This window comes from Vipera ursinii (assembly GCF_947247035.1).
Source record: "Vipera ursinii genome assembly, chromosome: 2".
Lineage (NCBI taxonomy): Eukaryota > Metazoa > Chordata > Lepidosauria > Squamata > Viperidae > Vipera > Vipera ursinii.
The window spans coordinates 180,150,468-180,222,556 of NC_139513.1; the positions used below are offsets into that span (position 1 = coordinate 180,150,468).

Consider the following 72,089-nt stretch of genomic DNA (forward strand, 5'->3'; position numbering starts at 1 on the left):
TATTAGTGGATGATCACTTAAACATGAGTCAGCAGTGTATGGTAGCAGCCAAAAAAGCTAATACAAACCTGGGTTGTATAAACAGGCATAGAATCAAAATCATGTGAAGTATTAGTACTACTTTATAAAGCCTTATAAGGCCACACCTGGAATACTGCATCCAGTTTTGGTCACCACATTACAAAAAAGATGTTGAGACTTTGGAAAAAGTGCAAACAAGAGCAACTAAGATGATTAAAGGCCTGGAGACTAAAACATGAACAACAGTTGCAGGATTTGGGAATGGCCAGTCTAGAGAAAAGAAGGACTAGGGGGGATATGATAGCAATGTTTCAATATTTGAGGGTCTGCCACAAAGAAGAGGGGGTCAATTTATTTTCCAAAGCACCAGAGGGCAGGACAAGACACAATGTTTGGAAACTGACTGAAGAGAGAAACAACCTGGAATTAAGGAGAAACTTTCTAACAGTGAGGACAATTAACCAGTGGAACAGCTTTCCTTCGGACATTGTGGTTACTTCATCACTCAAGGTTTTTAAGAGGAGACTGGACAGCCACTTGTCTGAAATGATATAGGGACTCCTGTTTGAGCAGGGGGCTGGACTAGAAGACCTCCAAGTTCCCTTCCAGCTCTACTCTGATTGATTGATTGATTGATTGATTGATTGATTGAATATCATTCCCAAACTGAAGACAAGATTGAAATCTGGGCAGTATACATAAGGTAAGTCCAATTTTACTAACTGATTGACAAGGATATTCTACAGCAAGGCTTTTCAACCAGTGGTACGGGTACCACCTGTGGTACATTGGCACCTGGCAGGTGGTACGTGACCATCCTAGAAAAGTAGTAGTGGGGGAGGGGAATGAGCTGAACCGGTGGCAGCACCGCACAAGCCTAAGCGAGAGATGGCTGGAGCTAGGTGACTAGTGGTACTCAGATGTTGCCATATCCTAAAAATGGTACAATGGGTGAAAAGGTTGAAAAGCCCTGTTCTACAGTACTTGTTCAAGAATAACAATAGGAACATCATACTGAAATTAAAAATGCCTGGAATGATCTGGTATTTGAATATAAGAATTAGGCCCTCCATTTAATGTTAATGCTCAAAACAAATCTCTTTAATCGGAGTAGTAATTGTTAGACTGTTAAAATCTCAAGGGTTAATAAAAAGGTATACTCACAAAGCAGGTATTCTATTTTGCTGTTTTGCTTTATAGAACAACTGCAGTTATATCTTAAATTATGGAGTAACAAATTCTTTTACTGTACATTTTGTTTTAACGTTAAACATCTTACTGAAAGGAGGTTGCCTTCACAATTCTAAGTAACTTTAAAAAATTAGTTTGTTATATGAAGGTATTTTGTGAATAAAAAAATAATTATCAATAGAAAAGATAAGTTAGTGCAGTAAGAGTCATTTTAAGATATCGTTGGATCGTCACAAAGCTCAGTATTTTGCAATAACATTCATTCCATGTTGTGGCAAAGCAAACATTTAAACTTGTTATTAAACAGGCTATTTAAACTTGTTATTAAACAGGCTATGAGGACCCAGATTGTTGGGGGCAATAAGCTGACTTTGTAATAATGTCGCTTGGGGGGGGCGAAAGCCCTAATAAGCAGGCATATATTTATTTATTTAGTTAGTTAGTTATATTTATATACCGCCCTATTCCCTGAGGACTCAGGGCGGTTTACAGGGAATTAAAAATCCAAAATACAAAAGAGTCATTTTAAGAGTCATTTTAAGATATCGTTGGATCGTCACAAAGCTCAGTATTTTGCAATAACATTCATTCCATGTTGTGGCAAAGCAAACATTTAAACTTGTTATTAAACAGGCTATTTAAACTTGTTATTAAACAGGCTATGAGGACCCAGATTGTTGGGGGCAATAAGCTGACTTTGTAATAATGTCGCTTGGGGGGGGCGAAAGCCCTAATAAGCAGGCATATATTTATTTATTTAGTTAGTTAGTTATATTTATATACCGCCCTATTCCCTGAGGACTCAGGGCGGTTTACAGGGAATTAAAAATCCAAAATACAAAAATTAAGAACCAAATTAAAAAATATTAAATTGACCCTGTACTCAATTAAAAAGAACCCCAAATTAAAAATTTCTCCTCAGTCTGGGCCCGAGAGCTCGAAGAGCCAGGTCTTCAGGCCCCGGCGGAATGATCGGAGGTCGGGGGCAGTTCTCAGCTCCACCGGCAGCTGGTTCCAGAGGGCAGGCGCTCCCACCGAGAAGGCCCTATCCCTGGGTGTCACCCGCCGGCAATCTCTTACCGGCGGGACCCTGAGCAGACCCTCCCTGTGGGAGCGCACTGGGCGAAGGGCGTTTGATGCCGGCAGCAGGTGTTCCCTCAGATATCCCGGACCCAGGCCATGTAGGGCTTTATAGGTAATAACCAGCACCTTGAATTTCACCCGGAGGGCAACCGGAAGCCAATGCAGCTCGCGGAGTAGAGGTGTTACATGGGAGTATCGGGAGACCCCCATTACAACTCGCGCGGCCGCATTCTACACCAGTTGAAGCCTCCGAGGAGGTGGTGATCTGACCATGACAGAGGGGTGATGGACGGGGAGCCCCCTCCCAGATCATCCAACCACTGTCCAGACAGGAATACCAGGTCGAGAGTATGATCCCCCACATGAGTCGGGCCCTCAATAACCTGGCTCAGGCCCATGGCTGTCATGGAAGCCATGAACTCCCGAGCTAACTCCGATGACCCTCCCAGTGACGACAGGTTGAAGTCACCCAGGACTGTAAGCCTGGGGAACTCCACCGCCAACCCTGAGAGGGTGTCGAGCAGCTCAGGCAGGGCTGTTGCCACACAGCTGGGCGCCAGGTATGTAAGCAACAAACCCAACTGAACCCGAGAACCACATCTCAAGAGGAGGGATTCACTCCCGGCCATCTGGACAATGGTGGCCTCCCGGGGACACAAAGTCTCCCGAATAACCACTGCCACCCCACCACCCCTGCCCTGAGCCCGTGGCTGGTGCAGCACCCGGAAACCTGGCGGGCATAACTCGGTGAGAGGCACCCCTCCCTCCGAACCCAACCAAGTTTCCGTGATGCACGCTAGATCCGCACCTTCCTCCTCGATCAGATCATGGATGAGGGGAGCTTTGTTAACTACGGATCTAGCGTTAAAATAGACCAACCTGAGCTCAGGGGCCTGATCACCCTCATCCCCGGGTAAGAGGGTGCTAACCGGAGGGTCAGAGCGCGCCACCGCTCGGAGATAGCGGGGGCGCGATCCCAGGTGTTGATATGGCCCTCCGCGCAAACACCTGCTGCCATTCCCTATCGCCGTGGGGATTTGAAACCCCACCCCCACATTCCCAGAACCAGCAGCCACCTCCCCCGACCCCGTCCCGTCAGGACCTCTAACAGGTCCAGACTGAGTGCCGGTTAAAGATTCCCTCCCTACCCTACCCTCCCTCCCCCTACCCTCCCTAACCTTTTAAAATAACCGGCTAAAAATTTTATCAGGGGCCTCTTAGCACGTCTCCACTCAAGGCCCCTAGTTAAGCCCAGCCACCTCTCGGAACCCCAGCAATTGGGTCCGTCATCAAGGGGAATGTTAGAAAAGAAGGCTGGTCGTATCCAGGAGGGAGAAACCCCTCTGAGGGCGCACAAGTCCGATCCAGAGTATTGTACGCGAGCCATGAGATGGAACTGTCCATATGAGCCATTGTTCACAAATGGGGTCAGAAGTTATTAAGCTGATGAGATGTTAGTTCAGATGTAAAAAACATTAAGTCCGGAACGTGTCTTCATCCAGCAGTCTGCCAGTCTGGCTCTGCTCTCACCTGAGCTGGTCCAGACAAGAGCCCATGACTGTCCTCTCACTTAGCCATGAAATCCAGCCTGGGATGGATAAGGGCAGCGTTGCTGGGGAAGCAAAAGTCCACCTTGCTAGCCTCTCACACCAGCAGGGGATTGATAGCCAGTCCAGGGCCGCCCTCTCACCACGGCCTGTCCTAGACTCCTTCCGGAACATCATAGGGAGGTCACGGGAACAGGAAAAAAATTGTCCCAAATCCTGTTCCAGCATCCAGTCCATCTTAGAAAGTAGCAAGCAGACCATCCAGCACACTAAATCCATTTCTAGGGCTGCAGGGAGCTCAGTTATAAATGTCAAATGCTCAGATTCAAGCAGCCAAATCTCCATCGTCCTCTGAGAAAAAGGAGACAGAAAAGTCTCCCCCATAGCCTCCACGCCGAGACGGGAATCCGCAGCCATTTTATAAGCGGAAAGGCCAGGAGCAACAGACAGGAACAGAGAGATCCACACGGCTGCAGACGGCGCCCTCCAACCGAGTTCAGGCGCCTGATGATCCATCCAGAGGTCCGCAGCAGGATCCTAGGCTGCCGAAGTCATCTCAGTCTGAGAAAGCTTCCCCAACGCCCGAGGAAGGGAGAGCGAGCAATCAGTTCTAGCCAGCACAGCGCCTGACAGCTGATCCAGAGCACCAGCTGATCGGCGGCAAGCTACAGGCCGCTCGGCCGCTGCCGCTTCTACTTCTCTGGGGGGGGAAAGGTTGGCCCCCTTTTATCCGGGATTGATGGGGATCAGGACCCTGGGCTCAGGCTTGTGTATTTTAATGCCAGATCCGTTGCAAACAAGGCTCCCCTCGTCCGTGATCTGATCGAGGAGGAACACGCGGATCTGGCATGCATCACAGAAACCTGGTTGGGCCCAGAGGGCGGTGTCCCTCTGATTGAATTGTGCCCTCCGGGTTTCTGTGTACTACACCAGCCGCGGGCTCAGGGCAGGGGCGGTGGGGTGGCGGTGGTTATTCGGGAGACCTTATGTCCGAGGGAGACCACTGTTGTACAGATAGGCGGGAGTGAGTCTCTCCTGTTGAGATGTGGCCCACAGGCTCAGTTGGGCCTGTTGCTAACATACCTGGCGCCCAGCTGTGTGGCAACAGCCCTGCCCGAACTGCTCGACACCCTCTCAGGGTTGACGGTGGAGTTCCCCAGACTCATTGTTCTGGGTGACTTCAACCTGCCTTCTCTGGGAGTATCGTCAGAGTTAGCTCGGGAGTTCATGGCCTCCATGACGGCCATGGACCTGACTCAAGTAATTCAGGGTCCGACTCAGGGGAGGGGTCACACTCTCGACCTGGTTTTCTTATCTAGACAATGGTTGGATGATCTGGGAGGGGGCATACCAACTATTGTCCCCCTGTCATGGTCCGATCATTATCTCCTGCGGCTGGTCTTCCGCTATGTCACCCCCCACTGCTGGGCTGCGGAACCGACCAGGTGGTTCCGCCCCAGGCGCCTAATGGACCCTGATCGGTTCCAGATGGTGCTTGGGTCTGTTCCTATCTCCCTCATTGACAGCTCGGCCGACGCCTTAGTGGATGCCTGGGAAAGGGCTGTCACTGAGGCGCTCGACCGTGTTGTCCCCTTGCGACCCCTAACCCGACGCAGATCCCAGTGGGCTCCATGGTTTTCTTCAGAGCTCTGGGAGATGAAACGTCGGAGACGGGGTCTAGAGTGCTGTTGGAGATCCAGCCGATCTGAGCCTGACCAATTGCGACTAAGAGCCTTTACAAGGTCTTATCTCGCTGCAATGAGGACGGTGAAGTCTAATTACTTCGCTACCCTCATTGCGTCCGCAGATAATCGCCCAGCCGCCCTGTTTCGGGTTACTCGCTCCCTCCTTCATCGGGAGGAGAGGGAGGATCCCTTGCAGGAACAGGCCGAGGAGTTCAGTCATCTTGCGGATAAAATTGCTCAGATTCGGGCCGGCTTGGACTCTGACTGGACAGAATCTGACAGGGAGGATTCGAGTGGTCTTGAAAGTGTTATCTGGACTGAGTTCGATCCTATGACCCCCGATGAGGTGGACAGGATCATGAGGAGGCTGAGCTCTACCACCTGTTTATTGGACCCGTGCCCCTCCTGGCTGGTTTATGCAGCCCGGGAGAAGACACGAGGCTGGTTCCAGGCAGTAATAACTGCTTCTTTGAGCAAGGGTGTTTTCCCTTCTGCCTTGAAAGAGGCAGTGGTGAGGCCCCTCCTCAAGAAGCCCACCCTGGACTCAGCGATTTTGAATAACTATCGTCCTGTCTCCAACCTTCGCTTTTTGGCGAAGGTTGTTGAGAGTGTGGTAGCGCATCAGCTTCCTCGGTTCCTGGAGGAAACTGATTATCTCGACCCGTACCAATCGGGTTTCAGACCTGGGCATAGCACAGAGACGGCATTGGTCGCACTGGTGAATGATCTCTGGCGGGCTCGGGACAGGGGTTGTTCCTCTGTCCTAGTCCTATTAGACCTTTCAGCGGCTTTTGATACCATCGACCATAGTATCCTACTGCGGTGTCTCAGGGGGCTGGGAGTGGGAGGCACCATTTTACAGTGGTTTTCCTCCTACCTCCTGGGCCGCTCGCAGTCGGTGTTGACGGGAGGACAGAGGTCCACCCCGAGATCTCTCGTTTGTGGAGTCCCTCAGGGGTCGGTCCTCTCTCCCCTCCTGTTCAACATCTACATGAAGCCACTGGGTGAGCTCATTCGTGGTTTCAGGGTGGGGTATCACCAGTACGCTGATGATACCCAACTTTTTCTTTCCACCCCGACCCAACCCAGTGATGCCCTCACTGTGATGTCCCGTTGCCTGGAGGCGGTCTGGGTTTGGATGGGGAGAAACAGACTTCGTCTCAATCCTGACAAGACTGAGTGGCTGTTCATACCGGCATCTCGGGCTGACCAGCCTTCTCCATCATTAAAAATAGGGGATGAGGTATTACCCCCCGTTGATAGGGCTCGCAACTTGGGAGTCCTCCTGGATTCACGGCTCAGTTTGGAAGATCATATAGGAGCTGTGACCAGGGGTGCTTTTGCCCAGATTCGCCTGGTGCACCAGTTGCATCCCTATCTGGACCGAGATGCTCTACGTACAGTCACTCATGCGCTCGTGACCTCCCGTTTAGACTACTGCAACGCTCTCTACATGGGGCTGCCCTTGAGGACCACAAAGGCTTCAACTGGTGCAGAATTCAGCCGCGCGAGTTTTGATGGGAGCTTCCCGATACTCCCATGTAACACCTCTTCTCCGTGAGCTGCATTGGCTTCCGGTTGCCCTCCGGGTGAGATTCAAGGTGCTGGTAATGACCTATAAAGCCCTAAATGGCTTGGGTCCGGAATATCTAAGGGAACACCTGCTGCCGGCATCATCTTCCCATCGTCCTGTGCGCCCCCACAGGGAGGGCCTTCTCAGGGTACCGCTGGTTAATGAATGCCGGTGGGTTATTCCCAGGGGAAGGGCGTTCTCTGTGGATGCGCCTGCCCTATGGAACCAACTACCCACAGAACTTAGGACTGCCCCCGACCTTCGCTCATTTCGCCGGGACCTGAAAACTTGGCTCTTCGATCTATTTGGTCCAGACTGTGGGGTTCTTAATTTAACTGGGTTTTAGATTTACTCTTGGGGCTTGAATTTAATTTGTTTTAATTGTTTTTATTTTTTGTATTCATGGTTTTAACTGCCCTGTAAACCGCCCTGAGTCCTATGGGAATAGGGCGGTATACAAATCCAATAAAATAAATAAATAAATAAATAAATAAATAAATAAATAAATAAATAAATAAAAATGGATGTAGGGATGTAAGAATGTAGATTAGATATTAGGAAGAACTTGACAATTTGTAGAACAAATTACTGCCTGGAATAATTTCTTTCCCTTCAGTGGAGGTTTTCAACATCATCTCTCAGGGATGGGTCTATGACAATTTGCTACGGCCAACTCACCATGGCCAATTCATTGTGGAACAACTCACCACAGCCAACTTACTGCAGGACAACTTGCTGTAGGACAAGAGTTTCACTAATATCAAAGAAATTGTGGAATGGAATCATTTATGAAAGGATGCAAAAGGAGGAACAGAATAAAATGTGAGTTGCAAAAATTAAAATAATTCATTTATTTTGAATAATTAAATAGAATTGTTAAATTGTCCCGTAGCAAGTTGTCCCACAGTGAGTTAGCTGTAGTGGGTTGTCCTGCACTGAGTTGGCTGTGGTGAGTTAGCCGCAGCGAGTTGGCTATGGTAAGTTGTCCCATTCTGCTCAGGGATGGTTTAATGAATTTTGTATTGAGCTATGGATTGGATTTGACTTCTTAAGTCCCTTCTAATGCTATCATTCTGTAAAAAAGAAATTATATATTATATACATCTGCATATATACATATTCCTTTGCAGGATAATGGATAGTGAAATGCCAAAGGAAATAATAAAAAGAAGAGCATCATAATGTAATTATCTGCTTATCTTGCAGTTCCAACTATTGTGTTTGAAAGTACAAAATCCAAATCACTCCCAAGGTAGAAGTTAGAAGAGGGCTGTTGGGAGAAGAGAAATGAAAATAATTGAGAAATGCCAACACACGGTACACAAAACATTTCTATGCTTGCATACAGAACTGCCTAAGCTGTTCCTAGTTTTTGTTTATCATCCTTTGAAGGAGAGTATGATAAACAAAACATTGCCCAGGAAGCAACTTCCAGAACTGAACTTTTTGCCTTGATAAGTTCAAGCAAATAATTGTTTGTTGACTAGTTTGCTAGTATTTACCATAGATGCCACTCCAACCCAACAGGACTTTTGATAGCATTGTTAGCTCCCTTGGCTTTTGTCATATTTCCCAAAATATTTCATATCTGTAACTCTAACCTCAATCCAGGGGTTCAACACCAGTAAAACTAAAATGAAACACTGATCTGTTGGGAACAAAAAGGAAAAAAGGATGAATATCATACCACAATACAATACTAGTTTCACTGAAAAAGATTTATTTCTGTCCTTTTAGAGTTTGTCATACTTTAAGAACAAAGAAACTATTAAGCCATTTCATCATCTTTATAACAAGAGATAGGCAGCTGCCATTCTCATTTTACAAAAAGGGAACAGAGATTAAGAATTTCCCACAATTTCACAGAAAATTCATGTACGTTGAAAGTTCAACCTAGATCTGCAGTTCTTGATTCCATAAAATTGTAGATTCTTCTTTCTGTCACTACATTCTTCCTGCACACAACTCTCCCTTTGAAGAAACTTGGTTACATTTCAGGATGAACTGAATTCTATTCAGGCACTAGTAAGAGGCAACATCAATTCCCCTGGATAAAGCTTTCCAAATAAAGAGACTCACCTACCAGTGATGCTGCCACACCTGCTTTTTTTGTCTTAGGAATTCTCTAAAAGAGAGATACTGAATGAAGGCTATACTTATCAAAGCTTTTTCACTCAAAAGCTTTGCAAGGCACAGTATACAGACAGGGTTTCTTCTATTCAAGCTAGGAAGCAGTATATGTGCCATTGTAGGCAACAAGAAGAAGAATAGGCTATAATTCTCTTCCATCCACACCAAACTTAGGTGTAATTGTCCAACAACTATCACCCCAAGCTGTGGTTGGATGGAATGAGGACCAGAGCAACACTTAGCCAGGACACAAATATACAAGATCAGTCCAGATAGAGCCTGGATGAAAAGACATTTAGACTTCTTCATTCTTGAGAATATCACAGTCTGTGGAGTCATACAATTAATGTGCCCGAAGTTGATAATCTGGAAAAAAAAGTATCAAATAAGTTAAACTTAAGCTCCCATGTAGCAAGGAATCTTCTTGACTACAAATAGTTCTATCTCTTTCAGAGGGGAACTTGCAAAGTTTGCTGAAAAATGAAAATTTTCACATATGGAAGAAGTTTTGAAACTTACTAAATCTCAAAGTTTCCCTGTGAAGTAGGACTATTATTGTCTACATATCTGGCAACCTCACATTTAACTCAGGAAAATACTGTACAACCAAATATTTGTAACATCTGGGAATTTTCCTCTAGATCATGGCAAACATGATCAACATAATGGACAATGGATGTGAAAGTCATATACATATACGTATACATATGTATATGTATGTATGTGTACATGTATATGTATATATGTATGTATATATATGTATATGTGTGCATATGTATATGTATATATATATGTGTGTGTGTGTGTGTGTGTGTATGTGTAAATATACATATGTGTACACACACACACACACACACACACACACACACACACTGGAATTCTGTAAAACCTTTTTTGTCCAAATGAAAAACATTTGGACAAAATTAGGCTGTAAACAGCATGTTCATATAACAATGTAAGGCAACTTTTCTAGAAATATTTAAGGGCTTTGATCAAATGCTTTCTACAAGCCTCATCCAGCAAGGAGAAGTTAACATAAGAAGGAACAAAGGGCTATCTAATTCAGCAAGAGCCAATTAGATATTCATGGGAAGCCTACAAGCAAGACAGTATAGCAGCACCAATTCATATGCTCCAGCATTGAATACCAATTCTGATGTCAGGAGAACTACACAGGCATCAGAACAAGTAGTTATTGATAGTTTTTTAAATAGGATCCCATACAGTACATTTAAAATTCCAGTCCAGAGCTCTGCAGAATAATCACTCATATTCTAGAAAAACAAGAGGATACAGTGGGAGGAAATAATTTAGCAGATATTTATTGAACTGATCTTATGTCTAAATCTAGATTAATGGCTACTTGATAGTTAAAATTAGTCATTCCTCCTCCAGGAAAATGATACAGAGTGTAGGAATTTCTATAAAGCAGAATACTTCATCTGTTCTGGCTTTGTATTTCAACTCATGAGTGCAGAGGATTATTTCATAAACAAAAGCACTAGGGAAATTATTAATTCGCTTTCATGGCATGTAGATTAACTCTAACTCGCACATAGGTGACTGGACATTTTTTAAATATTGGTTTTTGCACAAAACCAAACCAAACCAAACCAGGAAGTATTGGTTGGCAAAGATTGTTCAGATAGCTACCAGAAAGAAGATTAATACATCATGCAAATGTTGGCTTTCTTAGTTTCTGGAGCACATTTGAATGTTAATGCCATAACTATGCTCAATACTAAGTTTAGTATGCTGGGTCAGTAGCTATATATAAATCCAGTTTCTTCATGGGCTTTAAAGTTTACCTCCACTCTGGGTGATATAGCGGACCCATGGCAGAGCCTGGTACCCACTCTTTTCAATGATCTTCATGTACCGTACCTGGTCAGAGTGAGATAAGAGAGAAGAGAGAGAAGAGAGAAAAAAGTTTGTATTAACTATCTTTAATTCATTCAAATTTGATGGCATCCCAATTTTAACTTCACACTACAATGTGGTCAAAGCACCTTTCCCTCTCTAGCTTAGAATGATAATAATCCCAGGAATTTGGCATATATAGTAATTTAAATAATTGTGAAAAGCATTGCAGCAACTAGTAATAGTAACCTAAGCTTAGCTGCAGCCATCCCCAGGCTCACAACCTCCAGTCATCCCAGCTTTCTTTTCTTTTCCTCAATACCACCTGATCTTATATGGTCCTGGGCTCAAAAAGGTCTGCATTCTCACTTCTCCATCAAATCTGGCTTACTTGAATCCCAGAGACTGTGAAGTATGGGATTTCAAATCGGACTGAGATGGGTGGCCGACCTTCCAGCTCCTCGTTCTCAACACTGGGTAGCCCAAAATGGGCTCGCATCAAATATTCTTTACCACCCTGCAAATACAAAATATAATAGAATCTTTTCTGGTGATCTGAATCCAGATTTCCTGACCAATTGTTTTCACACTCTGGCAGGAAGCAAACCCTCATCACCACCATTGCCAGCTTTTATCACAGCCCAAGCTCCATTATAATCTAACTGGAAGGAATTCATTACCTATTATAACACCCTAGCAGTGGCTCTTACAATATTTGCCAGAGACTTCAAGATACAGTTAAGAGCCCTCCAATCAAATAGTGCCCCACTCCAAATTCAGCAAAAGAACCGTATAACTTACTGAATATTCCTGGTGAAACTCTAACTGATTGGAATGTACTATTGATATGAAAGATGTAGGACATTGATCAGAGAAAAACAAAAGGAATTTTTCTTACTGGGAAGGACTTTATGTTCCAGACAACAGTATTCTTTTCAGGCAGATATTTTGCACTGCCTATGTTGGTTTTGAATTTGGGTGAATCAGCATCATTTGGGACAGGCACACTTATCTCCACACCATTGGCCACTGATTGTTTTTTGAACTGGCCCTTTGCCTTTTAGAGAAAAAAAATCAGAATAAAAAATGACATATCAAAAAAGATATTTCCTTGATCAATTAAGTCTCTGACACAAGAGAAAGATCCAAACCTCAAGATAGTTTGGACTCATTTATTTTTATCCAATGAAGAGAGGCATGCTCTTTTCTGCAGGCTATGCAAAATCCATAGCTTTAGAACGTAGAACATACTGCATAATATAGAATTGTAGAGCTGGAAAGTGCCTCTGAAGTTTTCTAGTTCAACCCCCTACTCAAGACAAGAGCCTTACACCATCCCAGTCAAATGGTTGTCCAGTCTATTTCTGAATACAGTGATGGAGCACCCACAATTTTGGGAGACAAGCTGTTCTTACTTTTAGGTTGGATCTCTCTTTATGTTTGCCAATTTGGATCAATCAATAGCATTTACAGGAATAAAATGTAGAATGTACATTTTATTAAGATCTAGTTTTTTTTTACACTGGAGGTCTTACAGAGGAATTCACCTTAACCATAATTTCCACTCGGCTGTGAGAGAACTTCTCAATGACAGATTCAATCCAGATGAGAGGTTTCATCTTGTTGGGATGGGGAGGGGGAGAGAAAGAAACAAATGCATTAATTTCAAAGCTTCCAATATAGTAGAGGGTGTAGAATAGTCCAAAGATTATTGTATTAAATATGATGAAACCTATCTCCTTGGAGTTCTGTTATATTTAATTGACTTGCATAGTTAAGTGGCCTTATTTAATGTAGCAACAGCAGTGCCCTTAGACATAATCTAACAATCATTTAAAGAGCTTCCAAGTCATTTTTGATTGCAGCAGCATAGAAATATGTTTAAATAAAACCATAAAAGAATAGATAATTTTCTTCTGAACTGCAAAAATGTCATCAATACTATTCAAGGACTGATAAGGAAATATAGTCCTGGGTGGCAGAACTGCCCCAACTATCTTTAGCTGAAAAGTATTGTATTCTATTCACCATAGCACTTAGATTTATATACCTTCCCACAGTGCTTTACAGCACACTCTGGGCGGCTTACAATATAAGCATATTACCCCCAACAATCTGGCTCCTCATTTTACCAACCTCAGAAGGATGGAAGGTTGAGTCAACCTTGAGCCCTATCAGGATCGAACTCCAGGCTGTGGACAGAGCTTGCCCATAATACTGCATCCTAATCACTGCAGCACCATATTTAATTTTATTTTGGTGGGAAAATGCTCAGAAGAAGAAAAAAATGCTGAGATTCTACTCTAGAGAATATCTAATTATTTTGTGTAACACTGAGTTCATACTTGGCATTAAACTCTTTGACTCTTTTGGACTGACTGCATGTGTTATATGCATGGCTGGCTTGGTGCAAAATTTGAGCCCAGTCAATATATACAGCATTTACTAGACATCTATCATGCTTGTAAAGTTTGTCAGATATCTCAATAGACAGGTTTCTGATTGTCAAAATCTCAGCTTACTTGAAAAAGGAAACCATTAATTATCTGGACATATTTTCTGTTGTTGTCTCCTTACCAAAATAAAACCTCCCTTCCACAGCAATTTCTACTATTTTAGAAATGGGCAACTGCCACACTTGGACACCAATCATTAGTAAAGTGTAGGTGTTGTCTTGGTGAATCCACAAACAAAGGGAGGGATACCTATCTCAGCAGAGAGAAGATGAGATACTCATATTGGAATATTTTTTTCTGTGTTCCATTCCCAGGACCACTTCAAAGATCTACCTGTGTACTCAGGCGATATGACATAAGCTCAAAATCTCCATCAGGTGGAATGAAGGAGATAGTACGATCATTGTCAAAACGTGATAGTCGCACACACTGGTGAAACTTGACATCCTCGAGTTCCACAGACTTATTTTTTCCACCTGAAAGTCAGAAGTATAGTTATTAAAAGACAAATATGATCTCCGGCAAAAGGTAATTTCTGCTTTACTTCAGTGCTAGACATTAAGAAAAAATGCTTGGTTTTGGTTTGAAGTTTCACAGAACTTTAAGTCATCAATGGAAGCGAAGTTTCACAAAAGAAAGGAAAAATAGTGAACCCTACTTTCTGATAATCAAATTCCATGAATATGCTGCAAAAGAAACATATAAAGTTATGAACAGCTTTGGAGGAGGGGACTAAAAACTAAATAAAATTTAACAATTAAAATTATTAAAAATTAACAATTACAGCATAGTCTATTGAAATTAAACAAAAATGTGTGGACTTTTATAGACATTCTCAAACAGAATTGCAGACTTGCTCTTTCTCCTAACTTTATAACCAATCTGACACATTGTATAGATGGATATGAAAGTGCAAAGATGTTACTGACATCAGACTCAAATCTGAGATTCCACCTATTATGTCCATTCCTCCCCAAATGCTCATGCCACCACACTGTGATTTACTTACGTCCTGTGAGCTCAAAAAGCACTCTGTCATTGAGACCCAGGCGTAGCTCCGGCATACCAGAAAGGAACACCTTCAGTTTGATGGCACCCACTATCTCACTCAGCAGGACATTCCCATTGGCATTAACCTGAAAGACAAAATAGGGTCAGAGGTCCTCCATTTATTCTCCACACTCTTCTCCATGAGGAAATATGGCTCTTCCTCCTCTTGAACATAGTCATACTGAAGTTCCCAGCAAAACATAGAAACAAAAACTTCACCCCCATTAAATCAGAATGGGTAATGCTAGAGGTGAAGTAATAATGACAAAATGAAATGTAAATGACAATTAAATTGAATTGTTAAATTGTCCTGTGGTGAGTTATCCTGTGGTGAATTGGCCATGGTGAATTGGCTGCAGTGAATTGGCCATGGAGAGTTGGCCGTGGTGGGCTGTCCCATTCCATTCATTGATGGAGAACCCTAAACATCTGAAGATGTCAGAACCCATATATTCTTAAGGGGAACTCTCTCTAATTCTATTTCTTCTATTACTCTGGGTTCTGTCATACTCCTAGAGGGGAGGGGGGAAGATGCTGCGGGCTGTCTCCTTGTTTTCTCTATCACTACAATGTATCCCTCTCTCTGTCTCTGGATACTTGCTCTGTGAACTGTCTCTCCCTTGCTGTTACCTTGAGGTGAGAAAGAAATGTGCCTCTGAGCATCTGGCTTATCTCCCATTTCAGAAGGGAAGGTGCAAAGCCACAATATCATCGCTACAAGCCTGGGAAAGACCAGTGTTATCAGCTCTTTCCCACAACGGACTTAACACCTAAAGATTGGCCCATTCGAACTGACCAGATGAACTATTGGGGTGGGGGTTGCTGGGGACTCTTTTAAACTATTGATCTGGGGGGGAAATGCTCAGATCCCATCTATCATGCCTGCTATCAGCTTCTCCTAATAAAAGTTCCTTTTGGAAGAAACTGCTTCCATGAGTTCTGCTTTCTTAGGATGAGGTATTAAAGTGGGCCCTGACATTAGACAGGATCTGCAGTGACAGTCAGCCCAGAAGGAAGACCCTTACTGGGGGACTTAACAAACCATGTCAGATATTGGAACGGAGAGAGAAGAACCTGCAGTGGGGGTGGGGGGAGCCTTCCAACAAGCAGATCCCTGCAAATACTCCAGCCCTGAATCCTTGAGCTCATCAGAAGAGGTAGTGGTCACAGAATGTTGCCACAAGCCCAGGTGGTTGATGGATGTCAGGAAGGAGGAGGACTGGGAGAAGAAGGCCAGGAAGGTGACACTCAGACGAGGTAGTTAGCAACCAGGTTGGAAGGTTGAGATGGAGAGGTCTCTGCCTTAGCAAAGACAAGGAGCACCGGCCACTGCATTCTAACCGATTGTTGGAGCAAGCAATCGACATAATGAAAATAGTACTTGACTCCATGAGAGAAGAGAAAGCTGACCCATGCTGGGGCACCATTAGCCTGGGCTCTGCAGAAGGGATAGACAAAGGAGGGACTGAACCAGCAGTCCCAGAACTGTCCAAAAGCAACACCGAAACTGGAGCTGTTGCTGTCACCACTGCCACCCCTTGCCGAGCAGCAACCGTGGACAGAGATGGGAGATGGCACAGACAGAAGAAGAGACACTGATCCATCCAGAAGTTCCTACCTCTGGAAGTGAAGTAAAGTGGGGAGTCACAGCGCCTGGGATTTTTCCTGACTCAAGTGCTGAACTACATAGAGGAATAAGGCCGGGACATCCCAAGTGACCGAGCCAGGGTTTGCATTGTGCAAACAGCCCTGGATGGTATCCCGGCAGACTGGGTTGTAGACCTCCATGATGCAGATGCACCAGAGCTGCAAAACTTTAATCAATTCATGGCAGCTCTTAGGCATTGTTTCGAAGACACCCTAGCGACTGGAAAGCTCAGGAGCAAATAAAGACAGAGCCCAGTGTTCACGTTTGTCTAGATTCATCTGGATCTTGAGCCTATCCTCTCGGGTGTTCCTACCAGCTTAATGTCATTTGCAAATTTGATGAGCTCCCCTTCTATTCCATCATCTAAATCATTTAGGATGATATTGAAGAGCATTGGGCTTAAAATGGAACCTTGGGATACTCCACTGCTTACTTCCCTCCATGTAGATTTAGTCCATTGAGGACTACTCACTCAGTGCAGTTTGTCAGCCAGCCAATGATAAAAATGAACTTGTGATTTATGGCTTTGATGATTAGACATAGAAATTATAGAAAAAAGTATCATGATACTCTTCTTGCAAGTCATGCAAGAAGAGCAGGTTATCTAAAAAGAGAAGTCATCTTCTGGTTGGTGATTCAATTATAAGAGACGTAAATTTAGGAAAGGATAGAGAGGTTTCAAAAGAGATCAGGTGTCTTCCAGGTGCTATTTCCAGCAGGGACAAGAAGCATATTTTTAAGATAGTCAAGAATGCCAGCAAGGATTGTGATGTGGATGCTATTGTACATCTTGGCACTGATGATCTGTTCCAAAAAGATGTACTCTCTGTGATTTTCAGAGCTTGGAGCAGGAACTTAGCAGGATAGGCTGTAGGCTTACTTTTTCAGAGCTTATACCAGTGTATGAAGAACAAAATGGAAAAGGCCAGTGTATAGCAGAATTCAATATGTGGCTAAAGAAGTGGTGTAAAGGGGAAGGCCTTGGTTATATTAGTATCAATGTCCAGTGAAAAAGTGCACAAAAGAGATGGTTTGCATCCATCAAAGAAAGGGACTGAGTTACTTGACAATAAATTCACAGATTTTCTGGAGAAATATTTAAACTGAACAACGGGGAAAGTGAGATAATTGATACAGAACATCCCTGTCTCTGGAAATCTAAAAATTATAGAGTTATCAGTGCATGTAACATAGATGTATGTATGGACAACAATATCAACCTTGCTGTCAAGCAAAATCAAACTTTTAATAGTGAGTGCCACACCAAGTGCATTAATCAAACAGGTGGTAAGAAAATAGGGGAATTCAGGCAATACACAGGTTATGTAGAAAGTAAACACAAAAGTCTATACACCAATGCATGGTGTATAGCATGCATGTATGAGCAATAAACAGGCTGAATTAGAAATTCAGGTAAATGAGGACAGATATGATATTGTTACCATTACGGAAACTTGGTGGGATGAAACCCACAAATGGAACACACAGCTAGAGGGATTCAAATTATTTAAAAGAAACAGACTAAATAAAAGAGGTGGTAGAGTTGCTCTCTATATAAGAAATAACTATATCTCTACAGAAATAGAGCACAACAATGATGAGAACTGTTCTGAATGCATTTGGATCAATATAAAAGGGGGGGAAATGACATTGCCATAGGTGTATACCAGAGGTCTTCAAACTTGGCAACTTTAAGACTTGTGGACTTCAACTCCCAGAATTCCTCAGCCAGCATGCCTGGCTGAGGAATTCTGGGAGTTGAAGTCCACAAGTCTTAAAGTTGCCAAGTTTGAAGATCCCTGGTGTATACCAACCAGAGGAAATAGATGAACTTTTTGCTAGTCAATTAACTAAGGTATGTAAGGGACGCGGTGGCTCAATAGGTTAGGACGCTGAGCTTGTCGATCAGAAGATCGGCAGTTTGGCGGGTCGAATCCCAAGTGCCATGTAGCAGAGTGAGCGCCTGTTACTCGTCCCAGCTTCTGCCAACCTAGCAGTTCAAAAGCACGTAAAAATGCAAGTAGAAAAATAGGGACCACTACGGTGGGAAGGTAACAGAGTTCCGTGCGCCTTTGGCATCTAGTCATGCCGGCCACATGACCACAGAGACGTCCTCGGACAAACGCTGGCTCTTCGGCTTTGAAACAGAGATGAGCACCGGCCCCTAGAGTTAGAAATGACTAGCACGCATGTGCGGGGGAACCTTTACCTTTACCTAACGAAGGTATGTAGGAAGCAGATCACAATATTAATGGGGACTTTAATTACCCTGACATCAACTGGGAGACAAACTCTGCACAAAGTGGAAGATCAAACAGATTCCTGACAATCCTAGAAGACAACTTTGTCTCCCAAAAAGTAGAGAAGGGAACTAGGGGATCAGCCATATTGGACTTAATTCTCACTAACAGAGATGAAATGATAGAAGGTGTTGAAGCCACAGGAACCTTGGGGGGGGGAGTGATCATGCAATATTGGAATTCAACATTATGCAAGCACAAGCAATAAAACACAGTCAAACTAGAGTCTTGGACTTTAAAAGAGCTAATTTCAATAAACTTAGAACTTAGGAAGGATTCCATAGATTAGAATCCTCTAGGGCAAAACAACTCAAGAAGCTTGAGAAATTTTGAAAGGTGAGATTATAAAAGCCCAGTCTAGCACAATACCAACAAAGAAGAAAAATAATAGCTTTCAAAAGAAACCAGCATGGCTGCATAAAGAACTCCCTGATAAATTGAAAGACAAAAAGCACAAGTATAAAAAGTGGAAAGTGGGGCACATAACTAAGGCAGAATATCAGCAGATAGCTTGAGCCTGCAAAGTTGAAGTGAGGAAAGCTAAGGCTCAAAATGAACTGAGGTTTGCAACAAAAGTAAAAAAATAACAAAAAAAGCTTCTTTCAACATGTAAAAAACAAGAAAGGGGTTAAGGAAATGATTGGTCCATTAGTAGGAGAAAGTGCCAAGAAGGTGACAAGCAACAGTGAGAAAGCAGAACCACTTAACTAATTTTCTGTATCCCTCTTTACACAAAGGGAAGTGTGTAGTGGGGTGTACCAGGGCTCTGTTCTGGGCTCAGTGCTCTTCAACATCTTCATCAATGATTTGGATGAGGGGATAGATGGGGAACTCATCAAATTTGCAGATGAAACCAAACTGGCAGGAATAGCCAACACTCCAGAAGATAGGCTTAGATACAGAAGGATCTTGACAGACTTGAACATTGAGCACCATTTAACAAAATGAAATTCAGTGGTGAAAAAAGTAAGGTTCTACATTTATTTATTTTTATTTATTTATTTATTTTATTATTGGATTTATATACTGCCCTTTCTCGAAGGACTCAGGCCGGTTTACAGGGTACTTAAAACATTGATACAAAAATTAAAAACAATTAAAAAGAATTAAATTTAATCCCTGAAAAAATATAAAAACCCCAATTAAAAACTCTCAGCCTGGGCCGGAGAGCTCGAAGAGCCAGGTCTTCAGGTCCCGGCGAAATGAACGAAGGTCGGGGGTGGTCCTAAGCTCCACGGGCAGCTGGTTCCAGAGGGCAGGCGCATCCACAGAGAAGGCCCTCCCCCTGGGTGTTACCCGCCGGCAATCTTTAACCGGCGGCACCCTGAGAAGGCCCTCCCTGTGGGAGCGCACTGGACGAAGGGAACTTGATGCTGGCAGCAGGTGTTCCCTCAGATATTCCGGATCCAAGCCATTAAGGGCTTTATAGGTCATCACCAGCACCTTGAATCTCACCCGGAGGGCAACCGGAAGCCAATGCAGCTCGCGGAGTAGAGGTGTTACATGGGAGTGTCAGGAAACCCCCATCACAACTCGCGCGGCCGCATTCTGCGCCAGCTGAAGCCTCCGAGTGGTCCTCAAGGGCAGCCCCATGTAGAGAGCGTTGCAGTAGTCTAAACGGGAGGTCACAAGCGCATGAGTGACTGTGCGTAGAGCATCTCGGTCCAGGTAGGGTCACAACTGGCGCACCAGGCGAACCTGGACAAAAGCCTCCCTGGTCACGGCTCCTATGTGCTCTTCAAAATTGAGCCGTGAATCCAGGAAGACGCCCAGGTTGCGAGCCCTATCAACGGGGGGTAACACCTCACCCCCCATCATTAAAGATGGAATAGTCTGGTTAACCCGAGATGCCGGTATGCACAGCCACTCAGTCTTGGCACGATTGAGACGAAGCCTGTTTCTCCCCATCCAGACCCAGACCGCCTCCAGGCACCGGGACATCACGGCAAGGGCATCACTGGGTTGGTTCGGGGTGGAGAAAAAAAGTTGGCATACTGATGATACCCCACCCTGAAACCCCGAATGATCTCACCCAGCAGCTTCATATAGATGTTGAACAGGAGGGGAGAGACAACCAACCCCTGAGGGACTCCACAAATGAGAGGCCTCGGGGCGGATCTCTGCCCTCCCATCAACACCGACTGTGAGCGGCCCAGGAGATAGGAGAACCACCGTAAAATGGTGCCTCCCACTCCCAACCCCCTGAGACGCCGCAGTAGGATACCATGGTCGATGGTATCAAAAGCCGCTGAGGACTAGAACAGAGGAACAACCCCTGTCCCGAGCCCGCCAGAGATCATTCACCAGTGCGACCAATGCCATCTCCGTGCTGTGCCCGGGCCTGAAGCCCAATTGGTACAGGTCCAGATAATCAGTTTCCTCCAGGAACAGAGGAAGCTGATGCGCCACCACACTCTCAACAACCTTCGCCAAAAAGCGAAGGTTGGGTACCAGACGATAGTTATTTAAAACAGCCGGGTCCAGGGCAGGTTTCTTGAGGAGGGGTCTCACCACCGCCTCCTTCAAGGCGGCAGGGAAGATACCCTCCTTCAAGGAAGCAAGAAAAACCAAAAGCACAGGTATAATATAGGTGGTACTTTGCTCAATAGTAGTAACTGTGAGAGGGATCTCAGAGTCCTAGTGGACAATCACTTAAATATGAGTTAGCAGTCTGCTGCAACTGCCAAAAAAACCACAGTGCTAGGCTGCATTAACAGAGGGATAGAATCAAGATCACATGAAGTATTAATACCATTTTACAATGCCTTGGTAAGGCCACACTTGGAATACTGCATCCAGTTTTGGTCACCATAATGTAAAAAAAGATGTTGCGACTCTAGAAAAAGTACAGAAAAGAGGGGACTGGAGACTAAAACATATAAGGAATGGTTGCTGGAATTGGGTATGTCTAGTAGTTTAATGAAGAGAAGGATGAGGGGTGACATGATAGCAGTGTTCCAATATCTCAGGGGTTGCCACAAAGAAGAGGGAGTCAAGCTATTCTCCAAAGCACCTGAAGGCAAGACAAGAAGCAATGGATGGAAACTAACCAAAGAGAGAAGCAATCTAGAACTGAGGAGAAATTTCCTGACAGAACAATTACGGTAATCAGTAGAACAAGCTGCTTCCAGAAGCTGTGAATGCTCCAACACTGGAAGTTTTTAACAAGAGACTGGACAGCCATTTGTCTGAAATGGTATAGGGTTTCCTGATGACCTCCAAGGTCCCTTCCATCATCATCATCATTATTAAACTAAACTAGTAGACCAGTGAAATGCAGTGGACATAGTAAACTTATATTTCAGTATGGCATTTGACAAAGTGGACCACAACCTACTCCTTGGTAAGCTAGGAAAAGGTGGAATAGACAACATCACCACCAGATGGATTTGTAACTGGCTAACAAACCATACTCAAGGAGTAATCCTCAATGGCACTACATCCACATGGAGAGAAGTAAGTAGTGGGGTACCACAAGGTTCTGTTTTAAGCCCAGTATTCTTAAATATGTTCATACATGACTTAGATGAGGGAACTGAAGGGGAACTCATCAAATTTGCAAATGACACTAAACTGACAGGAGTAGCTAACACACCAGAAGACAAACTCAGGATCCAAAAAGATCTTGACAAACTGGAACAATGGGCCCTATGCAACAAAATGAGTTTCAATGTGGAAAAGACTTACATTTAGGCAGGAAAAACCAAAGGTACAAATACAGATTGGGCAAGACCTGGCTTAAAAACAATGACTGTGAGAGGGACCTTGGAGTCCTAGTAGATGATCACTTGACTATGAGACAGCAGCAGCAACCAAAAAAGCTAATACAGTCCTGGGTTGTATAAACAGAGGCATAGAATCAAGATTACGGAAAGTATTATTACCGCTTTATAAAACTGTAGTAAGACCACACCTGGAATACTACAGCCAATTTTGGTCACCTTATCCCAAAAAAGATGTTGAGACTTTGGAAACAGTGCAAAGAAGAGCAACTAAGACGATCAAAGGCTTGGAGACTAAAACATATGAAAAACAGTTGCAGGATTTGGGAATGGCCAGTTTAGAGAAAAGAAGAACTAGGGCGGATATGATAGCAATGTTTCAATATTTGAGGGACTGCCACAAAGAGGAGGGGGTCAATTTATTTTCCAAAGCAACTGCTATAAAGAATATTGGAAGCCATTTCTTTGTACCTTTTTTTCCTTTACTATTTTCCTTTAAATTTTTTTCTTTTCTTGCATTGTTTTGTTTTCTCTTTGCTTCTTTTCTTTTTCTTTCTTACCTTATATTAGTTTATTAATAGTTTTATCTTTCTAAAATTTAATAAAGTTATATATATTTATATAACGATAAAATTACGTATATAACATATCATATCATCATCCTCCATTTTTCTGTCCATTGCCAAAATGATAGTCTTCCTCTGCTTCATAGGGTCATTCTTTGAACTAATTTGTCAGGGTTTTCAGATGCTGAATTAAAACCATTGCTTTAACGTACAGCATCCTTGTAAAATTCTATGCTGATTACATTTTTTCAAGTATGTCAGCTTTACTATCTTAATGAAATAACCTAAGATTTCATTTTATATATATTAAACTTTACAAGTAGTCCTCGACTTACAACAGTTCATTTAGTGACTGTTCAAAGTTACAATGGCACTGAAAAAAGTGACATGACTTTTTTCACACTTACAACCATTGGAGCATCAGAATTCAGATGCTTAGCAACTGGTTCATATTTGTGACGGTTGCAATGTCCTAGGGCAGACATGTGAAACACAAGGCCCAGGGGCCAGATCCAGCCTGTGAAGTGGTTTCATGTGGCCCGCGAAGCCATCCTGGAAACAGTGAGGGAACGGCCCCCACTGCCTTGGCCCTGGCCCAGAGACCCTCACATCTGTCCCACTCCTGCTCAGGCCCCCATAGGCACCCTTGATGCAAACCATGTAGAGCTGGCCACGCCCACCCAGTAGGCCATACACACTCTAGCAACACCCACCCAGTAGGCCACACCCACCCGGCCCCTTGAGGGCAATCGCAATGCTGATGCGGCCCTCAGTGAAATTGAGTTTGACACCCCTGTCCTAGGGTCATGTGTTGAGCTTTTGTGACTTTCTGACAAAAAAAGTCAATGGGAAAGCCACATTCACTTAACAACTATGTTACTAACTTAACAAATGCAATGATTCACTTAGTAACCGTGGCAGGAAAAGTGATAAAATGGGGCAAAACTCACTTAACAAATGTTTTACTCAGCAACATAAGTTTTGGGCTCAATTGTGGTTGTAACTTGAGGAGTACCTGTATTTAATAAAGATAGTTGAGGTACTCGAAAAAGTGTAATGTGTATATTCTTAGTGTTTAAATATGCCACCATGTTCAGGACATAAACCCAAAGTTCACTATTTTTGTAACCTTACACATCAAAATAGCTTTATGGACTTGTCACAATCATGTCCAAGCTTCTAAAAACCTGATCTATATAATCTTCTACCACAAATAATCAATGCCTGACTCACCAATAGGTTAACAGATTCAATGACATCAATGAAGACCTCATTCTTCTTGTATTTAAGCCCCTCCGACCTCCAAGAGACTGCATTGGTGACAGTGGCTGGAACTCGGGATTTAGCTGTCTCCAGTTTGTTGCCCTGCTGAGTGATGTACCTATGATACAGTGAAAGAATTCTTCCTGATCAAACATCCAACTACAATATAGCTTGTCTCAGATACATTTTGCTGCCTAGAATAGCATCAAAATATCAACAGCATTTCAGGTGGGCAGGGAGGGAAAGGGTATGGTTGGCACATGTATTTTCCAATGCAAGAAGTCCTTCTTATTAATAGGACTAAGAATGATCTGTCTCTGAATCCTTCCTAGTCATGATGCTGAGTCATACTTGTATATTTGACAAAAAAGCTAGAAACTAGTTCAGTGATGGCAAACCTTTTAGAGACTGAGTACCCAAACTGCAACCCAAAACCCACTTATGTATTGTTGGGTGCTGGGTGGGCGTGGCCCATTGGGTGGGTGTGGGCCATTGGGTGGGCATGGCCCATTGGGTGGGCATGGCTGTGGTGGTAACGGCAGACTGGGTGGGACTAAAAAGTTCAATCAATCAATTCCAACTTTGCAAGATTTTTTCCCCCCGCAAGAAGTTGAAATTGATTGATTAATTGATTGAACCTTTTTTTTTTGCACACGGCAGCACAGGCCTAAAGCGAAAAGGTTTTATAAAACCCAGCTGAAGGCCTGGGACTGGGGCGATGGTGCGCGTGCCCACAGAGAGGGCTCTGTGTGCCACTTGTGGCACCTGTGCCATAGGTTCGCCACCATGGACCTAGTTATACATGCACATTAAGATTTCAAGAAAGCCATATTTTACAGGACATGGGACCCCATGGACAGAAATGGGGATGAATTAAGTCAAAGGGAGAATAGCAGGATTGGGAACTTACTGAAAGTAAGATATTAGAAGTTCAATTGGATAATGCTTGACCCCAATGATAACAAAACAAAGCAGACATTATTGTGGATGCATAGGGAGTTTTGACCGAACTCAGAGTTACAGTAAATGGAATAGGATGTAATCACCCAGGAGGGATACCAATAAGTCATGAATAAGTGCAGAAAGACAGTTAGAAATCTTGGAGCATAACATGAATTTAGGACCATAAAGAAAGTTAAAAGCATTAACAAAGGGATTATTGTTGTTGTTGATGATGATGTAGTTGTAGAAAGAATAAATACAAAGGAGTGGGCCTGCTACCAAGAGATTGGGAGAGCTCCTCAAATTTTGCTTCAATGTTGCCCCCAAGGGGATCTGTGTTCAGATGGACCTAAGTGGAACACTTGGCAAAGCTAGAGTGTAGTAACCCAAGAAAGATAATCACGAGAAAAATTTGTCTCCAGGATCAAACTAATTTTAAATTTGAAAGGCTGGCAGATGTCATCTAGGAGTCCCTTCCTATGATCTTTGAAAAATATAACTATGAATATCTTCTAAACTGAACACCTAGAATTTTATGCATGTTGGAATTTTGTTTCACCGCAAAATTTACAGTTTTTAAAATCCTGAACAGTAGCAGAAAAACATACAGATCCTGGAAGAACAAGTAAACAGATTACTTACTCCTGCAAAATTTTACTATCAGTCGTCTGAGGAAACCCAAAGTCCATTAGCTCATCCAGTAGCTCATACACAATGACGAAATTGTCACGGATGCTCTCTTCCTCCAGCTCCTTGAAGTATTCAGAAAAAACCTGACAAGGATAGAATGGATTTCATACTGAAGAATTGAAGATATTATTAACCTGTAGTTAAGTTTCCAGAATTCTGATTGCTTGGCTCAAGTGCCTCTTCTGGAATGTCCAGTTTTGTACACATATGGAACTGGGAAAAGAGAACAGGTAAGGACTCAGGTCAAACTATTCACGGGGGGAGGGAGGAGACTCTAAAAGAGGCTAAGTGTAAAGTTGGGTGAAGTAACCTCCCTTCAGTCTAGCCTTAGGTCTTGCAAGCTCTATTCTCCAAACTTTTGTTAAGATATGCCCTTATCCAGAATGTCCACCAAATTAAGTGTTCTAATTCCACTATGCCTGCTACTCTATGTAAAGCAGGGGTCCCCAACCCCTGGTCTGTGGACCAGTACTGGGCCGCAGCATGCCAGCAACTGGTCCACAGAAACAAGCAAAGCCCCATCCATGGGATGCAGGCAGCACACAAAACCCACACCCTCTCGTCCACACATCCTCTCTCCACAGAACTGGTCCCTGGTGCCTGAAAGGCTGGAGACCTCTGATGTAAAGGATGTTCTGCTATGCTTTTGTACTAGAAGTAAATAAATTACATGTAGATGTGGAAGACCCCTTCATGGATTACTGCCTTGTCGTGGCGAAGGGGCTTGCATAATTCAATGAAGTTATGAGCTATGCCGTGCAGGGCCACCCAAGACGGAAAGGTCATAGCAGAGAGTTCTGACAAAACATGATCCACTGGAGAAGGAAATGGCAACCCACTCCAGTATCTTTGACATGAAAACCCTATGGACAGTACCAAAAGGCAATACGATATGACACTGGAAGATAAGCCCCTCAGGTCAAAAGGCGTCCAATATGCTACTAGGGAAGAGTAGAGTAGTAGTAGCGCCAGAAAGAATGAAGCGACTGGGCCAAAGCCAAAAGGACGCTCAGCTGTGGATGTGTCTGGTGGTGAAAGGAAAGTCTGATGCTGTAAAGATTTTTTCTCCATAGGAACCTGGAATGTAAGATCCATGAATCAAGTAAAGCTGGACGTGGTCAAACAAGAGATGACAAGACTGAACATCGACATCTTAGGTATCAGCGAACTAAAATGGACAGGAATGGGTGAATTTAATTCAGATGACCATCAGGTATACTACTGCGGGCAAGAATCCCTCAGAAGAAATGGAGTAGCCTTCATAGTCAATAAAAGAGTAGGAAAAGCAATACTGGGATACAATCCTCAAAATGACAGAATGATCTCAGTTCAAATCCAAGGCAAACCATTCAATCTCACAGTAGTCCAAGTCTATGCCCCAACCATCAATGCTGAAGAGGATGAAATTCACCGGTTCTATGAAGCCCTACAGCACCTTATAGAACTAACACCCAAAAATGATGTCCTTATCATCATGGGGGATTGGAATGCTAAAGTAGGAAGCCAAAAGATAACCGGAATAACAGGCAAGTTTGGCCTTGGAGTACAAAATGAAGCAGGGCAAAGGCTGATAGAATTTTGTCAAGAGAATACGATGGTCATAGCAAACACTCTTTTCCAACAACCCAAGAGACGGCTCTACACATGGACATCACCAGACGGTCAACACAGAGATCAGATTGACTATGTGCTCTGCAGCCAAAGATGGAGAAGCTCTATACAGTCAGTAAAAACAAGACCAGGAGCTGACTGTGGCTCAGACCATGAGCTTCTCATTGCAAAGTTTAGGCTTAAACTGAAGAAAATAGGGAAAAGCACTAGGCTACTCAGGTATGAATTAAATCATATCCCTGTTGAATATGCAGTAGGGGTGACAAATAGATTTAAGGAATTAGATCTGATAGACAGAGTGCCTGAAGAACTATGGACAGAGGTTCACAACATTGTACAACAGGTAGCAACCAAAACCATCCCAAAGAAAAAGAAATGCAAGAAAGCAAAATGGTTGTCTGAGGAAGCTTTGCAAATAGCTGAGGAAAGGAGGGAAGCGAAAGGCAAGGGAGAAAAAGAAAGATATGCCCAATTGAATGCAGAATTCCAGAGAATAGCTAGAAAAGATAAGAATGCCTTCGTAAATGAACAGTGCAAAGAAATAGAAGAAAACAATAGAATAGGGTGGACCAGAGATCTTTTCAAGAAAATTGGAGAGATGAAGGGAACTTTTAATGCAAAAATGAGCATGATAAAGGACCAAAATGGCAGGGACCTAACAGAGGCAGAAGAGATTAAGAAGAGGTGGCAAAAGTACACAGATGAACTATACAAGACTGAGCTTAACGTCCCTGATAATCACAATGAGGTGGTCACTGACCTCGAGCCAGACATCCTAGAATGTGAAGTGAAGTGGGCCTTAGAAAATCTGAGCAACAACAAAGCTAGTGGAGGTGACAGTATTCCAGCTGACCTATTCAAAATCTTAAAAGACGATGCAGTAAAAGTGCTACACTCAATTTGCCAGCAAATGTGGAAAACTCAACAGTGGCCACAGGATTGGAAAAGATCAGTTTACATTCCAATTCTAAAGAAAGGCAGTGCCAAAGAATGTTCAAACTATCGCACCATTGCACTCATTTCTCATGCTAGTAAAGTTATGCTTAAAATCCTACAAGCTAGACTCCAGCAGTATGTGGATCGAGAACTACCAGAAGTACAGGCAGGATTTCGAAGAGGCAGAGGAACTAGAGATCAAATTACCAACATACGCTGGATCATGGAGAAAGCTAGAGAGTTCCTGAAAAACATCTACTTCTGCTTCATTGAGTATGCTATAGCCTTTGATTGTGTGGTTCATAACAAACTGTGGCAAGTTCTTAAAGAGATGGGTGTACCAGACCATCTTATTTGTCTCTTGAGAAACCTATATGTGGGCCAAGAAGCAACAATGAGAACTGGACACGGAACCACTGATTGGTTCAAAATCGGGAAAGGAGTCCGGCAAGGCTGTATATTGTCACCCTGCCTATTTAACTTATATACAGAGCACATCATGAGAAAGGCAGGGCTAGATGAATCAAAAGTTGGAATTAAGATTGCTGGAAGAAATATAAACAACCTAAGATATGCAGATGATACCACTCTAATGGCAGGAAGTGAAGAGGAACTAAAGAGCCTCTTGTTGTGGGTGAAGAAGAAGAGTGCAAAAGTTGGGTTGAAACTTAACATTAAGAAAACCAAGATCATGGCATCCGGCCCTCTCAATTCCTGGCAAATAGATGGGGAAGAAATGGAGGTAGTGACAGATTTTATTTTCCTGGGCTCCAAGATCACTGCAGTTGGGGACTGTAGCCAAGAAATTAAAAGACGCTTGCTCCTTGGGAGGAAAGCCATGGCAAATCTAGACAGCACACTAAAAAGCAGAGATATCACCCTGTCAACAAAAGTGTGTATAGTCAAGGCTATGGTCTTCCCAGTTGCAATGTATGGCAGTGAAAGTTGGACCATAAAAAAGGCTGAGCGCCAAAGTCCCTTGGAGTGCAAGCCGATCAAACCAGTCAGTCCTAGAGGAGATCAACCCTGACTGCTCTTTAGAAGGCCAGATCCTAAAGCTGAAACTCAAATACTTTGGCCACCTAATGAAAAGGAAGGACTCACTGGAGAAGAGCCTAATGCTGGGAAATATTGAGGGCAATAGAAGGGGACGACAGAGAATGAGGTGGCTGGATGGAGTGACTGAAGCAGTAGGCATGAGCTTAAATGGACTCCAGAAGATGGTAGAGGACAGGAAGGCTGGGAGGAACATTGTCCATAGGGTCGCGATGGGTCGGACATAACTTCGCAGCTAACAACAAGTTGTGGAAGAAAATTGAAAATCCTTGCTAGAATGAAGGTTGCTGAAAGAAAAACAATACTTTTGAATAATGAATTGCTTTAGTTGTAGGTTCCTCACTGTTCACTAGTCTAGCTAATCAGCTGTTATTCATGCTCTGATACATCTTCCTCTGATGATGTCTTAAAAATTACCACTGAGTCTAAAATATATCTTGTAAATTGTTGAGAAGTAATAAATGGAATAGGTGAACGAAAATGTCTTTCACTGTGCACTTGACTGCTAATCTATCTTTATTCAGATCCTTGGTGCTAATCTTTGAAATGGATTCTATCATATTGTCTGACTGCCATGCTGTTGTGTCAGCCATACTTCACCAGATGCCAGTCTGCCATATGCAATGGGGCAAGGGAGTGGGGGGGGGGTTGGGATAATGGGGGGGCTAGCATAAGGGAAATCAAAACTATTCATCTTGCCATCCGGTGAGAACCACCGGCTGCTCCAAGGTCACATCATGGAATGAAAAAGCTTCCAGCCTGCCAAGCCAGTGACTGGTACCATAACAATTTGTCTGAATGTAGTTGGATAGTAATTGGAGATAAGAAGGGGGGAAGATGGGAAAAGTTGCTTTGGGCATGAAAGTTTAGATCTGGCTTAGCTACACTGTAACCACTTGGCTTTAGTAAACTGTTTTTGATAAAAATGGATTCTTGAGTCTTTCTTTTCTAACTGACCAAGGTTGACACATTTATTTTTATTCAATACATTTATATAGCTGTTCATTTTATAATCAACTCTGAGCAGTTCCTAGTCAATGAAGGATCACCTTCTCTACACAGGAACCTTCCTAGAAGGTCATATTGTGTGATTACAGGCAACCAATAATTGAATTGCATGTAAATAACCTATTTTCCCAGATTTGAATAGAATTCAGAATCCGAGTAAAGAGGAAAATGCAGCAAAAAAGTTAAGGAATGACAACTTCCTTTTTCCCTCTGAAGTGTGAAAGAACATTTTACCTTGGTGTCCTGATTGTTTGAGAAAGGCTACATACCTCAACCACTTTATAGAGAAAGGAATATACCAGTGAGGCATTGGCATTCTTCATGGTGATGGCCACCACTATTTGAAAGATTAAGGACAAAGGTAAGAGACATATATAGACTGTTACACTAGACACCTGCATTATAGAAAGAATACTAACACAAAGGACATAAACTGCATATAATACACAATGGTTAGTTGATAGGCATCATGCATAGCTGTGTTACTGAGGAAAAAAGGCACTTCTGTTGATCTATGTTTATCAGGTGCATAAATGTCCTTATTGCAAATAGTAAGATCAATATATTCTACTTATGTACCTTTTAAATGTTTCCCTTAGCATGATGCAGATATGTTCAATGTGTGAAGGCATTTTCAAACTCAGAAAAAGCAGGAAAGTTTAGTTTTAAAATGGCATGGATTATATAGAGCAAGTTCTTCAGTCCTTAGGTTAAAATCATTTTTATCTTTTTTTTCTTTTTGAGGTGGGTTAGTGTGAGGCTAGCACTAGAAATCAAGTGGTTTAGTTTCTTAACATGTAACAAAGAATACATTTGTTAAATATCTATAGTGATAAGGTTTGTATAACACTCTCCTCAAAAAGGGAGTCACTTGGTTTAGTATGCTATGTGAGCAAAGCCATTTACATCATATTCAATGAACCATATTTGACTACAATGTGTTAACCCAGCCATACTTACAAAAGCATTAAACTTCTTTTGCAAAAATGAATCTATGCTATTTTCCCTATTATAATCCCCCAGAGGGGAGGAGCCAAGATGGTGGACAGGCAGCAAAGGCTGTAAAGAGCTCCTCCAAAAGTAAAAGTTTTATTTTATTTTACTTTACTTTTATTTTAACTTTTTAACCTCTTTTAATATTGTATTTTTAACCTACCGTACCCCTTTTTAACCTTTTAAACCCATTTTTAACCCATTAACCTTTTAAAACCTAGTTTTAAACTTATTTTTAAACCTGTTTTAACAAACTTGAATGGGGAAAAGAAGGAAGAGACAGCACTCTGCAGCAGAGAGTTTATCCAACCCTTTGAAGCAGCAGAAAATGGAAGATTATATTGCAAACAGACAGTCTGTTCCAGTAAGTAACTCATTCACAGGCACCTTATCAGATAAATTTAATTTATCTGACTCATTGGAATGGGACTTACAAACCGAACTGGAGGGCAAACAGCGTGTAGAGCCAAGGCAAACATCCTTGGAGCCCAGCAGCAGCCTTCTTTGCACAGGAGGGAGATGTAACAAATTTAAAGGGAGAAAATGTGACAGACTTCCTCTCCACACAATGTTTGCTTACAGCTCAAACTGTAAATGCAATATATGATCTTTTGTCAATTGTCATAAATAAGGTCGACTGCCTGAAAGAATCTTTTGCAAAGTTTGTTAGGAGCCACCCAAATACTGTAGAAGGACTTGGGAGGATAACCATGGATAGACATGGGATGGCTAACTCAGAAAATGAAACTAGAGAAGGACCTTGTTTTCCTCCCAAAAATTTGAACACACATAGAGAAAACACTCAATCAGTCAATCCATCCGTACCCGGCGCTTTGCCCACTTTCAGTTGTTTGATTGCTAAAAAAATTTCTTCATCAGTTATCAATTGATTCATCCCTTCCTTTTGTTCTTGCGTAAGAACAGGAATATTAGCTCTGGCCAAATAATTATCTATATCTACATCTCTAATCTTATCTCTAGCATACAACTTAGAATAAAAATCAACAAAAGTCTTTTTGATAAGACTCTGCTGGTACACTACCTTACCCTTATGTTCTATTCTATCTATATTAGAAGCCCTTTGCTTCTTTCTTAACAAATAAGCCAACCATCTCCCTGGTTTATTAGCATTACAAAAAATATTATGTCTAACATACCGTAAGTTAGTTGCCACTTGATCTGCCATTAACTTATCAAACTGACCCCTTAATAAAGTAATTACCTCTTTAATCTTCCCATCAGATGGATTCGAAATTAAAGCCTTTTCTTTTTCCTTAATTTCATCCTCTAATTCTTTCCTCCTAAATTCCAAGTTACGTCTATATTTATTGTTCAAATATATTAATACACCTCTCATATAAGCTTTACTAGCATCCCAAACCATCTCAATAGAAGTACCTTTATGCATATTAATTTTAAAAAATTCCTTCATCTTTTTTTTACACTCTTCCACATTTTCCTGATATCTAAACAAATTTTCATTTAAGCACCAGGACCATCTGTCCCTATTATCTTTTTCTATCTCTAACCATACTGGACTATGATCAGACATAGTTCTTGGACAAATCTTGATCTTCTTAGTCCTAGAAAAAAATCATTAGTAATTAATACAAAGTCAATCCTGGAAAAAGATTGATGCCTATCGGAAAAAAAAGTATAGTCCTTTTCTTGTAAATTCCTTTCTCTCCAAATATCTCACAATTCCAAGTCATCCTTCATCTCAAAAAAAGATTTAGGCAGTTTAGCATGACTTGGGTGCTTTTAAAAAAAACCCTTGTCCATTTGTACATCCAAAACACTGTTCCAGTCTCCCATCAAAATACAAGATTTATAATCCCACTGAATAATCTTGCTGTGTAATAAACTGTAGAAATCTCCTTGTTGTTGATTAGGAGCATATAATCCAACCAAAAGCGTTTTCTTGCCTTCTATTAACAATTCAATTACAACCTATCTTCCTTGCTTATCTGCTTCAATTAAAACCGCTGTCAAAGTATTCTTAACATAACCACTCCATTTTTCTTATCAGTTGCAGAAGCAATAAACTGTGTGCCCAACCTTGAATTTAACAAATACTTTTGATCCGTAGCTCTAATATGTGTTTCTTGTAGGCAAATAACATCATTCTTAAATTGTTTTAAGTATTGAAATACTTTCTTTCTTTTCTGTGGTGAATTTAAACCATTAACATTCCAGGTTAGAAACTTTGTCGCCATCTTTCACGACCTGAAGCTTTTGGAGTGCTTCTTCCAAAATCACCTGCACTCTCTTAGGTCGTGCTCCTCCCACTGCTTCACTGTAAGTAAGTTTTGGAGGTGCCATCATAACTCTCTGCTGTTCTTGTTCTTGCTCTCGTCTCATTCGTCTGGCAGCAGCACGTGTCATTCTCTGGTCTCTAACCTCCTCCGATGATACTGAAATTTGATCCACTCCTGTAGCTTTCTGGAATTCTCCATCTTTCATCTGCATGACTCCTTCAGCACCTTGTACATTCTCACTTTGTGGTTGAGACTCTCCCTCACCATTCTTCTTTTTAGATTCCAAAAGTGGTATGGGGACTGCTTTTAAAACATTAGTATAAAAATCACGTGCCTGCAACACTGTAAGAAGACGATGTCTCGTGCCTGCATACATCACCACGATACCCACTGGTATTTCACATCTGAACTGAATATCCTGTCTTCTTAATTCTTGTGCCAGAAAAGCAAATTCCTTCCTTCTCCTTAAGATTCTTGGAGGGATCTCTTTTAAAACTAAAACTTCTTGTTCAGCAATTGCAAATTTATTGTTGTAAAAAGCTTGAATAACCTCATTTCTAATTGCTCTCTTTGTAAAATAAACCACCACATCTCTAGGTAGTATCCTTTGTCTTGCAATCCACGAATTAACACAAAATATTTTGTCTATATCCTCCATAATTTCTTCTGCTGGTTGCTCCAAAACACCTTCCAAAGCCTCTGAAACTATTTTTTTCAAATTTTCCTTAGAATCCTCTTTTAAACCTCTAATTCTCACAGCGAACTCCATCTCCCTGTACTGTACCAAGGTCAAGTCGTCGTCAATCTTATCCACCACATTTTTAGTCTCTGTCATTTTTGCATCTAATCTAATACTATTTTGGCTGAGATCTTCCACTCTCTCGTCCAAACGCTCTATGCATACAGCCATACCTTGAAATGCAAGTAAGATGTCTGCCCTCATTTCTGTAAGCTTCTCCTCCATAAGTTCAGCTAATTGTTGAGATTGCTTTTTCAAAGCCTCTTGCAAAACATCCTGCAGATCTTTCACTGTAAAAGTTGGTACAGGTGCAGGTGCAGGTGCAGGGGGGGCAGCAAAGCTTGTAGCGAAGATTGCTGCACCGGAGAAGCCCCCGCACTTCTAAGAACTTTAGAAGATTTGGCAGCCATTTTCACCCACTATTACCTGTTACGCACTTTCACTTTTATCAAAATCCACAAAGTCCATCGAGTTAAAGATCATAAACTTGCTTTCACCTGATTCTCACTCTTGCTGGCAGGGATGGTTGCTACGCCCTGCTCTGCTCCAAAGCCCCAGAGCAGAGGCGTCCCGAGGTCCGGAGCAAACTCAGGCTTCGGGGGGGCTCAATCCTTCAGCCACCAGAGTTTCAGCTCTGGCGGCCCGGGAGAGCTCTACCCCTGCCTGGGCGCTCACCCCCTCCTCTTCTCCTGAGGAGCGGGCTTCCGAGCCGTCAAAACAGCTGATCGGCGCTGTTTTCGGCGGCTCCACAGAGACGACGGGGCTGACAGCCACCCGGAAGGCATGGAAAAAGCCACGAGTTAAATTTAAGATAATGCAAGATACGCGTGAAAGAGGTGGTCTTAAAATGCCTAATCTCAAATTATATTATGAAGCTGCTGCTTTGTCAGTGATAAGTGACTGGTTTAATTTAACACAAGTGAGATTATTAAATCTTGAGGGTCATGATTTGTTATTTGGATGGCATGCATATTTATTGTATGATAAGAAGGTGGATAATGTGTTTAAGATACATATTTTAAGGTATGCTCTTTTGCGAGTTTGGAAAAAGTACAGACACAAGTTAAATTATAAGATACCTATATGGGCAATACCTAAACACGCAATAGAAAATATAAATGTGGGATTCAAACATGATGTGATTACATATAAGGAAATTTTAAGTTTGGAAAGGAATGTATGGCAATTAAAGTCATATAACATCTTAAAAGAAGAAAAGATAGTACAAACTTGGTTTCAGTATGGGCAATTACAGGCTAGGTGGAAAGAGGATCAGAAAACTGGTTTTTTGATGACTGATGAAAACTTGGTAAAGCAAATTAGAGATCAAGGTCAAGCACACATAAGAAGGATATATCTTGCATTGATAGAAATTGATTCAGAGATGGAACTTGTTAAAGATTGTATGATAAAGTGGGCCCAGAATTTTCAAGAAGTTATAACAATGGATACTTGGGAAAAAATCTGGGTTAGAAATGTGAAATTTACACAGGCCCAAAATTTAAGAGAGAATTTTTATAAAATGTTTTATAGATGGCATTTAGATCCTAAAAAATTAGCAAGTATGTATCCGAATTGCCAGCCCAAATGTTGGAGGTGTGGTTGTGAGGACACAACGTATTACCATATGTGGTGGACTTGTAAAAAGGTCAAAGCTTTTTGGATTAAAATTTGGTTGAATATGCAAAAGATATTCAAGAAAAGGATAAAGTTTTCTCCGCAATTGTTTTTATTGGGTATTATCACAGATACTACTGTTGCAGATATTAAATTGATGTTGAATTTAATTACGGCAGCGAGACTTTTAGTAGCACAATATTGGAAGAAGGAAAAACTGCCGACTATAGAAGAATGGACTCTAAAGGTTTCTAACTTGGCGGAGATGGCAAAGATCTCAGCGTATTTGAAAGATCAATCGCAACAGAGATATACTGTGGAGTGGAAGAGATGGATAGATTATATTCAGCATAAATATGGGACTAAAAAGTTTCATTTAGCATTTGAATAAGTAGTGGATTTATATGATGTATAACTAGCTTGTAGTTATTTTATTAAGAGTTAAAGTGCGATAGAATTTAATATCTTATTGTTGTTTGCATATTTTAGATTATGTTTGTTTTTATTTTTATACCCTGTATTTAGCTCTGGGAAGTCGGGGAGGAGGGAGGGGAGGGGGTTTGTATTTTAAAAACGTACTGTAAAACTTTTCAATAAAAAAAAAGAAAACACTCAATCAGGTAAACGCCTAAGAGATGACCAATATAACTACAGTCTGCAAACTAACCAGGTTATTTTGCAAATTTATGACAGGAGAGTAAATAGAGGGCATTGGAGCAATAGAGAAGCTATTAGGCTGTCCCCGAGCCAGCTACTCCGCTGTGAATTCACTCTGATAAATCTACTACATGCAGAGTGGCTGCCAGCAAGAACGCAATGTATGAGAATTCTCCTATCATTCAAGCAGCCCACAATTCCCTCCATGCTCTTCAGAATAAAGCCCTTTCTGAGCATCTTCTCAATATTTCCAATAAGGGTCTTTTGTTAGGAAAAAGTGTGCCCACTCCTGAAACAGTGTCACCAAGAGGGAACTGTCGCTAGGCAGTGTCACCAAGAGGGAACTGTCGCTAGGCTGCAACAGCCCTCACATTACAAAGCCTGAGGCTGCTGTAACTGAACTGACCCTGAGAAAGCAAAGAAGCAATATACAAACTGTTACCCACAGCTGCAGGAACTGCTGGGAATGTGCCAGAGGAAATGTTGATTGACCTATTCAGTGCATTGCCAGAACCTGAGCAAGTTAACATCATTCAAAGATTGGATGACCTAAAAGAGGCACTGACAACAACTCAATCTACAGCAAAGCCTCTATTTAGTTTGGCTCCACTAACCACACAACCTTGTGACAAGATATTTAATCAACAATCTGCCTTTACCTCAACAGTAAAAAAAGGTGCTGTCACACAGGCTGAGAGTGGGGTAACTGCACTGACTGACCCAGCCTCTGAGAAACAACTGAAAGACAAAGGCCTTCATCACACAGTGCCCCCTAAGATGACAAACACTAAGGATATAATCCAGCTTCCATCCTCATTTGATTTAGAAGTTCCCACAACATCTTTCCACAAGATGAATCCTCAGCCATGCCCCTCCAAAAATGGACATAAATCTACATTTATAGACTTAAGCCAGAGTACCTGCCCATTGGAAAAAAAAATCATTCTTGGAGCAAGAGCAGAGGCACGCTGGCAACCGAGATATAGAGGAGCAACAACAAGTTCTGCAACCCATGAGGAGAAATATCGAACCTCACAACAACTGTGTTTATATGGGAAGCTTAGATGATAAAGTTACAAAAAAGTGGGATAGCATCACCATCAGATGGATTTGTAACTGGCTGACAAACCGTACTCAACAAGTAGTCCTTAATGGTACTACGTCTACATAGAGAGAAGTAAGCACAAGATTCTGTCTTAGGCCCAGTACTCTTCAATATCTTCAGAAATGACTTAGATAAGGGAATAGAAGGGGAACTTATCAGATTTGCACATGATACTAAGCTGGCAGGAATAGCCAACACCCTAGATGATAGGCTCAAGTTCCAGATGGATGTCAACAGACTAGAACATGTATCTAACAAAATGAAATTCAATACAGAGAAAAGTAAAGTCTTACACTTAGGAAGAAAAAACAAGAGTACATATATAGATTGGGTGAAACCAGGCTTAATAGCTGTAACTGTGAGAGGGATCTTGGAGTCTTAGTGGACGATAAATTAAATATGAGCCAACTGTGTGGGCAGCAGCCAAAAAAGCAAATGCAATCCTAAATTGCATTAACAGGGATTCAATCAAGATTGTGTGAGTTACTAATACCACTCTATAAAGCCTTAGTAAGACCACACCTAGAATATTGACCAGTTTTGGTCACCACACTATAAAAAAGAAGTTCAGACTCTAGGAAAAAGTGCAGAGAAGAGCAACAAAGATGATTAGACTGGAGGCTAAAACATATGAAGAACAGTTACAGGAACTAGGCATGGCTAGTCTAGTGAAGAGAAGGACCAGGGGACACATGATAGCAGCAGTGTCCAATAGTTGGGGGGCTATCACAGAGAGGAGGGGTCAACCTATTTTCCAAAGCATCTGAAGGCCAGACAAGGAATAACGGATGGAAATTGATCAAGGAGATTCAACCAGAAGTAAGGAGAAATTTTCTGACAATGAGAACAATCAACCAAATTGCCTTCAGAAGTTCTGGGAGCTTCATCACTGGAAGCTTTCAAGAAGAGACTGGACTACTATCTGTCAGAAATGGTGTAGGGTCTCCTGCTTGGGTGGGGGGGGGAGTCAGTGCTGGACTAGATGACCTATTCTATTCTATTCTATTCTATTCTATTCTATTCTATTCTATTCTATTCTATTCTATTCTATTCTATTCTATTCTATTCTATTCTATTCTATTCTATTCTCATGATGACCTTGTATTAGCTAAGGCTACTATAACAACTATAGGCTATCCACCACTACCTACTTTGTAAGTGATAAATTTTTATGTTTCTTTAACATGGAGTTGTCACTGAAAACAGGTAAGTAAACACAGTTACTTCAGAACTATTAACATAATAAGGATCAAGAGAAGCTATCAACTACCATCTGTATTGAAACAGCTCTATTCCTTTTCAATAAGTTTCCACATTCAGTTCAAAAGGCTGGGTTACGCTTTAAAACCCATATGGGTTAGGAGTTGCTCCCAGCTCTTTCTGCATTAATCCACACATTCTTTTGAGACCCTGCTCAAAGCAGGTCAGCATTAAAAGTTTCAGTTGGTAAACAGAGATAGAGTGGAAATATACTTCTTCAAAAAAGGGCTACTGAAATTTAGAATAATCTCCAAGAAGGCCCACTTGACACACACATTTTTATTAGGAGGTAGGAGAAAAAAAGTTAAAATGCCAATGTTAATCATTTAATTCAATAATCACAAAACAATTATCTATCAAATGGATTACTGCTGATTTAATCTGTTATAAGGCTACATGTTTTATTTGACCCATACTTTCACTATTTTTCCTATACCAGTAACTATTCTGTAGGTTGAAGTTGATGGCTCAAGTTATAAATTCATAAACAAGATTATAACACTGGAATTCATATTCTAATTGACTAAAAAAATAGGTACAAAAGGCTAATACTAACAATTATCATTTCATGACTTTCTGTTTGCCAACGGGGCAACATCTGGAAGGCGAGCTCCATCTTCCACATCCAGTTTTGCTTTGCTGGGGGACCCTGGAAAGGGTCAAAGTTCACCCTGTAGGGGCGATCAGCAAGGAGGGGATCCCTGTTGGATTACGGGAAGGCAGTAGCCCTCCCACTTGATCCAGGGTAGCCCTCCAAACTGGTGGATGAAAGACCAGCCATAGCAATATGGCTCATCACTAGGCTGCAGACAGCCGAAGTCACACTTAAAGGTAAAGGTAAAGGTTCCCCCGCACATGCGTGCTAGTCGTTTCCAACTCTAGGGGCTGGTGCTCATCTCCGTTTCAAAGCCAAAGAGCCAGCGCTTGTCCGAGGACGTCTCCGTGGTCATGTGGCCGGCATGACTAGACGCCAAAGGCGCACGGAACACTGTTACCTTCCCACCGTAGTGGTCCCTATTTTTCTACTTGCATTTTTACGTGCTTTCGAACTGCTAGGTTGACAGAAGCTGGGCCGAGTAACAGGTGCTCACTCTGCTTTGCGGCACTCGGGATTCAACCCGCCAAACTGCCGACCATCTGATCAACAAGCTCAGCGTCCTAACCCACTGAGCCACCGTGTCACACTTACTACCAGGCAATTTTAAAGCAGCACGGATGAGACTGGGTGAGATCTACCTCTCTTAAATCCTAACTATTTTTTTAACCTGCATAAGCTGCTTAAAGTACTTTCCCCCCTGTGGAGAGGGAAGGGAGATTTTATTCCTCCCTCTAGAAACAGTGGCGACTGACTATCCAGTGGAGTTTAAAATGTTGAATGACTTGATCCTAATTGGAATTCTATTTTTTAAAGTTTGTGGACTAAAAGATTTTCTATGCTTACTGAACACTGGGGTTTTACTTATAAGAAAGAAGCAAAATTGAAAAGATTATAAAAACTTTGGATTTAAAAGAAAACTTTAAATGGTGGGGGAGACATCTTCTGGCTAAACCTGATACTACAATTTGTTATTGCTTAAAAGACACCTGGCCAGCAGCCCAGACAATAGATAAGACTTATGTAACCTTGAGACATCAGCTGTGAGAAGCCCAGCTGTGTTCCTTATTCAGTGACAAAATCTTTTTTTTTTTGCATTCTCTGATTGTAAAGCTTTTAACCTAATATACTACTAAGGGAATATGGATGGAGATCAGGAACAGATTCTCTCTATGTTGAAAGCAATTCATCAAACTATTCTTACAGCTACTGATGAAATAAGAGGTTACAGAAAAGAACAAGATGTCAGCCCAGATATACGAACTCAAACTTTGATTACAACTAAAAAATCAACTACACAGAATATAACAGAAAAGGTGAAACAATTAAATATTGTGACAGAAGATTCAACTGATCAACAAATACAGTCAATGGGAAACCCAGAAAAGAAACTGACAGTATGGAAAAAGGAAAAGATTTTCTACATAAATCAGAAGGAACCTGAGGATCAAGAAGAACAACAGATTGAAGAGAAGATGAACAGTTAAGGACAACTACGAGATGGAAAAATAGATTTGTTAGTCCTCTCAAAAAAATGGTGACTGGATGGCTTTTTCTACATCAAACAACCTACATAACAACACACAGGGAGATTTGTTTGATGACTCAAAAGCACGGACATGGAAGATAATTTGGCAAACGTAATAAATATGTTTTATTTAGCAATAATAAGAATTATTAGCTTAAATATGAGATAGTAAATATTAAGAGAAAAGCCAGGAAGTATTAAATGTTGAAATAGGAGGAATTTTGGTTACTAAACTTAAGATATCTGGAAATTACCAAAAAATAAGAATATATTGTATTATTAATTAGTTGATGTAAGATGGTGAGAATTCAAATAGATAAGACGTGTGTTCTGAACATTAGATCTTGTGATGAAGTGTGATAAAGGGAATTGGGGTTATTTAAAACTTGGAAATTATAAATATCAAACATTAAATATAAACATTAATGGGAAACTAAAAATTGGGAAAAATTAACCAGGATTGTCTAAATTGTCAAAAAGATTGAATGTTAAAACAACTAGGATATGTATAAACTAAAAATTATTGATAAATGTAAGAAAGTTATTTATTTCAATCAATATAATAAGAATTGTATCAATTTAAATATGAGACAGTAAATACTAAGGGTAAATACTTTTACATTTAATGTAAAAGTTTGAGATCTGTACTAAAGATATTTGTAGGTTATTGGATTATTGACCAACTCAGCCGCCTCATTGCTTTTCAAATATTTAAATGTAAAACTAGAAAACCAATAAAATTTTCTTAAAAAAACAATTATCATTCCATACTAGCACTGAAATGTTTTATATTCAGAGATTGTATTCCTTTAATTATCAAGGAGAAACTCTATCATATCTTGAATGCAAGCTTTTCTGAGATACAAGTAGTCTTTAACTTACAACCATTTGTTTAGTGACCATTTGAAGTTACAACAGCATTGGAAAAAAGTGACTTATGATTAGTTGGTCAAAATTCGGGCACTTGGCAACTAGCATGTTATTTATGACAGCTATTCAGTACTGTCTTGGGGACGTATGATCACTATTTGTAACTTTCCCAGCTAGCTTCCAACAAGCAAAGTCAATGGAGGAATCCAGATTTGCTTAATGACATGATTCACTTAACAACTGCAATTATTTCCTTAACAACAGTGGCAAAAATGGTCGTAAAATGAAGTGAAACTCATTTTGCTAACTCGCTTAGCAATGGAAATTTTGGACTCAATTATAGTTGTAAGTTGAGGACTACCTGAACAAGAAGAAGAAGAAGAAGAAGAAGAAGAAGAAGAAGAAGAAGAAGAAGAAGAAGAAGAAGAAGAAGAAGAAGAAGAAGAAGAAGAAGAAGAAGAAGAAGAAGAAGAAGAAGAAGTTGGAAGGGACCTTGGAGGTCATCTAGTCCAACCCCCTGCTCAGGCAGGAAACCCTATACCATTTCAGAAAAATGGCTGTCCAGTCTCTTCTTAAAAACCTCCAGTGTTGGAGCATTCACCACCTCTGGAGGCAGGTTGTTCCACTGGTTAATTGTTCTAACTGTCAGGAAGTTTCTCCTTAGTTCTAGGTTGCTTCTCTCCTTGACTAGTTTCCATCCGTTGCTTCTTGTCCTGCTTTCAGGTGCTTTGGAGAATAGCTTGACTCCCTCTTCTTTGTGGCAGCCCCTGAGATATTGGAACACTGCTATCATGTCACCCCTCACTCTTCATTAAACTACACATACCCAATTCCAGCAACCATTCCCTATATGTTTTAGCCTCCAGTCCCCCAATCATCTTTGTTGCTCTTCTCTGTACCCTTTCTAGAGTCTCGACATCTTTTTTACATCGTGGTGACCAAAACTGGATGCAGTATTCCAGGTGTGGCCTTACCAAAGCATTGTAAAGTGGTATTAGTACTTCACTTGATCTTGATTCTAACCCTCTGTTAATGCAGCCTAGCACTGTGTTGGCTTTTTTGGCAGCTGCAGCACACTGCTGGCTCATATTGAAGTGATTGTCTACTAGGACTCCGAGATCCCTCTCACAGTTACTATTGAGCAAGGTACCACCTATACTATACCTGTGCATTTGATTTTTCCTGCCTAAATGTAGAACCTTACTTTTTTCACCATTGAATTTCATTTTGTTAGATAGTGCCCAGTGTTCGAGTCTGTCCAGATCCTCCTGTATTTTAAGCCTATCTTCTGGAGTATTGGCTATTCCTGCCAACTTGGTGTCGTCTGCAAATTTGATGAGTTCCCCATCTATCCCCTCATCCAAATCATTAATGAAGATATTGAAGAGCACTGGGCCCAGAACAGAGCCCTGGGGCACCCCACTACACACTTCCTTCCATGTAGATGCAGTTCCATTGAGGACCACACGCTGAGTACGGCCTGTCAGCCAGCTACGAATCCATCTGGTGGTGATGCTATCTAACCCACATTTTTCTATCTTATCAAGTAGTAGGTTGTGATCTACTTTATCAAATGCCTTACTGAAGTCCAAGTAAATTATATCTACAGCATTCCTCTGGTCCACTAGTTTTGTCACTTGGTCAAAGAATGTAATAAGATTTGTCTGGCATGATCTGTTTTTGACAAACCCATGTTGACTTTTAGTGATGACTTTGATTTTTTTTCTTCCATTTATATCCCACCCTTCTCCGAAGACTCAGGGCGGCTTACAATCTAAGCACAAATCAATGTGCTTTGCATCAAGGTGTTCGCTGATTTGTTGTTCGATTATCTTTTCCAGAATCTTCCCAGGTATTGAGGTCAGGCTGATAGGTCTGTAGTTTCCAGGATCTATTTTTTCCCTTTTCTGAATATGGGAACTACATCAGCTCTCTTCCAGTCCTCTGGTAGTTCCCCAGTGCTCCAGGATCTTTGAAAAATATAGTTCAGTGGTTCTGAGATCACGTCTGCCAGTTCCTTGAGAACTTTGGGGTGTAATCCATCTGGTCCTGGTGATTTGAACTCGTCTAGGCTGGACAGGTATTCACTTACCATTTTTTGCCTATCTTAACTTGCGTTTCTATTCTGTTTTTTATGGCACTGGTTTTGGTAGGTTGGACTGTTTTTTTCCCTTTGTGTAAAGACAGATGCAAAAAACCAGTTAAATAGTTCTGCTTTCTCCCTATTGCTTGTCACCTTCTTGCCACTTTCCCCCACTAATGGACCAATAATTTCCTTAACTTTTTTCTTGTTTTTTATATGTTGAAAGAAGCATTTTTTGTTATTTTTGACTTTGGTCGCAAGCCTTACCTTCGAGACTAAACACTAGCTTACAGGGTGTGATCCAGGAAAGCAAAACTTACATGCCACCTCTTTCTATTCCTTGGTTAATGACAATTTATAGTGCATATACAAAAGCACTTACATACAACCAAGTACAAAGCATTCTCAAGTATGGCCATATATCCTAAATCCCTACAGATCTGCTCTTCATAAGAAAATAAGATGCTTGTTTTGTTTGAGGCATAAACTTTGCAAGGTGGCTGAATCCCATAACTTTTTGTTCAGACTCTGAAAGGATACAGTAGAGGTTGCTATGTTTTATCCAAAGGAAATGAACCTTTCCACGGGAGAGGACTGGCGTCAGGTCGCAATCTTCCTCCTTTTGTATGAAGAGTGGCATGAAGTAATCAATCTCCGACATGCTGACATCTCCCTTATAATTGCGGCTGATTAGTGGCTACAGTAGAGAAAAGTGGTTAAACAATGTGGAATTCAAAAGCAGGGAGTATGTATGTTTGGAATAAGCACTGAAAGAGGAGTCTCTCCTTTTGCTACAGTGCAAACCACATCTTTTTCTCCAGCTGCTTCCCAAAGAGATTTAGATGTTAGTTTCTGCAATTAAATTCTAACACTATATTTTCCAGGCTATGTTGGATTGCATTCACAAGACACATTGCAGGTCCAGGCCAAATAAAAAAGAGCTACTCCATCAGTAGCAACATTGATGGATGAGCAGATGTGCTTCTCTGTATCTGTGGTGAAAAATAAAATCATCGCTTAAATACCTTGAGGGGAAAACCCAATAGTAGGAGCCCCATACATCAACATACCCCTTCTGTCAAGGGTCAGAGTATTACTTATAAAAATTATCAAAACTACACTGTGAACATGTAAAAACAAAAAGATAAACAGAATGTAGTGTTTCAGATGTAATTTGGAGGGTACTGTCAGCAGCAGAATATTGTTCCAACTACTTTGCTTAATAAAATCTATATAGATTTGGGGTATTTCAGAACCACTATCTGAGTAATAAAATAATACAAGGAGAGTGTATGCATGTATGTGAAACAGAGTATGGGGCTTGCTTAACATATAGAAAACCATAGTAATGGTAGTGGTAAGAATGAGCAGTTCTCAGCTTACATGTTACTTTAATAATGTTGTTGAAGCCACAACTTGGAACTTGGAAAAGGAAGGAGATAAATAATGTGTTGTCTTTACCAGCTTTAAATGGTAACTTTTCATACAAACTTTCTTAAAATTAATTTTCTCTCTCAAAAATTACCACATACTGTAGGGATTATAAAGGTTTCTGTGCTCTTGTTTTCAGCCATTCTGTTACAGAAAATCTCATGCCAGTGGCATAATTCTTTATTGACAGTATTACTTCAAACTCTTTTCTGGCAGTGGGAGGCAACTCCACAGACCAGTCATGCAAGCTATTTAGCCAAGTATGTTGTTACTGTACTGAAATGCTTCCATTTTGTCTCCTTGCATGATAGACAGATCCAGCTTTCCTGCTACAAACCTGACCCTCCATGCAATTTTAAAGTAACCCAATTTATTTAATAAATTTTCAAGGCAAGCTCTAGCAGGGTGGAAACAATTGTGTCCACAGATTCTTGTTAGGAAAGGCTAAATTTTTCAGCCTTTGGAGGATAATTCCTTTGGTGGTTCCCCTATACCACAGAGAGCACCAGACTCCCAGGTCTTAGCTCTAAAACAGAAGTAGAAAACATAATCACAGAACTCCTTGTCTTTCTTCAATCTCCTACCTAAATCCAAAGAAAAATGCAGGGAAAAGACAATGGGCAGAGAAGGAGGAAGACTTGACAGGCAGTGCTGATGAAAAAAAAAAGATCAAGAGCTACAATCAAAACACTGAGGCTCTAAATTGGGACTTTTATTCCCCTTTTACTCCCCTTTAATTTGCATTCCCCCCTTGGGAGGAAAAGGAAATAAGGCCCTCCGCTATGACCTTCCACCAAAAGAAAGCTTTATCTGCAAGCAGAAGCAGGAAGGCAAATATTTGTGGATCTTCATTACTACTGTATCAAGGGGATTATTATTCTCCCTCACATAAATATCCGAAACTGCCAAAAATCGCCATAGAGGAAGAAGCAAACGGTGGCAAGACTTACCTTGCCTTTTAAGTCAAGGATGAAAATTGCAGAGGCTGACATACTGTCGCGCCGATCTACTTCCTCCTCTTCGACTGAGCTTTGCAACCACCTGGGCCAGGTGAGCGAGCTACACCTTCAAGTGAGCTAGTCTGTCTTAAAGGGAAAGACATAGTCAGGGGAGTGATAGAAAACCTCCAACAGAAAGGAAACGAGCAGCAGCGCTTGGACCGATCGCTTGGACATGCAATTGTTCAAGCACCCTGTGGTTAATTTCTAAAAGGAGAAGCTGGCTTCAAAAGCTATGTGTCGGATATAGGGGGAAAGAACCTGGCTCCATTTTATTTATGAGTTCGCGGGAGAGCCTCAAATTCTTCATTCTGGCCAGCTCCATTCCCGAACCTCGGTGGCCAGCGAACTGGGTTTACTCCAAAAAAAAGGAATATCTGATAGGAGCACGATTAAAGTTGGAGCGTTTACTTTTGCGGAAATGAATTGGATTTGCACATTTGTACTGCTGGTGATGATTTAATCGGAGTATTCCTCTAAAATATACTTTGCAAACTATGTTTTCAAACTTTATATGTCATAATAAACTATAAGTAAGCTAACCATACAAATATTGCCTTCTTTAATGTACACACAAACATAAGCTATTATTTGCTTAATAGTGACTTCTTGAATAAACTATTATTGGCTGGATTCACACAACAAAAAGCCAAGTCTCATCAAATCATATGACGAAAAATGAACCCCCATCAGTTTATCAGGATATGCAAATGGATGAAACAAAATGCTGAGCCATCATATGGCTTGTTTGAAATGGTTTATTATATTATCTGAACCCAACTGCTGTGTTTTATGAGCCTTGATTTAATGTGTTATGTAAATCTTGATGTGATGTATTCAAGAAATCATAGTTAATCAAAATATGACCTCATTTTTCATCTCTCTAAGTTACAAGCTAAATACCAAGAGAATCAATCAGTAATTTGGTGTTGGACCATAAAGAGGCTATAAAGTGAAGATGGTGAAACATCTCAGGATCTGTGTTTATAAAACAATATGAGTCTTTGACCCAAGTATAGTTTGAGGCAAGAACATATAAATACGAAGTGAAAGTGTATGATTTGAAAAAATTCTATTATCCTTGTAAAATGTGATACTTTCATAGTATGCACAGCTTAGTTTAGAAATTAAAAGCTGACTTACTTCATAACTGCACTCACATCCTGAGCTTGAAAATTGAGAGGTAAAGGCTATGGATGTTGGGGATAATTTAGAATACATGTTCTGGTATAATATATGACTTGTATTGCTTTTACTGTTCATATAAATAATCTAGTTTGTTTGAATTCAAGAACAAAAAGGATTCTTATTAAATAATGTTTTGGATAACTTTTGATTGAAAAGCTACTAACAATTTTGTATATATACATATAGATGTGTGTGTATCTTCTTCCAAACATTTTCCCATAGGTGCATGGTTAGTTTTTCAGAACATTGAACATCATTTCAGTATTCTGTCACGACGCAGAACATGACTATTGCTAACCAGTTTCTTGCTCAAGCCTGATGTTGATTAGTTCATGTTCAGCTCAACACCAACCTTGCAGGAGAAGTTTCCTGGGCCATAAATTAGGAGAAGCAGAACATCACTGCACTCTCTTTAACATTGTAATACATTATAAATATATAAATTATATTCATACCCTAGCACAGAAATTAACAGAATAACAGAATTGGAAGGGACTTTGGAGGTCTACTAGTCCAACCCCCTATACTATTCCAGACAAATGTCTGTCCAATCTCTTCTTAAAAACCTCCAGTGATGGAGCACTCAGAAATTTTGAATGCAAGCTGTTCTCCGTATCAGGGAATTTCCCTTAAAGCTAGGTTGGATTTCTCCTTGATTTGTTTCCATCTGTCCTACCTTCAGGTGCTATGGGTTGATTCCCTCTACTCTGTGCCAACCCCTGAAATATTGGAAGACTGCTGTCATCTCACCCCTAGTCATTCTCTCCATTAGATTAAAAAAGAACCAGTTCCTGCAATCATTCATCATATGTCTTAGCCTCCAGCCCCCACTAATCATCTTGTTGCTCTTCTCTGCAATCTTTCTAGAAGCGCAACAGATCAGTGGGTTAGGACGCTGAGCTTGTTGATCAGATGGTCGGCAGTTTGGCGGGTTGAATCCCGAGTGCCGCAAAGCAGAGTGAGCACCTGTTACTCGGCCCAGCTTCTGTCAACCTAGCAGTTCGAAAGCACGTAAAAATGCAAGTAGAAAAATAGGGACCACTACGGTGGGAAGGTAACAGCGTTCCGTGCGCCTTTGGTGTCTAGTCATGCCAGCCACATGACCACGGAGACGTCCTCGGACAAACGCTGGCTCTTCGGCTTTGAAACGGAGATGAGCACCGGCCCCTAGAGTCGGAAACGACTAGCACGCATGTGCGGGGGAACCTTTACCTTTACCTTTTAGTATAATGAAAAGAAGGACTAGGGGTGACATAATAGCAGTGTTGCAATATTTAACTAGCTACCACAAAGGAGAGGGGGTCAACCTATTTTCCAAAGGACCTGAACAAGAAGCAATAGATGGAAACTAATCAAGGAGAAAATCAACCTAGAATTAAGGGGGAATTTTCTAATAATGATAACAGTTAACCAGTGAAACCAGTGGGTGCTCCAACACTGGAGGTTTTTAAGAAGAATTTCAACAATCATTTGTCTGAAATGATATAGGGTTTCCTGCTTGGGCTAGATGACCTCCAAGGTCCCTTCCAACTCTGTTATTCTTTTATTAAGTGAATTACATGGTTAAGCAAATCTGGATTCCTCCATTAATTTTGCTTATCCAAAACTGGTTGGGAAAGTCACAGATGGTAATCACATGACCCCAGGACTCTGCAATTGTCATTAATACCTCCCATTTGGCAAGCATCTTAATTTTAATCATGTAATTGTGGGGACGCTTCTACAGTTTAAGTATGAGGACTATTGAGGACTTTTTTCTGGACCACTGCAACTTTGAATGGTCAGTAAAAATGTCAAGGATTACCTATAAAACAAAACAATAATTAATACATAAATTTTGATATTCGATGAAATCAAGCTATTATAAGATAAAATTATCTTCCTTTAATGACATCATGGAGGATGTGTTGATTGTCAAACCTACAAAACTACTTTGGTTACAGCCATCTTTCTTCATTTTTTCGGCTTGCCACAGCTATGGAGAAGGGAAGATGCATTCTTCTAGTTCAGTCATAACAATAATTTTCTTGTGGGAACCAAGGTCAAATCACTCAAGTGTTTGGCGGGCCAGGATTACTTTTAGAGAGCCCGCCAAAGATGTTAATTGGAGAATGTGATTTATTACATATTTAGTGAGTGGCGAATTTAACTTTTACTTTGTAATCTTTTTTTTTGGGGGGGGAACTACCAGTCTTGGTTTTACCTTTGTTCATGCTGATATTATGTAGCCATTAAAATTGTTCTTTGAGGAAAGCAATTGCCTCAGAGTTCTTATTTCTACTGGTCTCATCTATCAGAATCATGACATTAAACCAAGACTGCAAAATTCAATTATCCAAAGGGTCCTGAGCCCTGGTCACCTACCCAAACCTTGGGAGGATGACAAAGACTCAGGGAAGATGCAGAGATGGAAAAAAAGAGAGGAATCACTCCCGAGCCTGGGAGCAGCTGCAGTTAGGCTGCTACTTTCGTGGAAAGTATAATTGTAATCACTGGAGTGGGGAACCATGAAGTCCCAGGGGAGAAGCTGACTCAGAAGGAGGAAGCCATCATCCTAGGGGAAAACCTGTGGTCTGATGCTGCACTACTGCTTAAGAGCACCCTGAGCTTGAATTCCTATTGATTTCATCACAGAGTCTCCTTTCACCTGTACTGATGAAGACTAAGTGGCCCGCAGCCTGGGATGAATCGGGTGAGTGGAAGTACCTGACGGCTGTCCACAGGCACTCGGATGCCTGAGGGAGCAGTTTGATCGATTGGACATGGGTGAAGGGAGACATGTCACCCGCTAGATATTCGCTGGCAGGAGAGAAGACAAATAAGTGCAGGATCCACAGCCACTCCAGTGAAGTCCTAGCTCTGTGGTGATCAAGCAGGCCCCCTCCCCACTCCCAAAGCCTGACCAGATGTCGAGCCCAGTGCACTGGCAAAGCCCCAACTACCACTGATGCCAGGCCAGTCTGGATTGGCCCCAATGACAGGTTAGTCCTGAATATTAAAGACGATCTGTAAGTCCCATGTGATGCAGGCATCCCCTTACCCCAGGTTGGTGCCGTTGGTCTCCTAGCCCTGATTGTTACTGCCACCCTACAAGCCCAGATCAGCACTGTAGGTCTCCTAGCTCCAATTGTTATCAACGCCCAGCAAGCCCAGAGCGTTATCAGTGCTATGTTCGCCCCGATTGCCATAGGCATCCTACCAATCCAGATCATCACCAGCACCCAGCAGGTCCCAATCCCTATCGACATTGTGCCAACCCTGACTGGCATTGGCAACCTGCCAGCCTAAGACCACCTCTACCTGGGTTCCAGAGAGGGAGATTTCAGCTGCCTCAACCACAATTCCCTGGGTTCATGCAAGCCCTGTGGGATTGCTGCCCAGCTGAACTGCCACCTCTTAAGCCCACCTTCAATGGAGACCCCGAGAAAGTGACTATCTTCCTAAATCAGATGTGGTCTCATGTTAATCGTTATGAACCGGCTTATTTGGATGAAGCAGAGATGATTAATACAGTGGCTACCAACTTGGAGGGGGAGACTGTAGAGTGGGTAGCTGGCTTATGGGAGGAGCAAGCGCCCGAGCTATGGGACCTCGACCTGTTCACACATAGACTGAGGGCCATATTCAAGGATGAATCCCAAGCAGTACAAGTGGAAAAATACCTACACGATGTAAAGCAACAAAGGGGCTGGCCAGCCAGAGAATATGTGAGAGAATTTTGCAGGTTGCCAGAGAAGATCAGTTAATGGCCCGAGCAATCATTGATCCACTATTTCAAAGCAGGGTTGGATCGCAACCTATTCCAGACGTGCATCTGCAGAGGCAATCCTTATCAACTTGATGATTGGTACTGCTTAGCTACAAACGTGGGTATTGAGCTGACACGGTACCACAAGCCTGCTGCTTCAGGGTCTCAACCAAAGCAAGACCCTGTGAAGTGTCAACCATTGCAATGACCACCACCTGCCACAAAACATGGGTCTGTCCGAGCATCCACTGGATCCCAGATCAAGTGCTACAGATGTGGACAACCAGTTCCTCTCCCTCCACCAAAAAGTGCAAACGCTGCTCTGGTGAAGCCAAAGAGACAACCTCAGCTGACACGTGAGAAGTTGAATTGGGGCAGGTTGTACAAGTCAAAAGGAGCCAGCTGAAAGCCTACCTGTGCCAGATCCCTATGACAGCGATGACGGAGGAGAAGACAACCCGATGGTGAATCAGCCTGTCCAGTCTTTTGCCTTTTCTGCTAGAATAGTGGTGTTTAAATCAGGGATTCAGATGGACTTGAACATTTTAGTCAATTCATGATGCACCCAATGCCTAATCAACCTCCCTACTGTACTAAAATTGCACATTAGAGCCTAAGATATTCCAAAAGAGCCAAGATTATGATGATCAAGCAAAATAACTTTATGGTAGGGTGCTTGCGGTATCTCAAATGGAGCGAGCGCTGCCAACAATGTTCTATTCTAAAATACTGAGCCGGCTCTTCCTGCTTGTCCCTGACACAACCACTCATGCTCCTCCACAGCAGCCTCTGGAGGAGGAGGAGAAGGCACTAGGGATGCCAGCCTCCCCAGATCCCCTATGTGGACCTACCCGAGCTGAGAGGAGGCACTGGCCTCTCAGGGAAAGCCATCAGAGCCCTGGGGATTCTTTAAAGATTCACCGTCCCAGGCACCAACCAACTGCAAAACTGGATGGAACCGAACGAGGAAAGGCTCTTTCCAGTAAGAGAAAGTGGCCCCGAATCTCCAGAAGATGCCCAGGGTTTGAAAAAGAGCAAGGGCAAACATGTGAACTGATTTCATAGGAGGAGAGTTGGAAACACTAGCGCACATGTTGCTGAAGTACCTCGTAAAGAGACGCAGCAGCTTGTTCGCCTTCTCAAAGAGAAGCCGCATCTCCGCTTCTGCCCCCTGAGCAGTGAATTACATGTTAACATAATCGCAAACTGGCTCAAACCTTTTAAATTGCTAGACCTCAAGGGGCATGCACCTTGTTGCCTTGGGAGTGACGTTGACTTGCCCAAATCTGGATCTGAAGGAGCGCTCCTTGTCTGGAGATGGGGCGAAGTGACTTTCTCTTCTGCTCCCGCCTAAGTTCCAGCCTTTGGGAATTACTTGATTACAGTATTGCAAAAAGTATAAGATAAAATTATCTTCCTTTAATGACATCATGGAGGATGTGTTGATTGTCAAACCTACAAAACTACTTTGGTTACAGCCATCTTTCTTCATTTTTTCGGCTTGCCACAGCTATGGAGAAGGGAAGATGCATTCTTCTAGTTCAATCATAACAATAACTTTCTTGTGGGAACCAAGGTCAAATTGCTCAAGTGTTTGGCAGGCTAGAATTACTGTTAGAGAGCCCGCCAAAGGTGTTAATTGGTGTTAATCTCATCTATTGGAATCATGACATTGATCTTGTTCTCTAGTGATTTGAGTAAAAACCAGCCAGTCTCCACAGGATAAATCTTTGATTGTCATTTCAGATTATAAAGCTGGAGTTTGTTTTTTATTATTATTAAAGTTCTGCAAAAGATAAAATATAAAGGAAAAAGGGAATTAAAAAGGAAAAAGAGGCAATAGTAAGGTGCAAAAAAAGGAAAAAATAGAAAAAAGGTAACTTCCAACTTTCTTAAAAACAGTTACTCGTATAACATACATTAACTTTTGATATAAAATTCAATATTGCATAGTATTTCTATAAACATAAGCAATACTAATCATCAAGTCCCCAAATTAATGTAGCATTTCTTTCAGGTCTAGCAAAAATTCCAAACGATTTCCACATAGAAATAAAGTTTAGACAAAGTTTTTTCTTTAATCAAGGTGACATCTCACCATTTTGGCCAGTTCTAAGACTTACTGTTCCTAATAACTCTTAACCTAAAATATGGAAGTTGTTATGCAGCTGCTAGCAGAAGGGGTTAAAGTGGGGAAATTCTCAAACTTTTTAACTATATTTTTATCTCAGCATGTTGTGCAAACTCAGCCCACATTTTGCCAAAGGAAATGCCAGGAAATGTGGGAGAAACATTATTTTCTGGCATTTTATAGTCGGCTGTTTAGCACATACCTTCCACCCTGCATTGGTGATGGCACTGACTGCATGAGGATGTCTTTCTATTGCTTATGCACAGTGCCAGGCTTTCTTAGGCCAGGAGGGATGTGTCTGTTGGGAGTTAACATTAGCCCCATTCAGAAAGTACAAACTCCTCTGCTTCAGGCAATGCCAGCTATGCTGAGCCTCAGTCACAAAAGGCCTCCTTGAGATCAGGCAAGCAGAATAGAGGACTTTGGAATCCTGGTGGGAGGAGGAGTGCTAGAACAGCCCCTTGCCCCTTTTCAAACTGGAAAAATGAATGAAAAGCAGCCCCTCCCAAGGAACTTGTCTGGCCACCAGCCATGTGCTCAGCTGAGTCTTCTGCCATTGGGCCCATCAACAGAAGAGACCTAATGGTCAGATTAAAGCTTGCTTCAGCCAAATATCTTCACCCTACAGATGTACAGCCTGTGATGTTGGATTGATTGAAAAAAACCTCAAGCAAGCTGGCCATGAAACCAACAGCTTTTCCTGCCTCCAATAGCTGATACTCAAAGAGCATAAACCAGTTCTATTTAGTTACCTTGTATTTATTTCAAATTCATTAGGTCATATTTTTAATTTTCAAAGCTGCCTAGAACAGGGGTCCCCAACCTCTGGTCCATGGACCAGTACCGAGCCACAGCATGCCAGCAACTAGTCTGCACAAACAAGCAAAGCCCCATGGGATGCAGGCAACACACAAAATCACACACTCTCTGGTCCATGGAAAACCTTTTCTCCATGGAACCGGTCCCTGGTGCCCAAAAGGTTGGGGACCTCTGGCCTAGAACGTATTTTTAAAAGGCCACAAGATAAAATTGTAGTGGGATGTAATACATTTTTATTATAACAGTTCTCAATTAGCATCAATACATGGATGCAAACCAGTGTCTTTCCCTCAATCTAGTAGCTACACAAGGATTGTTAAACTACCTGGTGTTACTATATTCTTGGAATATATTACCAGAGAAATAGTGGAGTTGAGATCATTCATGAGAAATATTGTTTTTGCTCTGTTCAGAATTAGGGCCTGCAGTTCAAAGTATGGGAAGAAAGGCTTTTTTTTGAACAAAATGTAAAAACATTGGTTAACCCCTCTGGAAGTGTACCTTGTTGGATAATTTTCTCTTTCATGAGAGCACCGCACTGTTGTGGTTAGTTGTTGTGGTTTCCTGCTTTGAGCAGGAGTTGCACTACCATGTTTCCCCAAAAATAAGACCTATCCCGAAAATAAGCCCTAGCTTGATTTTTACATGTACGCCCAATATATGCCCTACTCCAGATATAAGCCCTAATTTTTGGGTGAGGTGCATATGTAAAAATTAAACTATGGTGCGGGTGGAGGGGTGGAGCTGCCCATGTGCCCTGCACCCATTTACCTTAGGACTTCTGCAGCCAGGCCTCCCAAGCCCCAATGTCAAGTTTCCGACAGATAAGCTCTTCAAAGGACTCTGAGGCATTGTTTACCTTAAAAGTCTTTTATTAGAACCCTATAACTTCGGCAATGCTTGCTGGAAGCTGAATTCCCCTCCCCTTAGCACAATAATATTAAACACAATTCTCCTCCTTTCATTGGTGTCATTAATCACATTCTACAATTAGGGACGCAGTGGCTCAGTGGGTTAGGACGCGGAGCCTGTCGATCAGAAGGTCGGCAGTTTGGCGGGTCAAATCCCGAGTGCCGCGTAACAGAGTGAGCACCTGTTACTCGTCCCAGCTTCTGCCAACCTAGCAGTTCGAAAGCACGTAAAAATGCAAGTAGAAAAATAGGGACCACTATGGTAGGAAGGTAACAGTGTTCCGTGCGCCTTTGGCGTCTAGTCATGCCGGCCACATGACCACGGAGGTGTCCTTGGACAAGCGCTGGCTCTTCGGCTTTGAAACAGAGATGAAAATGACTAGCACGCACGTGCGGGGGAACCTTTACCTTTACCTTTACAATTAGTTTGAAGGGTCAGTTTTCCCTTCTGTTAGACAACCCACCAAATTCTTATCTTCTCTTATTTCAAAACAGCCTTGAGAGACATTCTTCCTCCTCCCCCCAGCATCAACTGATTCTAGCTCTAAAAGTAACACACAAGTATAAATATGAAATAGCTGCTTCTTCATCTTTTGTCAAAGCAAGAACATCTGATGTTAGCAGCGTTGACATCCGCCCCCCCTTACAAAAAGGACAGATTCTGTAATGTAAACAAAAACACAAATTAGGACCTGGCTTTTGGTTTGCTGGGGTGTTTCTCATAAAACTTTTTGATAAGTCTGTCACCTTTCACATCGCTAGATTTCACCCAAATGGCTTCAGACAATGGGTATCCCTTCCATTGTACTAGATACTGCAATTTTCCCTTAAAAATTCTAGAGTCAAGAATACGTTTCACTTCATAATGGGTCTGACCTGCTACTACGAGGGGTCTGGGTGCCTTCTTAGGGTGAGGTCTTAAAGTGGAGGCCCAAAAAGTTTTCAGTAAGCTACAATGGAAAACCAGGTGAATTTTTCCCAAAAGTCTGGGGAGTTTTAATTCTACTGTGACTGGGTTGATGATTGTCACAACTGGGAAAGGCCCAAGAATTTTGGTCCTAATTTCTTGTTGGGTAGTTTATTTGGTTGACAAATAAACCTTTTCCACAACTTGGAATGTCCTTTGGGGAGCTCTTTTTTATCAGCCTGCTTTTTGTAGGTCTCAAAAGTCCTTTTTAAGGCCATCTTTGTGTTTTTCCAAACTTTTTCCCAACCCCTCACCCATTGATCAAGTGTCTAGGAAGCAGAGGGAAACTGAGGGTATTGCGGTATGGGGTTGAATTCTTTTCCTGTGGCTACCTGGAAAGGAGTGTAGCCAGTGCTGCTGTGTCATTGTAAGCCACCTCTGCAAAAGGGAGGAGGTTGGTCCAGTTTGTTTGTTGGTAAGAAACGTAGTGTCAATGCTGCAAACATTGACATATTTTTGCACTGACAATATAAGAGACAGCCTGTTACTTTAATTGCTTCTCTTTGGGGGAAAAATTCAGCCAGATGTTTTGAGAATAGAACAAAAGCCCGCATACAGAATGGGAAGTGAAACTTCATATGTAAAACTAACTGGATAATGTGATTTGATGTGTAGATAAGGGTTGGGATTCTGTGTGTTACGATGGGTTTGGGGGGAGGAGATTTCAGATTCTGGCATCCCTCCATGAGTGCTGATCTTTCATTTCATTATTAAGACTTTTTAGATAAACAATGCCTGCCTTTTGTTTGAACTGTCTCATTTATCGGAACCATGACACGTAGCATCTAAGATATTATTCCACCATTGTGTTGGCGGATTCTACAGCTCTATTAATAGCCAGGTGAAAAGCAATTGATAGGCCTTGAGATGATCCAATTAATTTAAGAAAATTCCTCCAAAATTTTGCTGTGAACTACACCCCCCTGTCTGAAATTATTCACTTAGGGGCGCCATGAAGCCGGTAGATATCTTTTAGGAACAACTTAGTCAGGTGTTGTGCCAATGGGAGTCCTTTGCAGGTGATAAAATGAGACTGTTTTTAAAAGATGACAGTATTTCCTCTACTGTCAGGTAGGTCTACTATAAAGTCCATAGCTATTTCTTCCCATGGTTGAGAAGGGTTGGCCACGGTTTGCAGTAACCCAGTGGTTTTCCCTGGGATTCTTTTCATGGTGGCACATACAGTACAGCTCTTGACATAGTTTTCCACATCTTGTTTTAGTCCCGGCCACCAAAATTGCCAGCAAATGAGATGTAGAGTTTTTAGATATCCAAAGTGTACAGCCTGTTTGACATCATGGCTGTGTTTGAGAGCATTAAGATGGAGAGCTTCAGGCAAATACAATTTACCCCCCTTGTAAGCCAGACCATCCCTGCATGTTAGGGACGTCTGATTGTCTTTGAACCATTGATTGGTGAGGAGTTCTCGTTTTATTTTCTTTACCCTAGGATCATCAGGATTAGGGGTTCTGTGAGGTGTGAGTTGGGGAGCAGTTTGTGGACTGGAGATAATTGCCTCATTAACTTCTTCGCATTCGCTTTTGTACAGGGGCAATCTCGATAGTGCATCAGCTAGGAAGTTTTTTCTTCCTGGTATGTACTTTAGAGTAAAATTAAAAGGGTTAAAGTACTGTGCCCATCGCACTTGCTTTGGGAACAATTTGCGGGGAGTTTTTAGTGCCTCTAAATTTTTGTGATCTGTCCATACTTCAAAAGGCACCTTGCTCCCTTCTAGATAGTGTTGCCAGTTTAATAGCCCCCACCTAATTGCGAAGGCCTTCTCCCAGACTGTCCATCTTCTCTTGCTTTCAGTGAATTTCTTAGACGTATAGGCACAAGGTTGCAGGACCCCTCTTTTATTCTTTTGCAGTAATACAGCTCCGACTGCCATGTCGCTGGCGTCAGCTTGAATTACTAAGAGCTCCCCTGGGCAGGGGTGCAATGGTTCAAGCCATTCAATTATAGCTTTTACTTTGGCTGGGTCCATTTCAATGCCCTCATTGGAAATTCTATAGCCAAGATATCGGGTTTGATGAAATTCACATTTTGACAATTTAACATAAACTTGGCATTTAATAGTTTCTTTAACACTTCTCTGACCAGTCTTATGTGGTCAGTTATGTTCGTACTGTATATTAGGATGTCATCAAGATACACCAGAACCCCTTTGTATAAATGTTCATGTAGGACCTCATTAATCAACTGCATAAATATGTCTGGGGGCCCCTGCAGTCCAAATGGGATGACTTTGAACTGGTAGCTTCCCAAGGGGCAGTTGAAGGCCGTTTTCCACTCATCCCCTTCCTCCTTTATTTTCATCCGGTAATATGCTTCTCTCAGGTCTAATTTAGTGAAGACACTCCCCTTCACCAGGTGGGTTAGTAGGTTTTTCAGGAGGGGGAGAGGGTATTTATTTTTATTTATTTATTTTCCACCATCACAGCGTTAACACCCTTATAGTCCACACAGAGACAAAGAGACTTTTTTTCTTTGAACAACGCAGGGGCTCCCATGATAGATTTCGCCCATTTGATGAATCCCCTCACTAGGTTTGTATCCCACATATCGCTGCATCTCCTCCATTTCAAGAGGGGACATAGCATACATTCTTGGTTGTGGAAGTTTGGCCCCTGACAACAGTTCAATGGAACAATCATTGGGCCAGTGATGAGGCAAGGTATCACATTCTTTCTCACTAAATGCCTCCGCTACGGTACTCACTGGGGATGAGTGGCTCCCCTGGTGGCCGTGAGGCAGCCATGTGAGCTTGCTCATTGGGTGGTCTAAAATCCCCTGTAACATCTGTGGAATTAATGGGGGATCAGGCCCTATGTCACATAGTTCTCATTCCTTTCTCCCACCAGATAAATGCCTTCCATTTGTCTAGCCAGGCTAATCCTAGGGTCACAGTCTCAGTCATTTTTGGAGGCACCAGGAAGCGAATAAACTCCCAGTGCTCACCTATTTCTAGGTGTAAGGGCTCCATTAATTGTGTGAGTAAAGTCCCTCCCATTAGGAAACCATCAGCTTGCTCAAACCTCACAGGTTTGGAGAGTGATTTATTTATTTATTTATTAATGGGATTTATATCCCGCGCTGTCTCCTGAGGGACTCAGGGCGGCTAACAACAACAGAACTTAAAGGTCTCTGTACAGTAAATTAAAAATAAAAATTTGAAATAAATTAAAATAAATTAAAGAATAGAGTTAGAGTTGTAAACATAATTAAAATCCCTGTCAGTCTAGGTCAGCCAGGTGGAAAAGGAGTGTTTTGAGGCCGCGGCGAAAGGACTGGAGATCTTGGGTCATCCCAAGCTCAGGGGGGAGCTGGTTCCACAGGGCTGGCGCTCCCACAGAGAAGGCTCTTCCCCTGGGGGTTGCAAGCCGACATTGTCTAGCCGACGGTACCCTGAGGAGGCCTTCTCTGTGTGAGTGTACTGGGCGATGGGAATTCGTTCCTGGTAGCAGATGGTCCTGCAAATATCCCGGGCCTAAGCCATGTAGGGCTTTAAAGGTAAGAACCAGCACCTTAAATCTCACCCGGAGGGCAACCAGTAGCCAATGCAGCTCACGTAGGAGGGGTGTAATATGGGAGTATCGGGGTGCTCTCATCACTACCCATGCAGCTGCACTCTGCACCAGTTGAAGCCTCTGGGTGGTCTTCAAGGGCAGCCCCATGTAAAGAGCATTACAGTAGTCTATACGGGAGGTAACGAGTGCGTGGGTGACTGTACGTAGGGCATCTCGGTCCAGAAAGGGGCGCAACTGGTGTACCAGGCAAATTTGGGCAAATGCCCCCCCTAGCCACAACTCCAATATGATCTTCAAAACTGAGTCGTGAATCCAGGAGGACGCTCAGGTTGCGTGCTCTATCAACGGGAGGTAATATCTCTCCTCCTATAATCAAAGATGGAACCTCTTGGACTAAACAAGATGCCGGTACGTAAACCACTCAGTTTTGGCCGGTTTGAGTTGGAGCCTGCTCTTTCCCATCCAAATCTGTACCGCTTCCAGGCAACGGGACATCACATCAAGGGCATCACTGGGTTGGTTTGGGGTGGAGATGAACAACTGGGTATCATCCGCATATTGGTGATACCTCACCCCAAAACCTCGAATGATTTCACCCAGCGGCTTCATATAGATGTTGAACAGGAGGGGCGAGAGCACCGATCCCTGAGGCACCCCACAACTAAGGGCCCTTGGGGTTGATCTCTGCCCCCCTGCCAACACCGTCTGCAAACGGCCCGAGAGGTAGGATGAGAACCCCTCAAGATGACGCAGTAAGATTCCATGGTCGATGGTATCAAAAGCCGCTGAGAGATCTAATAAGACCAGGATAGAGGAGTAACCCCAATCTCGGGCCCGCCAGAGATCATTCACCAGTGCGACCAATGCCGTCTCCGTGCTATATCCGGGCCTGAAACCCGATTGGTACGGATCCAGATACTCAGTTTCCTCCAGGACCAAAGGGAGCTGCCGTGCCACCACGCTCTCAACGACTTTCGCAAGAATGCGAAGGTTGGAGACAGGATGAAAGTTGTTTAAAATAGCTGGATCCAATGCAGGTTTCTTAAGGAGGTGCCTTACTACTGCCTCTTTCTACCCCCTGGGCCCGTTATGCCCAGTCTCAGGGCACATGATAGGCTAATGATGCATTGGGAGCAGCCAGTATCAACTAGTACTTTCAAGTGTACTTGTGCCTCTCATTTAGGGATTATGAGTTTAGCAGGCAATGAAAAAGGTGGGACGTGTTGACTCACCATCGGGTCATTCTCCCCTTCATCATGGCTGTCAAAGTCGGGTAGAGTGGGGCGGGTCCCTCAGTGGTTGCTTGGCACTTGGGGGTGGTGACCAGCCTCCATGGAGTTGTCATCCTCCAACTAACTGTTGCTCTCCAGGCTTCTGCATCACCCCAAGCTGTTGCAAGGCCTCTATTAGCTGATTTAGGCCCAGAGGTTGTCGCCCCTCCTTCTGCATGGGTTGCCATACTTGCCATTGCTGTGGGGGTCCTAGGTTCTCTTCCTCTGTGGGACTGGAGGCCCTAGCAGGGAATTCCAGGTGTTGGAGGGCTGTTAGCTCTGCGAAAGGGGGGTTGGGGACCTCTCTCAGCAGGAGCTGTTCTGCGCTCCTCACTTCTAGCTCTTCAAACCTTTCTGCTAGATAGCCAATTGATTGGCTATGGGCTGCAGACAGATATTTCCACTTACCTGAGATGGCCTGGCAGCTCCCCATCGGTCTGGGGAATGCGATGTGCAGGAGTCATCTCTTTGTTGTTGTTCCACCTCCTCTGCCTTTGAAGCCCTTGAGGATGGCAAGGCCACTTCAGGGCATCTGGAGTCTCTGCTGGGCTTAATCCACTCTGACGACCAGACTAATTCTCCTGGTTGTTTGGGTCTAGCTCCCAGCTGGGAGGATTGCTGAATCTCTTTTCCTACTGGCTTCTTTGCTGGCCCTCCCCCTCCCTGGGGTGGCTGCTGGTGCTGGGGCAATTTACCCTCCTCCATGATGGGATCTTCCCCAACTCTTTGTCAGCCTGTCTCCCAAACCTGTAGACAGTGACGGGAGGTCGGGATCTCCTAGTTAGTTTGTAAAGTTGGTGGATTCCAGCTTGATGTCAAGTTTTCCAACAGATAAGCTCTTCAAAGGACTCTGAGGCATTGTTTACCTTAAAAGTCTTTTATTAGAACCCTATAACTTCGGCAATGCTTGCTGGAAGCTGGAAGCTGAATTCCCCTCCCCTTAGCACAATAATATTAAACACTCTTGGTTTCAATATACCCAATTGAAAGCTAGGTGGAAGCTGGATCAGAAGGTTGGCATCACAACTACAGATGAAAACTTAGTAAAACAAATTAGAGATTTAAATTGTGCACATATAAAGAGGATATATAATGTTTTAATTGAATTGGATTCAGAATTGGATAAGGAAAGAGAAGGAAAGTAGAAGAATTGAGCAGTTAGAGCAGGGGTGTCAAACTCAATTTCATTGAGGGCCGCATCTGCATTGCGGTTGCCCTCAGGGGGCCAGGTGGATATGGCCAGGGTGGGCATGGCCTACTGGGTGGGCGTGGCTAGAGTGCATATGGCCTACTGGGTGGGCGTGGCCAGCTCTACATCGTTTGCATCAAGGGTGCCTATGGGGGCCTGGGCAGGAGTGGGACAGATTTGAGGGTCTCTGGCAGAAGGAGGGTCTCTGGGCCAGGGCCAAGGCAGTGGGGGCCATTCCCTCACTGCTTCCAGGATTGCTTCGCGGGCCACATGAAACCACTTCACGGGCCGGATCCGGCCCCCGGGCCTTGTGTTTGACATGTCTGAGTTAGAGGATAAGAGGGGGACACTGATAGGGGATAAAGAAGGGATAGAAAAGATAGCGATTGAGTTTTTTACAGAATTATATCAGGAAGAAAAGGTTCCTGAGGCGAGGATTAGACAATACCTGACAGAGTCAGACCTTCCTAAGTTATTTCCTAATGAGAAAGAGGCCTTAGATCAGGAGATAACAATAGCAGAAATTGAAAAAGCAGTCAGACAACAGAAATGTCAAAAAAACCCCAGGCACTGATGGAATTCCTGCAGAATTGTATAAGGTATTAGTGGAAGCGTTGGGAAAACATATGAAAGATCTATTTAATGAAATTTTGGATGAGGCTATAGTCCTGCAAACTTGGTTGGAGGCAAATATTAGTTTGATTCCTAAGGATGACTTCCCTTCGAAGCATATTAAAAATTATAGGCCAATATCCCTTCTTAATTCAGACTATAAAATATTTGCAACAATAATTGCAGATAGATTAAAAATTTACTTAAACCAATTCATACATACAGACCAGAATGGGTTCCTTCCCACTAGACAAATAAAAGATAATCTCAGAATTATATTAAATGCTCTGGAGTATTATGAAAGCCGACCAGATAAACAATTAGCTTTAATATTTATCAATGCTCTAAAAGCATTTGATAGGGTTAATTGGGATTTCCTGATGTGTCAGTTGGAACATATGGAGTTTGGGGCTAAATTCTGTAATATGATTAAAGCAATCTATACTAAGCAGGAAGCGAGATTGTTGATAAATGGGAATTTAACTGACAAATTTGATATCTGTAAGGGCACTAGGCAGGGTTGTCCACTCTCCCCACTTTTATTTATCCTAACCTTAGAACCCCTATTGAGAATAATAAGGAAAGATGAAGAGATTACTGGGCTTCAGATAAGAGACCAAATTTATAAACTGCAGGCGTTTACAGATGATAGGGTTTTGGAAAACCCTCTGGAATCCAGCACGGCATTACTAAAAAGGATTGAGGAATTTGGAAATGTGGCTGGTCTACAAGTAAATAAAGATAAGACAAATATATTTATGAAAAATCTTTCAAATAGAAGTAAACAGATGTTAGAGGACACTACAGGGTTTAAAATCGTGAAGAAGGTGAAATATTTAGGAATCTGGTTGATGGGAAGATGTTCAGGTATTAGGGAGGATAATTATTCTAAATTACTGATACAAACAAAAATGGACCTGGGAAAATGGGCTAGGATACAGTTGTCATTATTAGGAAGGGTAGCCACGGTGAAATCTTATGTTTTGCTGAAATGGAATTTTCTTTTTCAGACAGCACCAGTTAAACTTTCGCTGAAATTTTTAAAAGAGTTAGCGGGGGTAGTTTCTAGATTCGTATGGCAGGGGAAACGGCCCAGGATTGGGAAAAAAATGATGCAAGAAATTAAGGAAAGAGGGGGTCTTGGCCTACCGAACTGGGAACTTTACTATCAGGCTGCCCTCTTAGTTTGGGGCAAGGAATGGATAAGTTTAAGGAATAATCGATTGTTGAGTTTGGAAGGATTTGATTTGCTGCAGGGATGGCATGCAGCTCTTTGGCGGGAAGGTACTCCTCCAAGCAAACAGTTTACTCGCCACTACATAAGGGATATACTGATTCAGAATTGGGATAAGACAAGGGCTAAGTACTATGCGCAAATTCCGTGTTGGTTATCAACTTTGGAAGCCTTGACCCATCCGACCCTACTCAAGAAGGGAAGACCAACTTACAAAGAACTTTTAGATAGCAGGGGAGAACTCAAAACACGACAAGATCTGGCTCAGCAAGGGTTTCAATTGGAGTGGTGGGCCTACCTGCAGATCCAGTCAAGGTATAAGAAGGATAAGGAAGGAAGGGGTATTTATCTGAATCTGCAGGAATTAGATAAGATTCTGCTGGGTCCAGAGAAAGGGATGATATCTAAGTGCTATAAATTGTTGCTAACTAGGGTAGTAGGGGAGGAGGTGGTAAAAGATGCGATGATTGCCTGGGGGAAGAATTTTGGTTATGCACTTCCACTTGAGAAATGGGAAGAGATATGAGGCTGGTGGTTTCCACGTCACTTATGGTGGACATGCCCGGAAGTGGTTAGATATTGGATGAGGATCCAAAAATGGATAGAGGAAATCACAGGGTGTTTAGTTGATCTTAAACCAGAGACGTATCTGCTTGGCTCCAGGCCTGGAAATATTAAGAAGGAAATATGGTATTTGGTTTTACATATCTTAACGGCGGCAAGGATGGGGTATGCTCAATTTTGGAAGGCAAATCATACCCTGCCGGATGAAGTTATAATTAGGAGAATACTTGATTGTGCAGAAGCAGACACATTGACCAAGACGTTGAAGGGTAAAGAAGAGACACCAGCATTTCTATCATGGAATAAATGGTATATTTGGATGGATAAAAGATTAAAGAAATGAGGGTGGCTTGGAGGTTGGTCAAAAATGAAGTGATATAGTCTTTGTTAATGAATAAGCTTTGGAGTTGAATAGTTATAAGAGACTTAATGAGTGGAATATAATTGTTAGTTTAGAAGTAGATATAATGTGAAATTTTTGAAATGGTTTTCAATTTTTTCAATTTCTTCATTTTTGTATATTGTAAATGTTTGGTTTTTTTTGGTCTTTGTTGGTGTATGGTGTGTTTTTAACACAAAATGTAAATAAAGATTCATTTTTTTAAAAAACAATTCCTCACAAACTCTAGTGTTTAGGATACACATCTTATATATGGATTCTTACCATATTATTATTATTATTAATAACACAATATAATGTTCTTATTTTAGTATTTATACTTCTAAATTTTGCATGACCAAAATTTTCTTTATCTCAAGTCATTACAGTGTCTTATGTTCAGAATATATGTCTTATCTATTTGAGTATATTCTATTTTAAATCCCATGTGTAAATTACAACCCATTCCTTTTCAGTCTTATTCTAGCTTTCTTTCTTCGCTCATCTTCCGTGTCTTTGCTTTTAAATCTTCAAACAGATCTCCTTGTATTGTTGTGGCTATTGTTTGGCGTTGAAAAGGCTATCCAACTGCCATTTTTTCCCCAATTTTGTTTATTTGTGTATCAAGCAAACATTAGGTCAATAGCAGTTTACATCACATTACGAGGAGGAAATAAGGTTGTCCCATTACATATAAGAAAGCAACCACAAAGAAAGGAAAAATCATTGCATATAACAAGTAATAAGATTCAATTAATAACTCTTTTTGACATCCAATTGTACCATTAACTCCAAGACAAATAGTAATCTGTGTCCCCTCATCCCCTTAACATCATAGTAAGCTGATCTTACTATGTACAAAGTCGGATAGATCACAGCTTCCATGGGTGAAGTCCAAGGTGGCACTTTATTATAATATTTCCTAATTCTGGCCCAGGTCTCAATCAAAACTCCATGTAAATAGTGTTTAGTAAAGTATTCTGGGGGTCTACCTCTTTCCCACCATAGGTGGGCATGCCACCCCTGCTGGAAATCGTGGCCTTCAATTACCAACAAACGTTTACGTGCCAATATGACCCATTCACGAATCCATACCAGGATCACCGAATTATAATAGTTTTGCCAATTTGGAACCCCAAATCCACCTTGTTCTTTTGGTTTCTGCAGCATTTTTAATCTAATTCGGGGTTTCTTGCCCTGCCAAATAAATCTACTGGTACTCCTATCCAAATTCCTAAAAAATGTTTTATCTAATCTGCTTTAGCTAAGAAGCAGGCGAGACAGCAAGTTGAACGATTTAACTTTTATTTCGAACCAGGCAAACAACAGAAGAACATGACTCCTATTTATACTGGCAGCTGTCAACAGGTTAGCCAATCAGGGCTGAGCCGGGTTCCCGTGCCGTTCGTATCCGCCAATCGGAGCCGGCTGGTTTTGACAGCTCGGAGCTGTCAGTGGTAGCGCGTGCAGAACTGTCAGTCGGTTGCGCTTGCGTAGTTCTGTCCGGCAGCTTTTGACAGCTGTCAAAAGCTGCCGCGGCTTTTACCTCAGCCCTGTTAATCTCTATTATAACGTGAACATATAACAATAATATGTGAATACATAACACCCCTTACCCCTCCCTCTGATTGAGTTGATTTTTCCCCAACTGTTTCTTTTTTGGGTTTCCCCATTCAAAATCTTTTAAGTAGGCGGGGGGTCTTTTTATTCTTTCGGAGCGCCGGGGGGTTGTCTCAGCTGGTTGTTCCCTTTCCCCAGGCGTATCGAGGACTGGCTCAGGGGGCATGGGGCATGGCTCCGTCGTTTCAGCGTCGTTTGGAGCGGGGTCTTGAAGTGGTACATTCTGATCGGGGGGGTTTGGCGTGAAAGTGTTTGCGGCGGGGCTTCTGCCTGCATTTCGTCGTTCCCCCTTTCCCCTATATTTTGCGGGCTGCGACGCCGGAGTTGGTCGATGTGTCTGCGGATGTGGGAATTGTGTCCTGTGTCTATGATGTATGATAGGGGACCAGTTTGTTCAATGACAACCCCCTGTGTCCATTTGTTGCCCTCCCCGTAGTTCCTTGCCCAGACAGCTTGCCCTGTGCAGAGAGTCCTGTGCTGGAGGGGCAGTTCTGGGTCTGGAGGGGATCTGTCAGGATGTAGACGGTCCAGTCTGGTAGTTAGTCTTTTGCCCCAGCGCAGCTCTGCTGGAGACTTTCCTGTAGTTGTGCATGGGGTGGTGTGTTGCGATAAAAGGAATTGAGCAAGTCTGCGGTGCCAGTTGCCAGTGATGATTTTCCGCAGTGCCTCTTTTGTAGATTTCACCATCACCTCTGCCAAGCCGTTCGTGGATGGGTGAAATGGAGCCGTGGTGGTGTGCCTAATAGAGTTCGCCGTTGTGAAACTCTGGAATTCGTAGGAAGTAAATTGGGGGCCGTTATCGGAGACTATTACATCTGGAAGCCCATGTGTTGCGAACAACCCCCTTAAAACTTGTATTGTGGCTGCTGAAGTCGTGCTAGTCACTGGTGCCACCTCCAGCCATCTCGAATAGCTATCCACGACTATTAGGAATGATTGTCCCTGGAATGGACCTGCATAGTCTATGTGGATACGTGACCAGGGTGTCTTTGTAGTTTCCCATCTGTGTATGGGAGCCTGGGGCTGGGCGGCTCTGACAAGTTGGCAGGGATAGCAGCCGGCTACATGCGTTTCAATTTGCTTGTCTAATCCTGGCCACCAGACATAGCTTCTGGCCAGAGCCTTCATTTTGACGGTCCCAGGGTGACCTTCGTGGAGGCTCTCTAACACCTTGAGTCTGTGTTTGTCAGGTATGATTACCCTGCTGCCCCATAATAAACACCCCTGATGGGTGGATAATTCCTTTTGCTTTAAAATATAAGGTTGGAATTCTGGGTCTGGGGGTGTGCATTGCCAGCCAGACGTGACATAGCCTAAGACTCTGCCTAATATTTTGTCTGCAGCAGTGGCTGCAGAGATGTCTTTAACAGATAATGGGCATTCAGGCAGGTCTGAGATAGCCAGTATCTTCCCAGCTGGTGCTGGGTCTGGGTCGACTATCGGTTGGGGCAGTCTGCTAAGCCCATCAGCATGGCCCATGGATTTCCCTGGCTTGTATTCTAAGTTGTATGAATAGGCTGACAAAAAGGTAGACCATCTCAGGATGCGGGGAGATATATTTGTGGCATTAGTTTGTTTACTGTAAAGAGTCCTAATAGGGGCTTATGGTCCGTAAAAATGGTAAAGGGTCGGCCGTATAGGTAGTCATGAAACTTTTTTACGCTAGCCACTATAGCTAAAGCCTCTTTATCAATCTGAGCGTAATTACGCTCAGGTTTTGACAGCGTTCTGGAATAGAACGCTACAGGGGTTTGCGTTCCTTCCTTAGTTAAGTGGCTTAGGACCGCTCCGATGCCGTAGGGGGAGGCATCACAAGCCAGACATAAGGGCAGCTGTTCGTTGAACAGGGCTACCGTTGCATTGCTAGTGAGTAAGTTTTTTAGTAGATTAAAACTTTTATCATGCTCAGATGACCAGTTCCAGGGTTTGCCTTTATCTAATAGCCTGTGTAGGGGTTCAGCGATGGAGGCTTTATGAGGCAGGAAGGTATGATAAAAATTAACTAACCCTAGGAAGGCCTGTAGTTCCTGTTTATTTTTTGGGGTTGGTGCTGTTTTAATGGCTTTAATTTTTGTTTCAGTGGGGTGAATTCCCTTAGCATCAATTTTAAATCCTAAAAACTCTGTTGATGGCACCCCGATGGAGCATTTGTCTCGTTTCAATTTGAGGCCAGCCTCCCGGAATCTAAGGAGCACCTTTGTTAATTTGTCAGCTAAGTCTTTTTCTGATTCCCCTGCAATTAGGATGTCGTCGAAATATGGGCAGACCCCGGGGATCCCTTTAAGTGTTTTTTCCATGATTTCTTGGAAGATCCCCGGGGCTGCAGAGATGCCGAATTGAAGGCGGTTAATTTTAAATGCTCCTTTGTGGGTGACGATTGTCTGAGCTAAGGCAGTGTCAGGGGTGACAGGCAGCTGTAAATACGCCTGCGCCAAGTCTAACTTGGCAAAAATGGCGCCTGACTTAATGGCCGCGAGGATTTCTTTGACAGCCGGGACCGGGTAGGCATGGGCATTTAATGCGCGGTTGAGTGTCGCTTTATAATCGGCACATAATCTTATTTGGCCATTTGGCTTAATTGGGGTCACTATGGGTGTCTCCCACTCTGCCCCTTCTACGGGTTCTAGGACTCCTAAGTTCGTTAATCGGTCTAGTTCAGTTTCTATTTTTTCTCTCAAGGTGAAGGGAACTCTTCTTGCCTTGATTCTGACAGGCATTACATTGGGGTTTAGTTTTAGTGATACAGGCGGTCCTGTGTACTTCCCTAGCGAGCTGTCAAAGACGTCCACGAATTGAAGGCAGACGGATTCTAAGTTTGACAGCTGAATGGCATTGACGCCTGTCAACGCTATCCCTAGCGCCTCAAACCAGTCTAGTCCTAGCAGGCTGATTCTGTTTTCCTGGGTCACTAGTATAGGGAGGGATCCTTTAAATTGTTTGAACTCCACGGGGACGGAAGCCTTTCCCCGGAGTTTAATGGGCGTTTTCTGAAAATCAGCTAGGCGGAGTTTGGTGGGTCGAAGGGCGGGCCGTTTTCTACTGCAGTTACAAATGTCCCTGTAAGTTTGCCACAAAATGAGTGAGACGGAGGACCCAGAGTCCACTTCCATCTCACAGGGAATTCCATGAATTAGAACGTCAACCTTGACTTTGGGCTTAAGAGTGCTGTGGACTGTGCATTTCCCCGCCCTTCCCCTCACATTTAGCACTAGGGGTTTGGAATTGTGCCTGGCCCTGGGTGTGTGTTGGCTCATACCTGCGGGCGTCACCTCCAGTTCATGCAGATTTTCTCGGCTCCGGCTGCGGCACACGGCTTTGAGGTGACCTGTCTTTCCGCACCCGTGGCATTTGGCACTGCAGAACCGGCACGTTGCTCCCGGGTGGCTTCCGCCGCAGCTGGCACACTTAGCCCTGTTTGGCTGGAAGTTAGCGCCCCTCTGGTTGTTGGCAGGCCCCCCTCTGTAGTTGCATTGCAGCCTGAGCTTTTCAAACCGCCGCTGTACCGCATCGATGTCCATGGAGACGTCGTCATCTTTTGGACCGCTGAAACCGCCGTCCTCCTGGTGCACGGACCCACTGGGCCCGCTGTCAGGTGAACGTCGGTTGTCACTGTGGCTGTCCTCATAGGCAATGACTTCCCTCGCCACATCAGCCATTGTCAGTTCGGGCTTGGCGATCAGCTTTCTTCTCAGCCGCTCATCTTTGAGCCCTATGACGATTTGGTCCCGGATTCAGTCTTCTAAGTCCGGGAACCGACACCGCCGTGCGGCGTGTCTGACCCGGGTTATGAAGTCATTTGCGGGCTCGTCAGGAAGCTGTAGTCTTCGGGCGAAATTTACCCTCCAGAAGAGTTCTGACTTGGTGGGCATGAAGTATTTACTCAGCCCCTCGGTGAGATCAGCGTAGGAGATGGTGGCGATTGGTTCTGGACTGAAGATTCCCACAGCGGCATCATAGACAGCGGGCCCGCTGAGCCAGAGGAGGGCGGCTGCCTTCGCCCGGTCGTCTGTAATCTTCTTGACCACCAGGTATCCTTCTACCTGGCCCAGATGAGATTCCCAGCATTCTGGGTGGCGGGTGTTGAACTCTCGAATGTGGCCATGGTTCGTCATGCTGTCTGTAAGCCGTGGGTGCAGCTGCTTGCATTATATGGGAGTTCGGCTCCCAAGTGACTTCAGCGAGTGACTAGCTCAGGTTAAGGGAAAAAATCTCTTCTCCCCTTGGGTAGTGACTTCAGCTTAGGCAAGCAGGCATCCCATCCTCGTCGCCAGTGCTTTAGCTAAGAAGCAGGCGAGACAGCAAGTTGAACGATTTAACTTTTATTTCAAACCAGGCAAACAACAGAAGAACATGACTCCTATTTATACTGGCAGCTGTCAACAGGTTAGCCAATCAGGGCTGAGCCGGGTTCCCGTGCCGTTCGTATCCGCCAATCGGAGCCGGCTGGTTTTGACAGCTCGGAGCTGTCAGTGGTAGCACGTGCAGAACTGTCAGTCGGTTGCGCTTGCGTAGTTCTGTCCGGCAGCTTTTGACAGCTGTCAAAAGCTGCCGCGGCTTTTACCTCAGCCCTGTTAATCTCTATTATAACGTGAACATATAACAATAATATGTGAATACATAACATAATCTAACCGGGGCCGTCTCAAAAAGGAATACCAATCTAGGCAAGACCTGGGTTTTGATCAAAGCTATCCGACCCATTAGCGAAAGTTGTAGCTTACCCCATTTCTCTAAGTCTTTCTCCAATTGTCTGACCAATTTTAAATGATTATCCACCTTTATTGAGGAACATCTGTCGGACAGCCATATACCCAAATATTTAATTTTGCCATCTTTTTGATCGGACTAGTAAATCTAGCAGGTTGTCTCCTTGATTTTCCCTCTCGACATGGTTGTCCCAAGGTGTTTATCTTCTCTTTCATCTGTTTTTCTTTCTGATCCTCAGGTTGCTTCAGATTTATAGAGAAAGTCCTTTCTTTTTTCTCTTTTATCAATTTCTGTATCTTCCATTATCTGTATTTGTTGAGTAGTTAAATCTTCTGTCATAATATTTGATTGTTCAACTTTTTCTGTGGAATTCTGTATAGATAATTCTATAGTTGTAGTCATAATTTCAGTTTGCAGACTGCTTTCTTGTTTTTTCCTGACGTTTCTTATTTCATCACCAGCTGTGAGAAGAGTTTGAACAATCGCTTTTAACATGCAAAGAGTTTGCTCCTGATCTTCCTCTATAGAAAAAGTCCGTTCCTGTTCTTCTTCCATTGTGGTATAAACTAAAAGCTTACAGTCAGAAAATCCACTAAGTGAGAAGCAGAGCTGAATTTCTTGAAGCTGGTGTTTCAAGGTTGTTTGTATCTTATCTATTTTCTAAGCTGTCAAGAAGTCTCTCTTAAACAATAACAGGATGCAGTTTCAGGTTATACCACATGATGTCACCCCATAGTTGTTTTGATC

General features: G+C 42.6%; 1 protein-coding gene across 4 annotated transcripts; it reads right to left on the reverse strand.

Annotated features, from left to right (window-relative positions):
• Nucleotides 1–7,961: 7,961 nt before the first annotated feature.
• On the reverse strand, nt 7,962–46,601 carry AP1M2 (adaptor related protein complex 1 subunit mu 2). 4 transcript variants are annotated; one of them, XM_083352825.1, is made up of 12 exons: nt 46,425–46,601; nt 44,584–44,740; nt 30,608–30,675; nt 25,680–25,810; nt 24,066–24,213; nt 14,556–14,682; nt 13,880–14,022; nt 12,638–12,709; nt 11,989–12,147; nt 11,482–11,607; nt 11,039–11,114; nt 7,964–9,596 (listed from the first exon to the last, which is right to left on the reverse strand). In XM_083352825.1, exons 1-12 carry the CDS (start codon nt 46,464–46,466, stop codon nt 9,574–9,576), a joined length of 1,272 nt encoding a protein of 423 aa, XP_083208951.1. In that variant the 5' UTR covers nt 46,467–46,601; the 3' UTR covers nt 7,964–9,573. The 4 variants fall into 4 exon arrangements, with proteins under 4 accessions (XP_083208953.1, XP_083208952.1, XP_083208951.1 ...); XM_083352827.1 differs by lacking the exon at nt 11,482–11,607 and having other exon boundaries at nt 7,962–9,596; XM_083352826.1 differs by lacking the exon at nt 30,608–30,675 and having other exon boundaries at nt 7,963–9,596; nt 44,621–44,740.
• Nucleotides 46,602–72,089: the final 25,488 nt, after the last annotated feature.

Coding starts and splice junctions, on each gene's coding strand:
- AP1M2 (XM_083352825.1), bottom strand. CDS start 46,466: ATGTCAGCCTCTGCAATTTTCATCCTTGACTTAAAAGGCAAG. Junction 12,710..13,879: donor CATATCGCCTGAGTACACAG/GTAGATCTTTGA, acceptor CATCCCAACAAG/ATGAAACCTCTCATCTGGAT. Junction 11,115..11,481: donor TCACAGTCTCTGGGATTCAA/GTAAGCCAGATT, acceptor CACTCTGACCAG/GTACGGTACATGAAGATCAT.